This window comes from Pelecanus crispus, chromosome 4 (genome assembly GCF_030463565.1).
Source record: "Pelecanus crispus isolate bPelCri1 chromosome 4, bPelCri1.pri, whole genome shotgun sequence".
In the NCBI taxonomy this organism is placed as follows: Eukaryota; Metazoa; Chordata; class Aves; order Pelecaniformes; family Pelecanidae; genus Pelecanus; species Pelecanus crispus.
The window spans coordinates 47,281,577-47,339,116 of NC_134646.1; the positions used below are offsets into that span (position 1 = coordinate 47,281,577).

The 57,540-nt window shown below is 39.3% G+C and overlaps 1 protein-coding gene across 1 annotated transcript; it reads left to right on the top strand.

The window, feature by feature from the left end:
• The first annotated feature begins 19,651 nt into the window (after nt 1-19,651).
• NEIL3 (nei like DNA glycosylase 3) lies at nt 19,652-44,530 on the top strand. Its single transcript, XM_075709644.1, has 10 exons — nt 19,652-19,768; nt 23,031-23,146; nt 28,080-28,214; nt 29,294-29,507; nt 31,290-31,364; nt 34,511-34,677; nt 37,783-37,952; nt 41,090-41,492; nt 43,355-43,529; nt 44,354-44,530. Exons 1-10 carry the CDS (start codon nt 19,652-19,654, stop codon nt 44,528-44,530), a joined length of 1,749 nt encoding a protein of 582 aa, XP_075565759.1.
• Nucleotides 44,531-57,540: the final 13,010 nt, after the last annotated feature.

Genomic DNA, 57,540 nt, shown 5'->3' on the forward strand with positions numbered 1-57,540 from the left:
TAATATTTATCCTGTTAGTATGAATAATAACTCAGGTACCTGGAATGGCATGACTTATTTTTGCTGTCCAGTACATGTTAAAGTACATGTTAAAGTTTCTTATGAGTGGGATGAAAATAACAGGCATTTTGGGCCAGGACAAATCACATATTTTAAAAAATATATCTTTATAATAAGTATTTCTAATTCAGTTAAACTTTTTTACTTTTAATAGGGTAAGTTAGGAGTAATAATTCAATTGAAACTAATGGACCTTTTTTAGCATATAACTGGCACAAGAAAAACAAAACTTTTGATTCTCAATAAATATTTCTTAATAGCAAGTCATCTCATTTGGACTGGAACATAAGAGATAGCAAATCACTGAATAACCAGGTAATTCCAGCAACACAGTTTTTATAATTATATCCTGATCAACAGTGAAATTGAACATCTGAACTTAGCCTAGCAGCTTAAAACATACACTTCAAAAAATACCACCTTGCCTACTTCTTGCACATAAATCATAGAGTGCCACCTTGCCTTTGCAGCCCTTACCTTCTCAACTGCTAAAAATTGCTGGCATCATTAACTCACTTCATATTACGCCATTTCTCTTTCTGCCCAAACTGTCACCACCTCATTTTCTCCTGCATCCCCTGGTTTGACAGATGCATTTGCAGTAATACTTTTCCAGTTTTTGACTTATTCAGATTCTGCTATATTGCCAGCTTCCTCCTGAGAGCGCTGCTGTATCAGGAGCCTGCTTCCTGTGCTTGCAAGTAGAACTAAAATAGACTTCCAAGCACCACAAGAGCTGCAATATTGTGTCTTACAGATATGCTGCTTATTTCCAACTTAACCCATGCTGTGCGGATTTATCCATGATTTACAGAAACAACCGACTTTTCCAAGGGAAATGCATGCAGCCCACATTACAGTGGCCTAAACAGCTCTGTCTCACTGACACGGGTAGGAAACACATTCTATTTGTATGCAGTCTATACAGAACATAACGCATGAAATACATTCACAACTTCTGAAAAATCAAGCAGATTTGTATTCTGTGTTGTTTGATTGTGTGTGCCTGATTTTTAGAGCTGCTGATCATAGCTATTCTTTTGTGTACTTTACAAGACCTTGTATAAATTTGGCATATAACAAATAATAAGTTTAATTTTTCTTTTAAAAATAAATTTTAAAAGGGAAACTAGACTATAATGGTGATTGCAGCATGGACAAATTGATATGGAACGCTATCAAAATCATAAAACTGCTGACAACATTAATTCAGTAAGGAATTAAAGGAGAATTAATTCCAAAAAACATTGTTTCTAGAAAATCTTATCATCAAGCAAGTTTGGTGACATTATTAGACCACATGCAATTCTGATTAAAAGCTACTGTTCACTTCAGTGTTTTAGGAATAGTCAAAAATTACTGTATTGATAAAATGTATACTGATAATGACAGGTAAATGTGCAGGGTAGACAGGATCACTTAAATGTTGTCTAAACATATGCTGCAGTGCACTCTTTTTGATCAAGTAAGAAACCAAAACATACTGTTTCTACTACCTTAACCCCTTATCCCTGCTAAAACCAAGGAAACCCTGTATCTTATGGAGTTGTTACTTCTCTCAAACTGCTGAGTGTTTAACTGTAAAATAAACAGTGTTTAAATGTGCAGATGATACCAATGTACATGCAATCACGATCTGTAAAATGACCCAGATGTGGCTGCGGGCAAAGAGAAACTGTTTTCCCAAATTACTCTTATTTTCTTAATACCCATCTTTGTTTTTAGTCTGCCTTTGCTTCTAGTCTAGCTAGGATCTTAGAATTATTTCTGTGTAATATCTGTCAATTTAATTAATGGTCTGCCTACTCCCTCTTCCAGATCATTAATGAAGATGTTAAATAAGATCAGTTCTAACACTAATCCCAGGGTGCCTTGGCAGACACCTCTCTTCACAACATAATTCACCATACCCTTTGTTTGGAGATTGTTTGGATGATACAGTTGATGTAAAAGGAGGCTGCCCACCTGCTTGGCTATGTTAACCACAGGGAACATATTACACCAATTACTGAAAAACTTCACTGACTTTATTTGCTTCTTGGTGCAAGCCAGAAAATTAAGAGTGTTGACAAGGTTCTAGAGAAGACCTCTAAACCTTTTGGTTCCTGACACCTGAGAGAGAGTTCAGCAACCAGATCACTGTAAATGCTCTAGATGACAGACAATTCATAGAAGCAAATCCCTACTTTTTGAAAAGAAGCCCTACTGAATTAACTGAGATAGGGAGATATAAACTCTCAGTTTAAAAAAAAAAAATACTCAAAAACTTCAACTACTAGAAGAAAGCAACATATTTTTCTTAAAGTGCTCCTAAACCAGAGCATATTAGGCTGAAAGCGACTTACGAAAAGTCAGCTTCCTCTGCACCTTTGAGGGCAAAATCTATTTAGCAGCAGCTGAACTGTATGTAAGTTAGTTTGGACAGAGACTTCTACAGATGGAGGATTCTCAAGATAATTGTTCCCCCAGATAATGATCTAGGTAATGTTGTTCTTACCTGCATGGTATCGTTGACTCTTTTTTAATGGTTTGTCATAGTGTAGTTTTCCTTTCTGGTAAATCAGCCTACAGATGGCCAAAGCAAGGTCTTTCCGCCTTTGAAAAAAACAATATAAAATAAGACATTTAGTGGTCACCGTGATTTGTGTAAATATTTTATATAATCTCTTGTCAGCCATAGTGGAAGCTTCCCACTATTACAAAAAGAGTCCATGGGCCCTACTTTTCAAGACAGCAGTCTGCTCAAACCCAAGACTACTGTAGTTGGTTATGTAGTTGGTTATTATTCATGTTGTTTGTAGATATAAATCCTATAAATCCTCATCCAGTGTGCTTCTGAAGTATAGTTAGAGGCCATCTTTGGTTTATTTTATGCAGTTCTTTCAGGTGTTTTTTTCCTCACCAGATTCTCCTTAGCAGTAACCAATGTTAATCTTTCCCTATTTACTCCAGTGTCTAAAATCTTTTACAGTGCTGACAATTCATTCACTGTTTTACACAGCTTCTCTTTTCCTTAGATCTGACTTAAGATGGGTAGTACAACAGGTACAGTTCCCAACTACTTTCTCAACAACCCTCCTTAGCCTGTGATGGGCAACACTCTATTAATACAAAATTCTCACTTCATTTATGAAGTCTGCATGAGGGAACTGAAGGCAAAGGTTGAAATACCTTAAAGAGAGTTCAAAATATCTGAAGGCAAAAGGAATAAATCAGTCCTAGTAATGCAGTGTTGCCAACCCTTAAATTGAAAAAGTGCATCCAAAAGCAAGGATTTGTCCCTTTTGAACTTTCCAGTACTCCTGTCAAACATCTTCCTTCATCAGCTTCTATCAGGTTATACCCTGCCAAATAACCTTGCTGCCAAACCAACATTCTCTCCACTTCACAAATCATGAGAAACTTTATTGCACACAAGCCCACCTCTCACTGCTATAGGAGTTTAATCAGCAACCCTTTATTGACAGTCCTCTGCCAACACCTCTTAGATATAGAATTTCATTATCAGAAGGGGAAAAACTAAATAAGGGCTGCAGCATGTGCAAAATAAGATTTGAAATTTGTTTAAGTAACGTGAAGAATTTCACACAGAATTCAAAAACACAGTGAGAGAAATCTGGTTGACGAACAGTGTGGATCTTAGACTCACAGAAACATGCAGATTGGAAGAGACCTCTGCTGTTCACCTAGTCCAACATCTCACTCAAAGCAAGGCAATATTCAAAGTGAGATCAGGTTCCCCAGGATTTCCCCCAACAGTATGCTCCAAGGGTGGAGATTTCACGTGCATCCTGGACAACTTACTCCTGTGCTTAAACACTCTTCATGATTTTTTTTTTCTTATATAGTAAAACTTTCCTTTCCTTTTGCTGTGCACCTCTGAGAAGAGCCTCTGCATGCTTAACAACTTCCCCTTGAGTAGGTGAAGACAGCAATCAGAGAAGTGTAGAAAGCCTTGCCCTTCTCTTCTGCTAAGCAAACACTGCGCGCTCAGCTTCTACATTGTCCATCGTGTGCTCCAGCCCCCTAAACATATTGGTGGAGCTCGGCTGGACTCTCTCTAGTTTGTCAATGTCTTCCTGTGCTGAGGAATCCAAAAATACACACAGGACTCTGGATGTGGCTTCACGTGTGCTAACTGAACAGAAATAATCGCTTCCCTTCACCTGATGGCTATAAACCATCCGAAGTAGGACTGGCTGCGGTTAGCCTTCATTGCCACAAGGGTGCACTGCTGACTCATTTTCCATTTGACGACAGGACGCCTGCAGCTCTGTCCTGCAGGGCTGCTTCTCTGCCAGTCAGTGCCTATGCCAGCATATTTTGCATGGGGTTATTCCACCCCAGTAGCTGGACTTTGAAAAAGAAGCATCTTCTTGCTTCTGTACAAGCCCAGGCTGTTTAGTTACTGAGTTCCCGCACGTCTACAAAATACAATACAAAAATACACTCTGAAACCCAGCAAGTCATTAAACAATTCTGGTCTTTGAGGCCCACATTTGTTTCCTTTTTTGCTTCCTTCTGCTCCCTAGTACTTCTTACCCCTTGAGGGAAAAAAAACCTTGGCTGGTCCTTCTCCCCTTTCCAAAGCTCTCCCTGTCTTGAAATCCAGGAACGAAATGAAAACCTCAGATGCAGTACTGATACGCTGCTTCCTTCCAGCCAGGAGGAAAAATCTTTTTCCACTCTCCACAAGGAAAGGCCGCAATTCATAAAGAGCTAAAGCTTTTTATCCTACTCCAAAACTGTCTCTAGCCTTTACCAAACTCAGCAAGGTCTATCCTTTCCTTCCAACCTGTTACCCTTGACTGAAGTTGAAGAATAAAGTAGCGATTCTAAGCTCTTTGGGCCACTGCTTGTATGGCTTCACCAGGAAGCTAAATGCCATTTTGGGGCAAAATGAGTATTTTAGAAAACGAAAATAGAAATAAAGTTCATTAAAAGGGACATTGACATTACTTCCACTAGCCAATTTGAGTTCTGTTATTGCATTCTTACATGACTTGCTGATAGGAGTGCAAGTAATAAATATATGTATGGAAGGCATCCAGTTTTGTTTAATTTACCGGCATTGTTTGAGGAGCTATGAATCATGTCAGAGATTTAAAGGGATTGCTGATAGAGAAGAGTGTAACCTTTCTTCCAATACAACAGCTGTTCCAAAAAATTTCCATTATAACAGTTGCTTTTAATTATATAAAGAACTGCAAAGCCTTTTTAGCTTCATATCAATAATGCAGCTTTGATTCAACAGTTGCTAAAGAGATAATCCTCAGCCTTTTTTTGCCAAGGCCAGTTTGTGAATAGCAACGATTTAAATCCCAATGTCATAAATTTTTTCAAGGGAAGAAAAGAATAGTCTTTATTTCCCTGGAACTAGGACTGAAAAATTATAAACAATGCTTGGAATACATTATTCTCATAAGAGTCCTTCAAGAAATGCTACTGATGCCTAAATAAATACATTTAAAATAAAAATACCAGAAATACTGCACAGACATGAGAAAAAAATCATCCTAAAATATCTAGTCCAACACTACTGGTAAGAATAACACAAAAATATATCTAGAATTGGTGTGTTTTACTAAAGAAGGATTATTTTTAGTGATTTTCAAGACCCAGAAAAGTCAGTGAAAATTGCATTTCTTTATCTTCCACTCTTCCTGCTTCTCTCTGTGATTGAATACTGGCCTCTGACTGCTTAATGCTTATTCATTCCTCATTTTCTTGGCAGATCACTAGTTTGTGAAGATAATTAGAGACCCCTGCTATTCCTTCTAAGCCTTGAATCTTCAGGCTAATTAAAATGGAGTGCTGCATATACATATGCAGCTGATAAAGGCTTGCAGCAAGGTACTAAGAATCGTACCAGTTGTGTAACAGAGAAGTAAAAACTGGTTGCATCTGCTAGGACAGTTTTTGTTATGGCCCTCATGGTATTTTGCCCAGCAAACCTCATTTCGTTCTGCTATTAGAACTTCATGGATCTTATAATACTACCTATGCTTTTAAACAAATATTATCCTAATGTTTTTCAGGACAGCATTAAAGTACAACATCTAAACCTGAAGGAAAGATGGCAAGTTCTTCATTCCAAGATCATCTTTTCCTAAAACCTCTTATTTTCCCTTGAAGTGTTAATCTTAAATGTAAAACACAGAGGGAAAGAGAATAGACCTCAGAGCACTGTATGCATAAATGCAATATTGGCAAGAAGGCTACAAAGAATGTTTCTGCCTCTCTCCGGGTACCAATTTTCTCCTTTTTCCTTTCGTCTGTTTTAGCGTGTAGATAGCCTAGAGGCACTGCTGGACACTTTTTCTTAAGTATCTTCAAGGCTTTACCCTTTTAATAAACTACCGCAAGTTTTAAATATGTTCTTTTCTCCTCCAGACAAATGTAGTAACTTTACTTAACTTGGGAGGAGCCAATATCCATCAACAAAACAAGGAAAATTACTGGCACTGAACTGTGTCTCAAGATGCAGTAAAGTTATGAGTGCTGTTCATAAGTTGCTAGGTAGGTTGTCTGTACTTATCCGATGAATATCCAGCTTCAGTAAGATCTGCTCTTCCCACCCTGAGGCAGTTGCACATTGCTGTCAAACTTATTTCTCCAAATGAAGTTAAACTATGACTGTAAATTAGATTATGCTATTGTGAATGGATAGAGGCACCTATGCTGATGTATTTGAGTATCTAAGCAAGCAGAAGATTTAACTGGGAAGGGAATAAGAGCTTTTATGGAGCCTATAATTTTCAGTACAAGTTTATAAAATAAGTTTGTTTTTTTCAATTATTTTCCAAATATTTTACTTCTGAATTTAGGCTGGGTCTAAGTGAATTCTTCTCCTATATTACTCTGTAAGTTAAGAACTGCAAAGGATGTTTTCTCCTTTGTGCAAAAAATTTTGGAAAAAAACATTCAGGAAAGAAACTTGATAGTTCTTAATATGGTTACAGAACTTTGAAATGTCATAATTTGTGTACTACACTGAACATTTCTGAAGGAATACATATATTTTCAGATCTTTCTTATACTCTAGTTTTGCTTTCTAACACACACACAAACATACAATACTTAGTCTGTAATAGTTTGATCTCAAAGGTCTGATACCGAGACGTAAGTAGTCAAAACCCAGGGCTTCCACATTCAACATCTAGCATCTACCTAGCTTTGAACACACCTATGCTACCAGGAAGCTAAGTTTCTGCTGTAGCCAATTTTCTGCCCCTAGGATACACACAAGCATCACGACTTGAAGACACCAGTTTCTTTGTACCTCATATGTAGATGGAATTGACTGACTATCTCTACATATCTTACTTTCGGAGTCTGCTCCAAGAGATGTAGTTTCTTGTAACGTTTACCAGGTCAACTCTTCTAGACATAAGAAAGAAATTTTTTACAAAGCACTGGAACAGGTTGCCCAGAGAGGTGGTAGAGGCCCCATCCCTGTCAACATTCAAGGTCAGGTTGGCTGGGGCTCTGAGCAACCTGATCTGGTTAAAGCTGTCCCTGCTCACTGCAGGGGGGTTGGGCTAGATGACCTCTAAAGGTCCCTTCCAACCCAAAGCATTCTGTGATTCTACGATTCTTCAACAGAAACATGGCGAGGAGAATATTGTAGTGGTCTCTGCAACTCTCTCTTCTGCTGGCTTAAAATAGTCATACAAGGAATAATGCAGCTAGGTTCAAAGCACTCGATCTGATTTGGAGCAGCATATGGACTGTTGATCTCCTGCCATCAAAGGAACTGCCATTATCACTGGGTTATTAGGTACTCTGATGGAGAAAGGAAGAGGAATCTCGTTAGTAGTAAAGCATTTCCCTTCAATAAGAAAAAAAAAAAAAAAAGGGTGTAGATGGATACTGAATACTTAGTAACATAACTTAATTACTACACCATTAAGACACGGATTCAGTCCCAACAAGCCAAAATTAAATTCAGACTCTCAAAAGCTCCTGTTACAATTAATGGCAAGATCACAGCCTAAGACCAGAATATCCTTCCAGAGAGAGTTATATTACAAAATATGAAGTCTGAGGTGGCTATGTTCAGCAGTCAGATGCTGAAAATTAGATTTGATAATTCCAGGCTAATCTAAACAACCTTGGTTCTGGTCATTGCTCTAGTTAAAAACAAAGTACGTTATGCAAAGTAAAAGCACTCTGATAAGGGAGACAGAGTCAGCCTGAGTTCAGAACACAGTCTATTCTAGTCTCCTGCATACTTTCTCACGAGTTAGAAACTAGGATCAATTGCTCTCCACTTCCCAGGGGAAGGATGCACCACTGATTATCCAGGTATCAACAGATTACTATAGCAGCCTAAAGAAGCTGCCACATTCTCTTTGTTGAAAAAATTGCTTTGCTTGGATATCTAACCAAAGGAGGTGGTTCACTGCTATGAATCCAGACTGCAGAGAGGCATCTAGGCAACTCCATGGCACTTCCAGCCAGTACCCGGCTCAGCATACAAGTGAATCATGTTCTTAGACATAACTCTCCCCTTACACTGCATAAGGAAAATAGGCGACTGCTTGAAGTTACGCAGCAGGGTACCCAACAGCAGGAACTGGCATTGTTCCCTGTGTGGCTAATGGAGAGAAAGACCTAATGAGGCCTCTGCTCTAAATCACTGTCTGGTGAGGTGCCTGCCTTTTGCCATTGATCAGATAGGGAGTTCAGAGTTTCCATTACCTTACAAATATAGTATAGTCGATGGACCTCAATTATTACTGAAATTTAGGGAGTGTGAATAGCTTGCCTCTCTCCTTTTAAGTCTAATTCCCTCTTGTGGGTTTAACCCTTTGGTCTGAACAGAAGAAAAATTCAGATTTAAGATAGATTAGTTCTGCTTTTTCTTTTTTTCCCCCCAGCAAAGGCCAAGAGATTAATACAGTACAAAGGTCTCTTAGGGAAGAAGTATGATTTTCAGTGTTTGAAAGCAATACACATCTAATTCCTGACTGAAATGGCAAAATTACGCTGCTGAAAGCTAACATGTCAAACTAGCCAAGATTTTCGAAGACTATTATTTTTTTTAATCTCTAGGGAAATCAAGAATTGATACAGAGATAAGGAGCTATTTTTTCTAAAAGAGTGGTGACTTGCTTATAACCGAGCGGTCATTGACAGGTGAATCTGTCTTACTATTAATCACTACTCAGGGAAATCCTGGTACTATTGTGACAATATTGAAATGTTAGTAACTTTTTAAAATACAATTGCACACGTAATTAAGTGGTTTGGGGTTTTTTGCATCCTCTATCTGTCTTACTCTAACTCATGTCCTGCTCTAGCAACATAAAGTCCAATGCATTAAACTTATAAATAAGAAATTTATTTTCTTGTTTAGTATATGAATTGGAACCCTAGGAATATGCTTATGGCACTATTAATTTTCAACTATCCCTTTTACTTCCAATCCATTAATTAGAAGTATTTTCAACATATACTCCATGTTCAGTGAGAATAGTATGTAAGTTGTAGCATTTTATTGTGGCTGTAACAATTAAATAAATGCAAGAAACTCCCATACTAAAACTGTTCTTCACAACTTAGTTTACAATTTTATACTGATACTTTCCTGCAATTTTCAAAGAACCTCCTTGGTCTATATCTTTACAATAACTGCCGCTATAAAAAACAAAGTTACAATAGTATGTTTTCTGTAATGGAAAGTAAGAACTTTCTGCCAAAAAAAGGATCCCACCATTCAAGGCATTATTTATTTTGAGATAACTGACAAAAAATAATTTAACTATGCATCCATATCAACTATGCATGACCTTCAAAAATCACTGGCAGACCAGTGATTCATAACCAGAACACATCCCCTGAACAGTGCAAATATTTGGATTAATTGCATTAACAGACTTAATTTAGAAGGATCTGGGAATGTTTTTACAAGGTTTAGGAAGGATTTCATTAGGATTTGTCCTGGTTTTGGCTGGGATAGAGTTAAGTTTCTTCCTAGTAGCAGGCATAGTGCTGTGTTTTGGATTTAGTATAAGAATAATGTTGATAACAGGCTGATGTTTTAGTTGTTGCTAAGTAATGTTTGCACTAGTCAAGGCTGGGAGGGGGCACAGCCAGGACAGCTGACCCAAACTGGCCAAAGGGCTATTCCATACCATATGATGTCATGCTCAGTATATAAACTGGGGGGAGTTGGTCAGTGGGGTGGGTACTGCTGCTCAGGAACTGGCTGGACATCCGTTGGCAGGTGGTGAGCAATTGCATTGTGCATCCCTTATTTTGTTTATTATTATTATTATTATTATTATTATTATTATTATTATTATTATTATTATTTTCCCTTCCTTTTCTGTCCTATTAAACTGCCTGTATCTCAACCCATGAATGTGACTTTTTTTTTCCTGATTCTCTCCTCCAACCCACTGCAGGGGGGAGTGAGCGAACGGCTGTGTAGTGTTTAGCTGCCTGCTGGGTTAAACCACAACGGTCCTTTTGGCACCCAATGTGGGGCAGGAAGGGTTGAGATAATGACAGATCTGACCAGAGCATGTTAAGGCAAATTTGTTATAAACGTTCATTATATTGGTTTAATAGTCGCTGGTTACAGTGTTGATTTATTTGCTCTCAAAGTTGTGTTCTGCAACACCTTAATTGCACAATATGTTCCCTGTTGTACTGTTTATCACTGCTGGGAGCTGGATCAAGGTTATCATTTTGCTGAACTGTGTAACACTGGCTTATGAGATGATAAAATTATTGGTCGTGAGACTAATCTGGTATTTGTACTCAGCATTGCCGTCATCTCCATACCTCGGGAGCCACCTCTCGGAAACTATTAATAATTACACTCTTTACCTTTTCTCCTTGGAGAACCAATCTATGGGGGAAACAGGGGGGGACACTTCCCCTGTTATTCACCTTCCCCTTCTCTTTCAGGCTAGCTACAACAGATTTGAGAATTCTGAATACCCTTGGGGTGTTCAAACCAGCATGGTCCTATTGCTATGTCTCCTGAATGTGGTTCAGGTCTTGTTTAGGGTTAAACAACTATTTAAGAATACCACTCAGAGATCTACCCTAGAGACAGGCACTGTGGCTACTGAAACCTCGCCAACAGGCACTGCGGCTACTCCAACCCCCACAACAGGCACTGCAGTTACTCAAACCCTGGTGACAGGCACCATGGCTACTCAAACCCCCACAACAGGCACTGCAGCTGAACCCATGCCAGTATCAGTCACCCCTATACACAAGAAGGAAATACACAAAAAAATCAGCTCATTTAGTAAGGGATGAAGATGAACCAAGGCCACCATGAGAACAGGAGGAGGAAGAGGCAGAACCCATAAATGAGATGGTAAGCACGCAATCCCTATCCCTGAGTGAGCTGCGAGATATGTGAAAATACTTCAGTCATCATCCAAGCAAGCACATTGTCACCTGGCTGCTCTGATGCTGGGATAATGGGGCCAGTAACCTGGAATTAGAGGGTAGGGAAACCAAGCAGATGGGATCCCTTTCTAGGGAAGGGGGCATTGACAAAGTGATTGGAAAAGGGGCACAAGCCCTCAGCCTCAGGAAGCGATTCCTGTCAGGCATGAAGGAAAGGTATCTCTTCAAGGAAGACGTTATATGTCATCCAGGCAAGTGGACCACCATGGAGAGAAGTATTCAGTACCTGAGGGAATTAGCTGTGCTGGAGGTGATTTCTGATGACCTGAACAACGAGCAGCTATCCAAAGATCCAGGTGAAGTCAGGTGCATGTGCCCTATGTGGCAGAAGTTTGTACAGAGCACACCGTCGTCATATGCAAACTCACTGGCAGTAATGACCTGGAAAGATGGAGAGAAACAAATGGTGGATGAATTGGATGGCCAACTCTGGCAATATGAAGAAAGTCTCTCTTCCTCCCTATGGGCCTGAGTCTTGGCTGTGGAAAAACTGTCTGAAAAACTGGCAGTTCTAACAACTCAAAGAGTATATGTCCTACTCCCCACCACGGACCAGTATCTCAGGAATAAGTGTCCCTCTACCCAAGAGAGAGGATATAGTGGATACACACCACAAGCCACCCTGTGGTTTCACCTGCGTGACGACAAAGAGGAAGTGGGATGGAAAATCTACCTTGACCCTAGAGGCACGGGTATGTGAGTTGCAAGGAAAAACAATCACAAAAAAGTGTGAAAATTGCCTCTCCAGTTTCCAGTGAGCAGTTCCCCAGACAGAGTAGACGGTCTGATTTTACTTCCGATCTTAATAAAGGGACTTTTGATTCACATTTACAAGAAGTGAGTTAACGAATACTATGACCAAGACTAGAGGGGCCCTGCCTCCAGCCAGGTGGAGGAAAGGGACAACTGGGTTTACTGGACTGTATGAATTTGATGGCCTGGTACATCAGACCCACAGGAGTATAAGGCTGTAGTAGACACCAGTGGACAGTGTACCCTAATGTCATCAAGCTATAAAGGGGCAGAACTCATTTGTATTTCTGGAGTGACAGCGAGATCCCAACAGCTAACTGTAGTGGAGGCCGAAGTGAGTCTAACTGGGAATGAGTGGCAAAAGCACCCCATTGTGACTGACACTCCATGCATCCTTGGCATAGACTACCTCAGAAGAGGGTATTTCAAGGACCCAAAAGGGTACCGGTGGGTTTTTGGTATAGCTGCCTTGGAGACGAAGGAAATAAACAGCTGTCTACCTTGCCTGGTCTCTCAAAAGACCCTTCTATTGTGGGGTTGCTGAGGGTCAAAGAACAACAGGTGCCAAAAGCTACCACAGCGGTGCACCAGCAGCAATATCGCACCAACTGAGACTCCCTGATTCCCATCCATAAGCTGATTCTTTGACTGGAGAGCCAAGGAGTGATCAGCAAGACTCGCTCACCCTTTAACAGTCCCATATAGCCAGTGCAAAAGTCTAATGAAGAATGGAGACTAATAGTGGACTATCATAGCCTGAATGATGTCACGCTGCTGCCATGTGCTGCCATGCCAGACATGCTAGAAGTTCAATACGAACTGGAGTCAAAGGCATCCAAGTGGTATGCCACAATTGATATCGCTAATGCATTCTTCTCAATCCCTTTGGCAGCAAAGTGCAGGCCACAGTTTGCTTTCACTGGGAGGGGTGTTCAGTACACCTGGAACCAAATGCCCCAGGGGTGGAAACACAGCCCCACCATTTGCCAGGGACTGATCCAGATGGCACTGGAACAGGGTGAAGCTCCAGAACATCCGCAGTACATTGATGACATCATTGTATGGGGCAACACAGCAGCAGAAGTTTTTGAGAAAGGGAATAGTCCAAAACCTTCTGAAAGATGGTTTTGCCATAAAACAAAGTAAGGTCAAGGGACCTGCACAGGAGATCCAGTTATTAGGAATAAAATGGCAAGATGGACGTCGTCAGATCCCAATGGATGTGATCAACAAAATAACAGCCATGTCCCCACCAACTAGCAAAAAGGAAACATAAGCTTTCTTGGGCATTGTGGGTTTTTGGAGAATGCATATTCTAAATTACAGTCTGATTGTAAGCCCTCTCTATCAAGTGACCCGGAAGAAGAATGATTTCAAATGGGGCCGTGAGCAACAAGCCTTTGAACAAATTAAACGGGAGATAGTTCATGCAGTAGCCCTTGGGCCAATCTGGGCAGGACAAGATGTAAAAAATGTGCTCTACACCACAGCCGGGGAGAATGGCCCTACCTGGAGCCTCTGGCAGAAAGCACCAGGGAAGACTCGAGGTTGACCCCTAGGATTTTAGAGTCAGGGATACAGACGATCCAAGGGCCACTATAATCCAGCTGAAAAAGAGATGTTGGCAGCATATGAAGGGGTTTGAGCCGCTTTGGAAGTGGTTGGTACTGAAGCACAGCTCCTCCTAGCACCCCAACTGCTGGTGCTGGGCTGGACGTTCAAAGAAAGGATCCTTTGTACACATCATGCAACTGATACTACATGGAGTAAGTGGGTTGCACAGATCACACAATGGACTTGAATAGGAAACCCCAGTCACCCAGGAATCTTGGAAGTTATCATGGACTGGTCAGAAGGGAAGGATTTCAGAATATCACCAGAGGAGGAGGTGACGTGCTGAGGAAGCCCCACTGTATAATAAACTATCAGAAAACAAGAAACAATACGCTCTGTTCACCGATGGATCCTATCGTATTGTAGGAAAGCATCGGAGGTGGAAAGATGCTGTATGGAGTCCTATATGACAAGTCACAGAAATGCTGAAGAAGGTGAATCGAGCCAATTTGCAAAAGTAAAAGCCATCCAGCTAGTTTTAGACATTGCTCACCAAGAAAAGTGGCCAGTGCTCTATCTCTATACTGACTCATGGTCATGGCCCTGTGGGGGTGGTTCCAGCAATGGAAGCAGAGCAACTGGCAGTGCAGAAGCAAACCCATCTGCTGCATTGCGGCAAGGTATTGCTGCCTGGGTAGAGGACCTGGTTGGTTGTAAAAGTACATCACGTAGGTGCTCACATACCCAAGAGTCAGGCCACTGAAGAACATCAAAACAACCAGCAGGTGGATCAGGCTACTAAGATTGAAGTTGCTCAGGTGGATCTGGACTGGCAACATAAGGGTGAATTATTGGTAGCTCAGTGGGCCCATGACTCCTCAGGCCATCAAGGAAGAGATGCAACAGATAGATGGGCTCATGATTGAGGGGTGGACTTGACCATGGACACTATTGCACAGGTTATCTATGAATGTGAAACATGTGCTGCGATCAAACAGGCCAAGCGGTTAAAGCCTCTCTGGTATGGAGGACAATGGCTGAAATATAAATATGGAGAGACCTGGCAGATTGATTATATCACAGTCCCACAAACCCAACAAGGTAAGTGCCATGTGCTCACCATGGTAGAAGGAACCATCAGATGGCTAGAAACATATTCCATGCCGCATGCTACCATCTGGAACACTATCCTGGGCCTTGAAAAACAAGTCTTATAGCTACAGGGCACCCCAGAAAGAATTGAGCCAGACATTGGACTAATTTCCGAGACAACCTCATAGACACCTGGGCCAAAGAGCATGGCATTGAATGGGTGTATCACATCCCCTATCACGCACCGGCCTCTGGGAAAATCAAATGATACAATGGACTGTTTGATTTTGGATGAATATAGCCAATGAACTGAAATGGATGATGTTAATTGCTATACAATACTGTGCATCATCAATTCTGTGGTGGCTATATGCCATATCAATGATGTTACAGTAAGAATAGCCTAGATTAATGAAGAATGAACTTTGATGAAACTGATCACAGTGCAGCGATGATGGAATCAGACAAGCGCAGTAATAATGGAACCAGAACTGGCTTCAGCATGCAACAATCCAACAACACACAGCATCTGTCCTGCCCTGAAGGACTGTTATGACAGATGGGGCCCAAGGTCACAGACTAAATGAACTCACTGAACATTTTATAGGTATGGCCCACGGACTAAGGGAATGGTATCTGTGTGTATATATCAAAAGACAGGAAAAGTGGTGGTGATTAACTGGAATGTATTGGAAAGTGTGGCACCTGAGCATGACATAAATGGTATAGAATAAGGGGTGCATACTGTCCTGGTTTCGGCATGACATAGATGGTATAGAATAAGGGGTGGATACTGTCCTGGTTTCGGCTGGGATAGAGTTAATGTTCTTCCCAGTAGCTGGCATAGTGCTGTGTTTTGGATTTAGTAGGAGAAGAATGTTGATAATGGGCTGGTGTTTTAGCTGTTGCCAAGTAGTGCTTGCACTAGTCAAGGACTTTTCAGCTTCTCATGCCCTGCCAGAGAGAAGCTGGGAGGGGGCACAGCCAGGACAGCTGACCCAAACTGGCCAAAGGGCTGTTCCATACCATATGACATCATGCTCAGTGTATAAACTGAGGGGAGTTGGCCGGGGGTGGGTACTGCTGCTCAGGAACTGGCTGGGCATCAGTCGGCAGGTGGTGAGCAATTGCACTGTGCATCACTTCTTTTGTATATTCTGTTGTTGTTGTTATTATTATTATTATTATTTTCCCTTCTTTTCCTGCCCTATTAAACTGTCTTTATCTCAACCCACCTTTATCTCAACCCACAAATTTTACTTTTTTTCCCCCGATTCTCTCCTCCATCCCACTGCAGGGGGGAGTGAGCCAACAGCTGTGTGGTGTTTAGCTGCCTGCTGGGTTAAACCACAACAGATTACATGACGAGCAATTTTGAGGGTCCTTAACTGTACACATTAACCCTCTAGGCAACCATGAAACAGATCAGTCATCCACTGCTTATTAATTCTTATCCAAGATTTTTTCACCATAAAGGGAATGTCTTTGTAGTTCACCGTATACTTCAACCAGCCAGAAGAAAAAAACCTATCCCTTAGCAAGAATCTCAATGCTGACATTGCTCTTCGGACTGTTGGATTAGAAGAACAGGGAGTGCTTCTATTCTGCATATTTCTGTTCTCTCGTGTTGCCTTCACAGAAACGTAACTTTACTATTTGGTCTAAAATAATATTCCATTTAAATTAGTCTGTATTTACCATATCATAATATTCCTTACCAACATCTTTTTTCAAAGCTTTGTTAATTACAAATTTAACTTACGTATTTAAACTGTGCACCAATGTTCTAAGACTAACACATTAATCCAAGGGAGAAAATGCGCATAAAACAGAGTGTTTGAGCAATTGGATGCTTGTAGCTCTACTCTTGCAAATTAACCACATCAATTTTATGCCAAATGTCCTGCAACATGAACTGGTACAACAAGGCAGGGAATCGGTGCTTCTGTATAAATTGTGGAAAATGGAATAAAAAAAAGTATTGTATACTTTTCATAATTCTGAGAAACCTGAAGTTTTTGAAAGACATGTACTTTTGGGGTTTTTCTTCTAATGACATCACAACTGCAATAATATAGCAGCTATGTCAGCAAAAATACAAGTGTCCAGTTCTGAGCACACTGTTCTACTGTATGCTATTATCTGAATGTCAATATTGCAAATGCACAAACAAATCAAGAAATGGTGCCTGAGAACACCACTGGGAAAAATAACAGAGGCAGCTGTGCACACAGCTACAACAACAGGGGACAAATTTATGAGCATATGTAGATTTACTCAATTTCTGTTTCAAAAATAGATTTTACCTTTCACTGCAGGTGACTTGCCATTATTTGCTCTATCAATTATCATAGTACAGTATAATGCTATGAATTTGTTGATGTAACAGGAGACAGGAAGTAAAAAATAGTCAAATGTTAAACTTACACTCCAGTGAGATTTATTTGCTTGTTTGTTCTTGAAATTTGCACATCTAATTACCTGTGGGAGAGATTATTTCTTGTGGACATTGGATTTTTGAAAGTCAAAATAAGGTGTGAAAAACTATTGATGGAATTACCTGCCAGGAAATGTTATATTCTAATAAAGAACCCTGAAATAAATTTAATGAAAGGTTTTATTTTATAAGCAATCCATCAGCCTCCTTTTAAAACTTGCATTTTATAAAATATGCTCCCTTGTAGCCTGGGAACTGCAGTGTTGAAACTGAATGGCAGCAACTGAGATTTCCTGACTCAAGGAATTACTGTTACAAAAGCAGCTAAGATTATTCTACCTGGAATGCTGTAAAACACACAGAGTTATATATTTCTGTCTTGGCTGCACTAGTAAGTCATTAAAAAACTGTATCAGCAATTAATTTTGCCCAACAACTATTCTCCATTCATTTGCTGTCATTTAGGTACTTTTACCTAAAACCCATCCTGATTTAGAGTTCAGCACTGGCTGTTTGTTTCAATCTATAAAACTGTCAGACTGGTATCTCTTACAGTGCTATTACCTCTCTTCCCTTTGTTGCAAATGTATTCTTAAACACTTTTCTTAAAGCCAAGAAACTTCCAAACGTTTATCAACCACCACCAAACACTTTAATATATATAAAGCTCACCAACAGTAGTTTGTACATAGCTGGAATTCAACTTTTAGTGGAATAAAAGCGCATGCAAAAGGTGAGTTACTGCAGAATCTCCAGTTAAAATCCATTGTTTACATGAGTGGAAAAAGGGGTAGAGAACCTTAATAAATGGTTAGTATTGCAGCTTCTGATGCACCTGCAAAATTAGATGTGGAATTGAAAACCCAATCTACTGTAACACAGTGCATAAACTATCTACTGAAAAATATCCAGTTATAAAATCCCTTATCATGAAAAACATTATATTTGATAGCCAAGTAACAAGAATTGTTATAGTCTGTACTTTTAAGGTGCTTACATATGAATATAGTAACCTGAATTATGTATAAATTTCTAACTGCCTCGGAAGAACAGTAAGGCAGGAGTCAAGGGCAGCAGAAAAATCGGTTTGAGTTTCACATACCATTTTGGAACATTGGTGATTTCTGCTCTCTGACTAGTGAGCTTAAGTCTCTGGCTAACAATTGCCTGATTGTTTTAATTTCGAATTATCAAAGCAAAAACACCACTGTGAAAAAGAACATGGAATACATTTTTGCAACAAAGGGTAGCGTACCCTAACTTTAGTAGCACACCTGAATTCACAGTTCTATTCAGCAAACGCAATTACTTTAACCAGATTTAGTCACTTCCTTTCAGGAAAAGAAGAAGTTATTCTTTTAGGAATAAGTTGCATTTTGATTGAACCCAGATAAAAGACTGGATATGGACTGTTTATATAAGAAATTATATGAATTGACACACTTGGACCAGTGTGAGTATGCTTCGTGAGATGGACATTAGGAAGCAGTGTCTAATGTTCTACTTTCAAATGCAAGTTACCTCAATTTTCTTAAAGCTCGTGGAGTTTATTACACCGACTCTTACTTCAAATGCAGCAGGGAAAGGAGCGTTTTCCTTGTGTAAACTTGGACCGACTGCAAAACCCTCTTAAATATTGACTTTTTAAAGGCTGAAATTAACTTCCAGTTGTGCATTAAGTCTTAAAAGAAGATGTGCTTGCAAGGGTGTTTTAGACGATACCGGGAAGCCTGCGACAGCTAATTAGGTATCTGAGGACATTAGAATTTCACACTTAAGAACAAAATAAACAGGATATACCGTGTTTTCCCTGAAGGGTCTCACAAAACAAAGCTTTGTGATTACCGTTCCCGTCCACGCAAATGGTAGTCTAAGCTTAAACACCAGCTGGCCGGGACTGGAAAAGAAACAAGAGCCGGGTTAGGCCGCGCCCGCCTCTCTGGCCTCCTCCAGACCGGCGGCGGCCGCGCCGCCCTCCCCGGCCCCCGCCCCGGCCCCCGCCCCGGCCCCGGCCCCGGCCCCCGCCCCGGCCCCCCTCACCCAGCCCCGCGGCTGGGCCTCGCCTGCCCGCGGAGCCGTAAGGGGCAGACCACGAGCGCCCGTGGGGTTTCCTTCCGTCAGTCTCGGCCTGAGCGTCCCCCGGGGGCCGCCGCCGTCCCCCGCAAGCACAGCAGCCCCGCGGCACGGGCCCGGCGCTCACCAGGGCCGGCCGGGCGGAGGCGGGGCCACCCCCGGCGCGGCAGCGCCGCCCCCAAGCGAGCGGCAGATTTGAAGGGAAGAGGCGGGCGGGCGCGGAGCGCTCGGCGCTGCCCGGCGGCCATGGTGGAGGGCCCGGGCTGCGCGCTCTACGGAGAGCGGCTGCGGGCGCGGGTGCGGCGGGGCCAGGCGGTGCGGAGCGCGCGGGGCAGGGCCCCGCCAGCCGGAGCCGGCGGCGCGGTGAGGGCCGGGCCGGGCCGGGCCGGGCCGGGGCGGAGCGGGGGCTGTCGGCGGCCGGGGGCAGCGCAGCGCAGCCTCCTCTCCTCAGGGGCAGCGCAGGAGCGGGCGCGGCGGCGCAGAGCTGAGCTCCTGGGTGTGCGCGGCGGTCAAGGCCGCCAGGTTTGGGGCAGAGGAAAGGAGTCTCGGAGCCGGCTGGGCTCGCTGGGGCGCGGGGCTGGCGGGCCTGAGCGCAGAGCGGGGCAGTTGGCGCGGTCGACGTAGAATCGTAGCACCGTTCAGGCTGGAAAAGACCTTTAAGATCATCCAGTCCAACGATTAACCTAACGTTACCAAGTCCACCACTAAATTAAGGGTAGACGTGGCCTCGCCTCCCCGCCCCGGTTGCGGCAGAGCTCCTGCGCCCCGCCTGCCGTCGTCTGGGGGGGTCGTCTGTGGATACTGTCTTTATTTTTCCTTTAAACTACAAAATATTCTTACCGTCAACGTAATGAATAAGCCTTAGCACTTCGGATGTGTAAAGAGGTGCTGAAGCTGTAGAAACATGGGGGTTTTGGGAAATAATGAGGGAAAGCTTTTAGAATCGCTCTTGTTCACTTAGGGTAAATTTTAAAATATCCTTTAGCTTCAGGAAACCTACAATACAAGGAAAATTACAGTAGCGGCTCCTAATTTTAATTTTTTCATAATGTCGTAAGTCTTCACAAGCCTGAATGAAACGTGGTGAGAGAATGTACATACTGGCCTGCAGAAAAGGAGCTTTTAATTTTCTAACTTTTTTTTCAAAATAATTTTGATTAGACCAACTATTTAAACAAATAATGTGGTATCTGCCCCCAGTGTACACAGTATGCAATTTTTCTACTAGTTTTTATCCATTCTGTTGGCAGCATAAAAAAATTCACCAGTATAAGACTCCGCTGGGACTCATGAGACCTTCTGGTAGAAGTTAGGATGTCAGTAAGCAGGTCTAGCTGATGAGCTGTGAAGATATGGTCCTCTAGTTTTGATTACAGAGGGTGGCTAGGGTATTTTTTTTTTCATGCCTGGTTTTGCTCAGCTGTGAGAAATTGTGTGTCGCTTGTGTCCCAGGTAAGTATATTGGATGCCTCCAGACAGAAAGTTGGGGAATTTTTCCCCACCTTCAGTGTACAGAAGGCAGCGTAGGAGAGTTTGTGCTTAAGGTTCAGTAAGACAGTACTTCAATGAAAGAACAATTTAAGGAAGAATGTGTTTCAAGATATGTCTGTCTAAGGCAGTCCACAGATCAGTCTTCATAGGTTTGTATCTTTCAGGACTAAGCTTTTTGAAGTAAGGATTTATGCTCCTATGGTTTCAAAACAAAATTTCATACCCTCAAATATATTGATATGCGTAACTTTGTACAGTAAAAGTCACCTCAGGGCAGACTCTATTCGTTGGCAAATGAACATCATAAGGGTCTTGGGCTTTTCAGATCTCACAGTAGCTGCTAACCATGGCCAAAGCCTTGGCTGCTGCTGAAGATTACACTGTTTAAGAGAGTTCGTACTATGATGACTGTAAGGACTCACCTGATACCAAAGTGGTATGAATTTAACTTAAAATATTTGGAAAAAACAAGTTAGTTTTCCATCTCGGTCACTTCTTACTCTGGTTTAGTTTAAACAGACCTGAGTGGCTTAAAACCAAAATAAACCTTGTCGTACACCAACTTACTTTAATACTTTTATTGAAGGGAAGGACTGTTTATGTGAGAGCAAAATTTTGCTTTCTTCATATTTTGATAATAGGCAAAGTAAATGATGTTGATGTTATGCAAAAAATATTTTTATTTTTCTACTTGACAGAATAATAACCATAAAACCCTCTAACTGTATATCATTTCAAGGTAATAATACAGTGGGAGATTGTATAGAGAGTAGCTCTGAAATTTCACTAACTAGCTGAAGCCTTGCTGATTTGCCAGAGTCGCTTTAATGCATATTTGCTTTGCAGTTGAGTGTTGTGATAGGAGCACTGGTACACATATCTGTGCCTTGCAGTTAGGGCTCTGGTGACAGTAAATATACTGCTTGCAGGTTTCAGCAGGTTCTGGGGAACTTGAGGTGCTAGTCAGGGGGACCTTGAGAGGCTGAGAAAAATGGGCTAGCAGAAACTTAAGTTCAGTATTTGCAGGACTTGCAGAGTCCTGCACTTGGAACAGAGTAATGTCATGCAATGGCAGAGGCCTGGCCTGTGCCAGATAATAACATACTAGAGGGAGTCCCCTGGTATGACTAGCAGGCTGACGCACATGATGCACAAGGAGGACCTGATAGAACTGTGTTTTTATTGTTCTCTTCAGCTACCTAAAAGGAAGCTATGGATGGAGGAGACAGAGCTAGATACTCGTCAGTGGTGCACAGTAAGGTGAGAGGCAGCAGGTGCAGGCGACAACAGAATAAATTCTGGTTAGGTATTAGGAAAAAATTTCCATCATGACAATAGTGAAGCCCTGGAACAAGAGCCCGGAGACATGAGAGTCTCTAACCCTGGAGCTACTCCGAAAATTGACTGGACAAGGCCCTGGGCTGCCTCATCTAAGTCAGTCCTGCTTTGAGCAGGTGTATGGACCAGATAATCTGCAGAGATCCCTTCTTATAATTTCAGTGGAGTTTCACGTGCCAAGCAAGAAAAGATTATTGCGTCAATCTCACAATTATGTTTTTCTTGTCCTCTAGTAGTGTCCCACCTGCTGTTCAACATCTTCTGAGATTAGACTTTCAACTAGTAGGAAGAGAGCAATATCTCTGTGGGCTCAGTGGAGGCTTTTCTGTAATACACAATGCCCTACATGAAACACTGAAAGCATATTATTAGCTTGGATAGAAACTCCAGCAAGAGGCATTTGGAGAAGGATGTAGGTCTGCAAATGGCAGTATTGACACTCTAACAAGTATTTAATATTCCAACTATATCTGTTTAGTTTTCATCAGCCTGAAACTCTTACCGTGAATTCATGACTTGAAGGAAAAGGCATAAAATACCCTGATAAAAAAGATGTATTGTTTCAATTTAGAAAAGAATGAGCTAAGTTACGATAGCATTAGCAATAGCGATTGTCTGCTTCCTGGGTTACTAGTATCATTGGTTTTGATAGAGCTGCCTAAGGAGAAAAGGTTTAATATTGTCCAAGATGGAAAATTAGTTCATGCAGCTACTTGCTGAATGTGTACTGATGCTAGAATCAAAATAGTATAAATTCTGTTTTAAACTTTGTGTGTGTGTGTGTACTCATTTTCAGACTGCTGCAAGTGAAGAGAGAACCTCTGGTCATGATTTCCTTGTTGGACATGTTTACAGGGGTGTGGAGACATTGGGAAAGGAACTTTTTATGTATTTTGATCAGACAGCTTTGAGGTAAGAGGCGAGAAAAAGGCTTCCTATGTGTTCAGACTGTATGTATTCCCAGGGGTCATCTTGTTCTTGCTAATGTCAATTTCAGGCATTTGAAAGTTAATGTTATGGAGAAACTTCTCAGCAGCCTCTCTGCAGTGCTGGAAATACTGGATATAGGCACTTACATTTTCAGATAATTTATTGTTTTCTTCTTAGTCTAAGATTCCATGTAAAGGTATCTGAAAAGAACAGTTATTCCTTGAAATGCTTTGTTTCGAACAGGACATTGCATTTTCTAGGGACAAAACTCAGAGAAGTGCATGCAGTTGCAGTTACTTAATATCTTCCACTACAAACTGTACTTGCAATTTCTTTTAACTTTCCTTAAGAAATTTAGACTGAAATTCTGTACTTAACTTTTAATGATTCAATTTCTCTGATAATAAACTTGTGTGAAAAAATTGCCAAACTTAAAATATTCTGTGTGTATACATTTATGCTGCCTTTCTTTCTTTAAACAATATTAACAACTCCTTGGTTTAGAAGCATGGTTTGATACTTGGCAGAGGAATGGTTTGGGTATCATAAATGTAACTTGACTTTCCAGTGAAACCATGTCTCCTAGACAAATGGTAAAACTGCCAAATTGTTGTTTGTTCATGCTTTGCAGAGCTTATTAGGGGTTTGTTGGCATATTTAGGATTTTGCAATATGCTTTAACCCCTCAGACATCTTCTTGTACTAGCACCAAGGTTGTATTTGGAATCTAGTTTACTTTTTCTAGTTCATTATGCTTCTGTACTGCAAAGTCAACTAAAAAAAAAAATCTAACCAAATGCACAGTGTAATGGATTATTAAAAAATTCCCCTCTCATTCTTCATGGTAATTAGTATAGAATGCATAAATAAAGCCCTTATTTAATATGTAAGGCTTGCATTTAATGTTTTTCTTTTACCCTTCTACTTGCAACATAATTCTAATCTTTCTAAATCTTTAAATAGGAAGACAACATCACTTCTAAGTTCAGTGTAGTCTTTGTCACCTAGTGACTGATCTTGAACAAAGGTGTAAGGTCATGATTTTTGTTCATTTAAAACTGATAATATCAACAAATACCCTACAATTCTGTGACATAATATTTTGCCAGTGGCACTGCTGTTATAGGAGGGAGATGGATCTGAAAATGCTTGGCTGTGAGTACAACTGTTTACAGCGGTTGCATGCTGGATAAATAAAGGCAGTGATATATTAGTAGTTACCTGGGGTGATATGTAGACTGATCTTTGGTAGCAGGGGCCTGCTGGTTATCAAATATAGTGCTATATGCTTATTTCTCCTAGTGTTAGAGAAATGCAACTAGTCTGCGAAGCACATCCCAGTCTTTACATGAAAATCATACAAGTAACTAGTAGGACAGGACTGCATATGTGTTTAAAGATACCCATATTTGTGAAGGATAGGATAATGGTCCTAATCGGTTTCTCTTGCTTTGTATTGTGCTTTATTAAATAGAAACAGAGAAAAAGCAGGTTTTTTTTAAAAAAAAAAAAAAAAAGTCAGTTATAAAGGAAGATAAAAAAAGGCAGGGGAGGTAACTGATACAGATGTTAGCCTTTTTTAAGTGACTACTGCGTGTATTGCAAATTGATTGGATAAGCAAAGGAGTAAATTATACCATAAGAAAACATTGTTTCAACAGACTGAATTACGTTATGAGAAGAAAAAAGCTATTACTAAGGAATGTAAGTAAGCATTTTGCAAAAGTTCTCTTCAAAGAGAAAGAAAATGTGGCCAAGGTCTAGTATGGAAAATACAATCTTTTGATCCTGAAAGATCTTAAATAATTCTTAAGCTTTCTAGCCAATGCAATAAGTTATTGTACTTAATGAAAACAACCTTCAGTTATCATTTGATAATAAGCTTAAAAGTTTCATCAACTTATCAGTTATTGTAGTTCTAGAAACTGTATTTAAGAAGTCCCTTTAGTCATGTCATTTACTTGATTGGAAACATTGTAGAAGTTATGTACAGAAAAGGTCTCCTCCGCACAGGAGTCAGAAGTTACTTATTATCTGATAATGAAGATCTTAATTCTCTTGGTTTAAAAATGTATGTTGTGTATCTTAAAGATGTAGAGGGGAGGTAGAGGAAGGCTTGAGAAAACGCATCTTACAGCAGTCTAAGATTGGCTTCCAGGATTGTTATTGGGAGGGGAAATAAGGAATATGCCTTCAGAGGATGTATTATTTCTTTAATAAAGTTAACTCTCAAATATAGGACTTTCTTGTCATGAGGAGGGTTACCGATATACAGATTCTGTATCTGTATGTAATTTCTCAACATAACAAAACCAGCTTTTCTTGTCTGCTAAGATGACCTGCAAAAAGCTGGTAGTCATGCTGGAATAAAGTTAGTCAGACATGTCTTGTGAAAGTCTGGGCCACAAAGGGTAATTAACTCATTTTATGCTCCTGGGTTTTCTCAAGTGGGGAATGACTGCCTGGTGGGAGAAGATAACCTGGCCGTGAAATTATTTTATACAATTTGGCTACTGCTTGCCTGACTTGCAAATGAGTAGGATACTTCTGAAGTGTTGCCATATTGTGGATAGCAATTAGCAAATGAAGTTCAGTATATTTGCAATCCACGGCAGGCTGTAGAAGCTTTTTTTTCAGAAATACAAATGAGCAATGACACCTTCTGAAGAAATTAGTACTTCTACTTTTTGATGTCTATTTAAAGAAGGGCATTAAAGTCACTGAAGAAAGTCAAGGTTTTTTGGAAAATCTGAGGGGTTTTTTTTTCAGTTTTGCCTTGAAAGTCACTTAAATAATCAATGAAAGTTGAAAAAAATTCTCTGATACTTGTGAGTTGTGCAGGAGAGACTTGCATGAACTGTATGTTTTGCCATGGAAATGTTACAGTTAGAAGACAGAGGTTGTTCTGGGTTTAGTTTCTGTAGTATGCTATTAATGTAAATTTGGAATGATAAATGGTTTAGAAAAGTTTCTGAAAATTCATAATGCACATATGTTTTTGCATAACTGAAAATCGACACAAATATTCATAGGAAAGAGAGAATTGTTGACTCCAAATCCCTTAAAGGAAAGACATCCATTGTCTTGACTGGAAATTACATCTTTGCCCTTAGAACTTGATAATGTGAATTGTCACTGTTTTTTACATCTCCATATAATAGTTTGACTGTGCTGCTACTAATCTTTTATTTTTATGGGGAAAAATGTTTTAAATAAAAGCAGATCCTTACAATATTGTGTAGCACTAAATAATTCTAAAACCTCATGTTTTTACTTTAAAATGACAAAAAAATCAACTCCTTACTGCTAGCTATCATTGAATAAAAGATCTAGGCTTAATTAGCGTGGCTTTTTTATTTGTAATTAAAATGAGATGATTTCTGGTTTGCCCTATTTCAGGATATCAAATAATGAAACACATTGGAGGGAAATTTTGTAAATTTCTTAAGGCTTTTGAATGTAAATGTGTAGTGATGACTCAATTATTTTTTATAGTCATAAACTGAAAAGTCCCTAAGGTAGCTAATAGTTGTGATTTTTAACGCTCCTTTTAAGCACTATACTGGAGCTTGGTAAATGAAACTATCACCTATTAATGTGAATGCTATTTCTGCGAAAAGAACTTTCTGGAAGCATTTACTGCATTACCATTTGGTAGCAAGCTGCAAGAGGTTGGTTTAAAAAGAAATTTGACTAGTTAAGCCTGCGCAGTACTATTAATGGCACTTGAGAATTGGAAATGGCTATTGAAAATAAAAGTGGCTGAAATAACTGTATCACCTGAACTGACTTCGAAGAAGAGAGTTTTGGAAAGACACAGGTTTTTGAAAATTGAAAAAAATTAATGAATAAATGCTATGAGGAAGTTACATAAAGAGTTGACTTTAAAACTATGCTTAATGAAATGTTTTCTTAACCTATCTGTAAATATTTAAAAAGCCTGTCCTTGCTGAAATGTAACAAAGAGGGGTTAAAAGGAAATACACACCTGATGTTGCATTTCTTTGGTCATTTGTGTAGCTTAATCTGTTAAATCTCTTTGTAGCTACAAAATAATCCACCTTTTCTGATATACAATATATAGAAGTAGGACACTCCCTCTATCTTATGGCTTTTTAGGACTTGAATGTACCAGGTGAATTTGTGATGAATAAAATGTATGAGACCATAGTCAAACCTGTCCTTTGCTCAAGTATACTGTCTCCCAGTAAAATGTATTATAAAATGTAAGACCTCTTAAAGCATTAGTGATCTGTAAAAGGAATGCTTGAAAGAGTCTGTTCCACTCCTTTTCCATCTGTGCATTTTTCAGTTTATTTGTTTTATTAATTTTTAATTGACCTGCAGGTTTTGCCTTGGTTGTAGGCAAAGAAAAGCAGAAAACAACATATGGCAGATGTTAATTACTGTGTTCATGGTGTTATTGGAAGTAGCTTTGACATAATAAGTGTTGGCAATATGGGGACTGAAATCTTTCCTTTCGTACCAGGTCACTTCTGCCTGATTTAACAGAAAATTGTCTGGTAAAGTGGCCTCATTTTTTTCAGCCTCCCTGAGGACTTAAGAACCAATGTTGGAAGACCAGCATGTCAAGTGAAAAAATTCTAAGTGTGGCACACCAGAAAAGTGTGTTACTTAATGATCAGGTTTGACTTCTGTATAATGAATTAAGACCACCGCTGGAAAACTGCTATGTTTTGGAGTGGTTTTGACTTGGGGAGGGTTCTTCTCTGGGAATTGCGCACTACATAACCAAGTAGTTTCTTGCCATGTTACTCTTAATGACTAGAACTAATGTACATACGTATTGACTTGGTTAGGTAAGAATAGTTCATAACTTCAAAAAATAGACCAGTGTAATGCTTGGAAACATTGTTAAGATAAAATACCCATAAGAACTCTCTCTCTTTCTGAGGATTCACTTTGGTATGAACGGTTCCATGCGCATTAATCCTGATGGAAGCAAAGACAGAAATGGAGTGCTACCGGTTTTGGAGATACAGCTTACAGAGGATACAGTTTGTTTCTTTGAGGTGACAGTAGAGTATAGGTAAAGCAGAAACTAACCAAATTACACACAGCTTGGTTTATTTCTTTTTATCACATTCTTTTAAGAACATAGTGAAAAATCACACACAAATTAAGTGCTTGGATGCTATTCTAGACACAAGGAAACAAACCAAAACTTTCTAAACATATATTTATTGGTATGGTAATTTAATTTTTTTACTTCTGTATCAGTTTACACACAGTTAAAGTAGTTCTATGTCACAGTCTCATTTGGTAGTGTCAAGACTGGGAATGAAAGTTGGATTTAATTCTGCCCTTAGATCTGAATGCTGAACCCCATTGCTCCTTTAATTTCAATGCAAGTCTCACTTCCTTAACCAGCATAAGGACCTGCATTGATTACTGTTTTCAAATTTTTATGCTCCCAAGGTTGTGTTTTTATTTTGTTTTGTTTTTGGAAGCAAATTGCTATAATTATTCTAATTGACATTAAGTGGATGTTTTTGTCCATCAGCATTGTACTTCTCACTGCTAATAAAAATAACATAGCAAGCTTCATTTTAAAGCTCTTGAGTGGCTCTTGAGTGAAAAGGAACATGTAAATTCAAGTAACATATACGTCCTTATTTAATATTACAAAACATAAAAGCTTCTGTAAGCCTGAGACTTCTTGTAGTTTATTATTTTCAAATGACTATGCTTAACCTAATAAAATCAAGGTTTAAGAAAATATATGTTTTATTGTCATGTTGTGACTACTGGACCATGTAACCATGCAGTTAGTTATGTCCAATGGTCCAAACACATGGTCTTTCCATGTTGGAAGTAGTTCTAAAGCAAGGACCTGGCAATTATTTTTCAAACTAATATGAACAAAGTGAGGATGATTTCTGGTATATTGTACCAGATGTATGTTCCATGCATGTATCATTGACCTGTTTTTGTGGAGGGGTGGTTAGCGTAATTTCTGTGCCTCTTCCTGTCACTGGTATTTTCATGGTTTCTGTTATCTGCATATAATGTTCTATTATACTTTCATGTGTTGTTTTTTGAAACCCTATTGCTGTATTAGCATATAATTAAAATAAAAATATATCTGAATGTATTTTTCTCTTCCAGAAATGCAGCTGAGAGCGAGAGGAAAGTGAGAATGATGGAAAGCTTGGATGTCTGTTCTCCAAAGTTTAACTTCTTAAGAGCAGAAAGTGAGATTAAGCAGCAGAAAACCCGCATGTTGTGTGAGGTGTTACTGGATCAAGCGGTATTACCTGGAGTGGGAAACATCATAAAAAATGAAGCATTGTTTGACAGTGGTCTTCATCCAGCTGTTAAGGTGGGTGAAATGTCTCAAGATTGTTTTTAATGACACCAAAGCATTAAGAATGTAAATACATATTTATAAAACATTTTGTCATCTTCTTACCTGTGTTTTCTCGGCTATCATTTCTTGATTTATTCTAAGACACTAAATTAATGTTTTATCATTATAATGGGAGATATTTGTCATGGCACTCCTTGGAACCTGTTGCTGCTACTCCTGCCTCATGAGTGGACATACTTTGTTGGGGCTAAGCCTTCTCTCTTAAAACTTGAACCCTCTCCTTAGTAGGGCATTCATTTAACTTTCAAATCCTGACCTTGTCTGGCATCCTGTTGTACTACCATTAAATTGTCAGCCTATAAATAAAGTGAAGAGTGCTCAGGTTTTCTTTGTTCAGTTACTATCCAAAATAGTTTATGTGGTAGAGAGTTGATTACTTTTGCAGCTGCTTCTTCCACTTTCTGTCCTGCTAGCTGGCATATCATTTGTTTTTCTACTATTGTTTACCATACTTTTTTGGTTAAGGTCCTGTCGTGGTTTAGCCCCAGCCAGCAACTAAGCACCACGCAGCCACTCGCTCACTCCCCCTACCCCGATGGGATGGGGGAGAGAATCGGAGGAGTAAGAGTGAGAAACACTCCTGGGTTGAGATAAGAACAGTTTAATAATTGAAAAAAAGTAAAATAGTAATGATAATAATAACAATATAATAATAATGATAATAATAATAATATACAAAGCAAGTGATGCGCAATGCAATTGCTTACCACCCGCCGACCGATACCCAGACAGTTCCTGAGCAGCAATCGCTGCCCCCCGGCCAACCCTCCCTAGTTTGTATACTGAGCATGACGTCATATAGTATGGAATAGCCCTTTGGTCAGTTTGGGTCAACTGTTCTGGCTGTGCCCCCTCCCAGTTTCCTGTGCACCTGGCAGAGCATGGGAAGCTGCAAAGTCCTTGACTAGCATAAGCACTACTTAGCAACAACTAAAACATCAGTGTGTTATCAACATTCTTCTCATCCTAAATCCAAAGCACAGCACTATGCCTGCTACTAGGAAGAAAATTAACTATCCCAGCTGAAACCAGGACAGGTCCTCAAACACGTATCTCCAAACTTTGGTTGAAGAGAAGTCTGTTGTTTGCAAAACAGATTGAGATTACATAGAATGTAAAGGAAAGCTGGTGAAAATAATAACTGAAAGGTTTTTTTTAAACATAATATTTCTGAAAGTTCTTCATAGGATCAGGATTTTAATTGTATCTGCAATGTGAGCTGGCAGAGGAAAGAAAAATATCACTTAAAATTTTGAGTTCTTAGCAAAAGTGTGTTTGGTTGATACATCTCTCTAATTGTCATGCCTTTGGCTCAAGTATTCTTCCTGAAGATCTCTCACAGGAAAGAGCCTCTGATGGTAGGTAGGTCATATCATAATCCACGAGGAAATTAAGAGGGAACTAAGACTTGTGAACTCCACATGATTCCTGTGATCAGGAACTCTTGGGTCAATATAGAGGAAAACAATTGAAATTTTTATCTGATGTTTTACACAGATGAGGCAAAGTACATTGTTTGGTATTCACACAATGAGTTTGTGTAGTACAGAATGTGAAAATGAACTGTTTTGCTGAGATGATATTTGTAATGTGAAGTCAGAGGATTATCATAACAGGAAGCAGTGCAATTCTACATTGGCTGAAGGTGTTCAAAGTGCCCCTGTGTTACAGGTCTTTCTGCTGTTGTCCCTTAGAATTGTAATGTTCTAAAAACCACTCTTGTCTTATTTACAGGTTTGCCAACTGACAGATGAGCATATACGTCACTTGGTGAAAATGACACGTGATTTTACCCTGCTTTTTTATAAGGTATTGGCACATGTTTCTGAGAAACCTCTAAAACTTGACTCTGGTATGTTAGCTGTATGTGATCATCTAGTGAAAACCATAAAGAGATGGAACAGGACAAGTGTTTCCATGAATAGGAATGTTGGTTTGTGTGCTCTTTATTAATTGTGAATTGTCAAATGATGGAAAGATGGGGGAGTCTAGACTGTAAGAATGTGCACAGCCTTGGCCCAGTTGCAGCAGAAGAGTTTGACAGATGCTGCCTGAGGGCCCGTGCAGTTTTGCTGTGCATGTGCTATAATGTCACTCTGAACATGTCAGAATTGACGTAGGTTAAGGACACACTTATATGTAGGATAACATAAAGGTCTGTATTGGGTCTGGCTGAGGTGGAGTTAATCTTCCCCATAGCAGCCCTCCTAGTGCTGTGCTTTGTATTGGTAGCTAGAAAGGTGTTGATAACACACCAGTGTTTTTGCTACTGCTGAGCAGTGCTCCCACAGCATCAAGGCTGTCTCTCCAACATCTCCCCCCTCACCAGTAGGCTGGGGGTGGGCAAGATCTTGGGAGGCGACATAGCCAGGACAGCTGACCCAAACTGACCAAAGGGATATTCCATACTGTATTATGTCAGCTCAGCAATAAAAGCTAAGAGAAAGGAGGAGGAAGGGGAGGCATTCGTTATTTACATTTGTCTTCCGGAGCAACCACTACGTGTACTGAAGCCCTGCTTCCCAGGAAGTGGCTGGACATTGCCTGCTGATGGGAAGTAGAGAATAAAATCTTTGTTTTCTTTTTTTGCTTTTGCGGGCAGCCTTTGCTTTTGCTTTTTGATTAAACAGCCTTTATCTTGACCCACGAGGTTTTTTCCCACCTCATTTTCTCCCCACCTGTCCTGCTGAGGAGGGGAGTGATAGAGTGGCTTGGTGGCACCTGGTGTCCAGCCAAAGTCAACCCACCACAAGGTCACTCTTCAAACTGGGAACTAGAGATTGCCCCAGGGAAGTATGAAGGTAATTCATGTGGCTTCCTTTATGAAACTTGAAATAGCAAGTATATTTATTTGACTAAATAGGTTGTAACTTCTAACAACTTTTTTTTTTTCTAGCTGAAACAACTGTTTTGGTTGCTAAAGTGAAATAAATTCAAGCTTCTCCCTACTGCCACAACTTCATTAGGACTTCATTTCTTCACCTGTGAACTCTATAATTCCTGGTTGCTCTTTAAGTTTCCAAAATAGAAAAAGAGAGAATTTGACCTAATTCTTGTCTGGTTTTCTTCTTTAAGCTACATGCAGAGAAATGAACAGCAGCAGTGAAATTCTTTTCTTTTTCTGTTGGTATTCATGAAAGGCAAGAAACTAGGGCTGCTAAAAATTCTTTTTTTGGTAGGCTAGGAGGAGGGCACCTAACTTTCCTAATACTGTCTTTCAATCATAAAGGTTAAAAGTGTGATTTGTTTATTTAATAGTCTGCTTAAATGTCTGCTTTCCCACAACCCACTGAAGAGTAGTTTATTCTGTTGGCTAGGGAAATCTTTCCATTCTCGGAACTTCATAGTGAAGTCTACCAGTAAAGAGATAACATCCAGTTCTGCAACAGCTATACTACTAGGAGATTTAAATGTGTCATGGGCTTTTAGACTGAAGATAAACAAACAAGTTAAACTTTCTGTAGCTCAGTTCAGCCATTTTCAAAACTTTTATAATCTGTACTTAGCAAGTATTTACCAGTCAAGTGCTTCTAAAGGAGAGCTACCCCCCTCCAATTCTCTTTAAGATAAAAACATAACGAAAATAGGTTAATAAGGGGGGTGGTGCTTGATCATTTTTTTTATAGACTCTTACAGACTGTTGGTAGTAATCATACTATATTGTTTGTAGTAACACCCTACACATGTAAAGATGAAGAATGTTGTTTGTCTGAAAAGCTATTGATTTTGTTTGGTTTTTAAATAACTAGATGGAAGGAAACTACTCATAAGAAACTATCTGTAAATCCTGAGGAGACAGCAAATTGCTTGTGAATATTCATGCATATATATATATTAGTAATTCCTTCTGATTGAATTACTGGATTGTACCAGCAAAAGCATTCTCATTCAGCGAGGTTGATGAATAAGAGCAGAGCAGAAGCAAATATACTGTGCTCAGACACCTGTATTTTGGGAAAACTGAGGGTCTTCATGTATTATGGAGCTAGAGCTATTGAACCCTGCCAGAGCTGGGCTGGTATTGCTGGGCCAGCTGTGGTATTGTTTGAACTATGCCCAAGGAACTGTGATTGTAGTGCAGAAACTTGGTGGCTCTGCAGTTAGCTGCACCTCTACTGGGTTTTTCTTGTTTGGTTTTTTGGGTTTTTTTTGGGTTTCTGCCAGTTATGGGGTATGTCTATGCTGACTCCATGTGAATTGTCTCATGAAAGCCCTCTGGAGGCTTTTTAGGTCACTGTGCCCTTTGGGCTTGTACTGTACTTAATATGACTTTCTGCCAGGATCTGGGTAGCTTGCCATGGTGCCAAGTGGCTTTTCATAAGCCAATTTGTCTGGCATGTCCAGTGCTAAGATGAAGCTGAGCAACTTTACTGGGCGATACAGACTCCTACAGAATCTCTGGAATATTTCTGCATTGCGCAGTTCTTTAGGTTTTGGGAAGGTTGATTAACCCAGATTGTAGCATCAGGTGTGAGCTGGTTCTGCGGTGTGTTTTTGGTCTTTTGGGGTGAGGGAAGGTGGTGTTGGTATTGTGTGTTATGTTTGTTTTACTTTTATTTTCTATGCTGCATTGATTGGAGCTTATCAGCTCTTTAAGAACTCTCCTGCAGGTGCCAGGTCAAAGATGACTGGTGATGAATCAGAGCTAGCTGGCCCAGGGGTCCCTAGCATATATTTGCTTGCACCATGCTAGTATGTTTTTTTGTCTTGTGTCTTTTATTCCGTTATGTGGAGAATTCCAGACACTGTTATATCTGATGTAAAGTCAGTTCTTTTCATAAAAGATTATGAAATACAGATGGTAGCCCTTATGAGTGTGCCTTAAACATCTTTATGTAGTCATTGAACTGTCACTTCACGCTGGGTTTTTTATTTTAGCTTCAGCTGAACTGTAGAAGGACTGACAAAATTTATACTGGGTCTCTAACTTGGGTTTTAAACATGTTCTGTTTTAGTGCCGCAAAACTGGATCTCCACTCTACAAACACTATAAAGTATACAAGCGCCCAACCTGTGGTCAGTGCAATGGGAAGATCACTGTGTGTCGTTTAGGAGAGAATAACAGGATGACTTACTTCTGCTCTCGATGTCAAAAGGCAGATCCCCAGCTTGTCAGTGTTAGGTATGATGGTAACCTTATAACACTTTTAAGCATTGCTGTCCTCAAAGTGCAGTTACAGTAAGAGGTCATCACTTCTGAAGTAGAATGGATCCTTGTGCATTTTATATCTAATTTCACTTGACTTTGCAGAAGAAAAATGTTTTGGCCATTGGTATTTAAAAATGGTTAAATGCTGTGATTCTTTGATACTATTTCTTTCAAAGGCCCCATCTGTTATGAAATAGCTATTACTCTAATCAAATGTAGAAATTATAAAACAATTCAGAGTACTCAGAATTATTCAGTGCTTCTGGAAAAATTGCCCCTTGTTCTTGCTGTTATCAATATAATAGGCTTGGATGTTTACACACAACTGAGTTGAATGGCATAAGGTAGGAATTTGTGTCTCCATTTCATAGGATAGCCCCTTCAGTCCTGGAATATCTAAATAGCTGTGCATCTGTGCAATTTTGTTCTAGGTGTAGAGTTACACTGAAGAAAACTAAAACTTAGTCAATTCAGAGTGCAGCAAATATTGTAGGGCTTAGGACTTCTTTTTTTTTCTTCCTCCTTACTGGGTCTGGGAAGCTTTTACTACAGGTGCGCCACGGAGACACTTTCAGTTCTACATAAATTGTGCTAGCAGCAGCTTTCTTCCTTTTATTTTAGAAAAGCACAAAATGCACTTGATATCACAAAGGGTCAAAAGGTAAAAGTTCCAAAAGCACCTTATTCAGACTCTTGCATACCTAAGTTATTCTTGCAAATTTTCATCTGAGGTTTCAGAATCTTGTCTTTTTAAACTGATCTCTGTCAATCTCATAAGATACTGCATCACTTTGCAAACTTTGCCTTCATTAGTGTGTGTGTGTATATATATATTTTTAGATAAGATTTGCAGAGCACACAAATCCCTCTCCCGCCTCCAACCTTCTTTCAAGATTCAGATGGCTGAAGGGATTTTGGTTGAAGCTTAAAAATTGCCTTTGAGTACAGATCAAATATAGAAAATTCCAGCATGGAAGATAAATATTTCACATGCTGATAACCCCAATTTGCTGTATTTTCAGAAAGCAATAATGAGAACTGTTTTGCAGAAGGTAGGAAGACAGCAGTGTTCTGTTGAGTCAGATAACTAGAAAATGATGCAAGGAAAAAAAAACTCTCTGTTCTAGAACAAGTAGTGGTTTGTGTTTTTGTTGTTGTGGTTTGTCTTTTTTTTAACAAATAATTAAACAGTGGTATATTTCAGTGAAAAACATGGTAATGGTAGCTATAAAGTAAAAAGGTTGTTTCTTGTGCTGTCTTCATCCTAATGGTCAGGTCTTTGTGTTCTACTGCTCTGTTTTCTGTTATGCAGTAACTGTTTGCAAATAAAAGCATGTTTAGGTCAAGTGGTTTATCTGCCATTCCAAGCTTTTCATGTTCGAAGACTGAAAGGAGTCCCTGTGATCAGACTGACTTGCTACTGATAATAAACTGTAGAATTTAATTCAGTGGTTCTTGGGTCAAGTCAAATAGCTTATATAGCTCAACTGAAGAAATGAAGGAAAAACTCATTATAAGCTGCGTCATTAAATTCAAATGTACCTTGAATCTTTAAAATACACTTTCCCCCAATATTTCATGTTCCAAAATGGGGAGGAGAGGCGGGGCGACACGGGGACACACATCATGATGGACGGACCTGGGAGATGACACAGAATTAAACTCCAAAACATGACATGCTGAGTATCTTCAGTCTAGTAAAGCATTTTGATAGCTGAGTAGAACAACTGATCTAATAATGTGAAGATACCCTTTTTTAACACTTCCAGTTTGGCTCTTTTGTTATCTAGCCACAGTATTTTGGTGAATGCTACTTTAAGGTCTGTTCTACCTCTTGACAGCACAGGATCTTTGGTATGTCACAGTTCTCATTAGCCTCCTTAGTTTTCCTGTTGCAGAAGAGATGTGGTAGGTAGTGGGTATCCCTACCATTATCTTAGAAATCTAGTCTGTTAAGGAGAGTGATAATTAGGGAATAAGTGATAGGTCTGAGGAGTGTCACACCAGTTCCCAAGTACAGCATTTGCATTATTAATTGAAGTGCTTAAACTCTTAGCACTTCTTAATTCTTAGGATTAAAAAGAAGTCTCCAAAAAGTGCATAATTCCACAAAAACTATGGAGTAAAACACTTGATGACTTAACCATAGTACTTAAAAAGTTACATATATATCTTACTGAACAGGTAAGTTCAAGTTACATTTAACACGCTAACAGTGTTTGGATACTATGATGAAATTAGTCCTTGATAACATGTAGTGACTGTAAAATAGTAACTGTGATCCTAAATCAGTGTATCAGCATAGGAGGTATTATAATTTACAGGAAAATAAATGAAATTAAATCTATAGAGGTGTCTGGAGTACAGCTTTGGCTCACCAGTCACAGCTGGGACATTCCTGAACTCTTTCTGATGAGGAGGAAAAAAGCATGGGGAAAAAAAAAAAAAGAGAATCCTTAATTCTGAACAGACTCCTAAATGTTAAAAGGCTTTCCAGCAAATGGTGACACACAAAAGAAAGACTTTCTAACTTGGAAGATAAGAAAAAAGTTCTGTTGGCTGTTACGATAACAAAGTGATCTAATGGGTATCGTCTAAATGAGAGTAAAAAAATTTGTTTGCTAGATTTTGTGACTTTCTGTAGTTTGACTTCTGAACAGTTCTTCATCCAGTAATCCATTTGTTAGTAAGCATTCTGTATAAGGGATGGGGGAAAGTACCGAAACAGTCTCCCTTTCTCGCCAAGTTTCTGGCTGCAGCACTTGGAAATGGTAGGGAATTTGAGAGAGGCTGGGGCATTGTGCTGGAGAGTACATCAGTCAATAATTGACTTTCTGTCCATTTTTGTTTAAATATTTTTATTTGTATTACTTCTGCAGCATTTGGAAAGATTTTCCCTTGAGCTAAAGAAAAAAAAAAATCAAACTCTAATCATGATTTGCTGTCCAAGCTATGATAGGCAGGCATAACACTGTGTACAACTTGTTCTCTAGCCCTGTGCCTCCCTGCACATAGTGGTGTAGGGCAATTTATAGAAGAAACATCACAAAAGACTAACATCATTCTTTTGTTTCACAGCAAACTGCCAACTAGAAATAGCCTAATTGGCTGGGCATATGGCAGGGGGTCATGTTCTAATGAACTTGTAGCTCAGAAATCTGAAGAGGAGTGGACATGTATGTGCTGTACCCTAATAAACAAGCCTTCTGCTGAAATTTGTGATGCCTGTTTGACTTCAAGGCCTGAAGGTATTGAAATGTTGTCTGGAACCTGTACTGGCAAAGGGGGAATATTGTAGTTTTGATGCAGCTTTTAGAACTATGGAACTGTCTCATTGTGAATTTTATTTATGTAACTTTAGCTAACTTGAAATCAGATTTTGGGGAAATCTTACACAGACAATCGTGGAAACTGTCTTGTCTTAAACCCTAGAAGTGTCTTGTCTTCCAGCTTTGCATGCAGGTGGGATTTTATAGACAAGCCTCTGCAGTGACCCTTTGCTTTTATTGGGGCAAGGAGTGAGACAAAATGCCATTCTTTCAACTCTCCTTAAAATCATTAGAAGCTTGCAGCATGTGTCTGATACAGAAATTACCAGGGGGCAGAAAAGTAATTCTCATTCTTGCATGTGAACAAAAGCAGTATATTTTGGTACCCTTTCCAAAAGATGTCGGGTTTCTCAGGGGCTAGGTTTTTTCCTCCAAGTTCAGCGTAAGGATGATTCTGGACTTCTTACCTATATTTGTTGTTTGTCTCTTACTGGAGCTTTTAATGCTGCAATCTAGATCTGGTGGGCAGAAACAGCTATGAATGAGACCTAGAAAGGGACAGGAAGATGGAATGAGTAACATGTTAGCTTCTCTCCAGATTTCTGTATAGAAATTTAGATATTAAGAAGCGATGAGTGAGGTAATGGACACAGTTTCCACTGAGACCCGTTTTCTGTGTGAAGAGGAGCTTTGTATTCTTTTTCACTTTCTGTAGAAGTGAGTAAATTACTCTGGAGGGATTTACAGGAAGTTATTTGGATCAAGACTGTTGCTCAGAAACATTTTGAATTGCTACATATATTCCAAGAAACAAAGTCTCGAGGTATGCACGTGTGTGGCTTTTTAGGGATAAAGCTAATTCTATGACAATTCCGTATTGAGACTTTTCTACATCAAAAACTAATATTAATTTACCATTGTGTAATGAGTTTATTCAGTGAAGTGGCTGAAATCTGTGTACTACAACTTATTCCTTTATTTTTCTAGCTCCAGTGCTGCAAAACTGAAAGAAAAAATATTTGTAAACAATATACAGGCTTTTTGTATCTGAGAAGAATGCACGTTTTTATGTAGGCTCCAGGACCTATTGTTAAAAGTTTACTGAATTTAACTATATGACTCAAAGTATATAAGCTGAAATTGGAATTAAAGATCACATTCCCATAGCTTTTGATGGTACTTTGAGCCATACTTTCCAAAATGCCCCCAAATTCCCAGCCTGTGAAGAAGTGACTTTATGGTACTGATCTTGGTTCTTATGAAATAAGTTCTAATGCTTTTTTAAAGTATTGCTTCATTCTAGTTATTGCTTTTAGGAATGGAGTGATGTGTGTGAAACTCTTACCTTGCACTAGCTGAAGTCCATTTCTTCAGGCCAGGAATCAACAGAAGTATGTCTTTGTGCCTTATGTGGCACTTGTTGCCAGCAGAGGCTAATCTTGCATAATTCTCCTGCAAAATCAGCACCAGAAACTTGAAACTTTTAATCTGCCCACAGACTCAGATTTACCAACTAACATTTATCCTGGAATTAATACTGTCAGCTGGACCTTAAAATATATAATGACATGTGCACAAGTGCTTTATTTTAAGCTTTGTCACAAAATCTTGTTCCTTCTCCTGTACTTCTAAGTTTTACTTGTTTAGCTATATGCCATTACTGAAAACAGGCCTGGAACCCAAAGATGTGTTAGACTTGGTAGAATACTGTTACAACAATTCTTTTTTTAAAAAATAAGACTTATTTTTGCATCATACAAGTGGTATTTGAGATTTTTCTTAAACATGGTTTTGCCTTCCTCCCTCTTTTCAGACTTTAAGATTCCTTGCCTTCTCATTTTGTTAATTTTTTGTCTTTTGTTTCTAAAAATTAACTACTGTCAGCAGAAACATTTGAATTTTTGAGGACAGAATACTTGGTACACAAAGTAAGCTGCTGGCCATACAGACAAAATAATTCAGTCTGTAGACAGAGATAACTATTTACCATTACATCTCAATTTCCTTGCTCCTTTGCTAAGTACAAAGCCAAGCTCCTCTTCTTTCTTAAACAAATCTGAATGCACTGGAACCAGTATGTTTCACTGTGCAGCAGTAGCAAAATGGAAGGAGTCTGGAAACAAGTATTTTTTTAGAGTTAACTGTAGGGATTCTTATTTTGTTTCTGATTGAGGATGCCTTTGGAGAGAGTGTGCCCTTGGGTATGCTTTATCTACCCATTTTTTCTTCTGCAAAATTCCCTCCTCTTTGTATGGAGGCAAGATGTAGGAGGGAAACAGTTGCTGGAGATGGTAGAAAAGAAAGGACTCTTCTTGAAGACTATGGCTTCACAGCTACTTAACAAAGATTGTGCATAGGGACCCCATAGAGTTTTTCTTTTCACCCTTTTCTCAGGAAAGATTCCCTACAGACTCCTCATTTATTGAAGTGGCATTAATAAATTATGCTGGCTCTTTTGGAACGATTGTTGCCCACTAGGCGAACTTCTGATTCTGTGAAGAAACATACTGTTGTTCATGTCAGGAAATAAATGCAAAGTAAATGTCTGACCTGCTTGCTTCTGAAGCCTCTTACAGTAAGGGATCAATAAGTTTGGATGTGCACAATGTTTGGAAAGGATGGGAACCCTGAAAGCACTAGGAAAGCCAACAAATGAATATTTCTTTTTGTGTCAACAGTAAAACAATACTTTAAAAATGGATAATGTATTGCTGCTGGGGGGTACCGTACCCTGCAGTCTCCCTGTGCTGGGGTTATAAAAGATTATTTTGAAAAATTTTAAATATTTTAATCCCTGTATTTGGGCCAAATTCAATTTTGTATGGTTAATTCTTCAATAGCTTTCATTTACTATTTACGTATGGTCCTATTCAAGCAATAGTAGTGTTATCTTGAAACATGTTGTACGTGACTCCAAAAGTGCATGAGCTTTTTTTTTATTGTAAGAAATTTGGTATTATATCTAATCTGTGACAGGTTTTGAGATCTTTCAAGATGGTATGGTAAATTTACTCTTTCACTCCCTGTATGATAACTTATGAATACAGATTATTATTATTAATAAGATGTATCACTCTACACAGATGGATTATAACCAGTAACTTATTTTTCCTTAGTTCCAAAGACAGAGAACATTGAAGATTCTGCAGCCTTTAACATCAACTTAATGAAGTTCCCTTGTAATGATTTTAGAAAACCAAGCACCGAAATAAAGTTCAATAGGAAAGCTGCATTTGGAACTACAACTCTTGTCTTAACAGATCTCGGTAACAAAGCTGTTTTGAGAAATGAAACCGAACTATCTAATGGATGCTTTCAGTATGTTGCTCCAAAAAGGAGTTGTAATCAAATCCAAAACAATGTCTACCAGTCAGGGGGAAGCACAGACAAGGATTGCTCAACACCTGTAACTGCTATGGCTTTGTCCTCTTGGCACCAACCTCTTGCTTTCAGACACATACAGAAGAAACAGAAAACTCATCATCTCCCCTCTGTTCACCAATATAATATAGCAATCAGGTATGTATTCTAAAATGTAAACAAGTCTTTTTATAATCCCATAAACCAACTTCATCCCTGAAGATTAATGGAATACTGTGCTGTTGGGTTCAGACACTGTTGTCTTTGGATTTCTGCCAGAGGTAACTTATTCTTGGGTAACTAAAATTACACTCAGATTTCAAAAGCACTGAGTGACCTAGGCTGTCACTGGAAAAGTCCTGATTTTGGCATCTGGCCAGTACTGCTGTTAACTAAACAGCTGTTCATAGTTCAGCTATTCCCATGGAATTAGGACAGTATAGCTCTAATAGGTCAACGAGCACAGTTCTACCTAAGGAGCTGTCTGATCTTAGCACTGTAGTTGCTGTCTGCTTAGAGGGATGTTGATGTCATGGTGGAAGATGGCAAAAAGAAAGTAGCTGAATGAATATATTCTGATTAATTATTTGTCAACTACCAGTTTTCAACATTCTTCCATGATATGAAGCTCCGTACAGATACCTTGATGAACCTCCCATCACTATTTTCTCTTAACTTTCCCCCCGATCCTATATGTAACTACTTCAACGCTGTACCCATCCTGAATTTTTATTTACACAGCCCTATTCAGACACATCCATTGCCTAGTGAAGAGAAATGTGAGAACCTCTTAGGGTTGTCAAGGAAAAGTTGGGCAGACATACACAACAGTAATAGGAGTGCAAGGTAGATGTCACAGGTGTAAATTATGCAGGGTGAATGTGAAAGATATTAATGATATACTACAAAATTCTTGGTTGTATGTGTTCTGAAATATAGAAATTATTTCTTGCATTTTTGAAGCACCTGTTTTGAAACAGGATCTCACTGGTTAGGCAGGTAAGGCTGTATGAATGTACTTTCTCCTTGTCTCAGTGGAGGACTACAGAGAACTGAGGATGTAGGCACGATAATTGAGAATACAGAGGAGTCCAAAGAAAAAATGAGATAGTATCAATCACAATAACAGGTAGTTACAGCAAGTCATCAACTTAAACATTTTAAAAAAACCCCAACAAAACCAAACATGTCATAACAAAAACTTGGGGTTTTTTCTTTCTTTTGTTTTAATAAGGTGTTGGAAGAAAACTGCTGGTGTCTGGAAGACTGCAATCTTCCAGACACAAAAGAGAACATAAAATTCCTAAGCTGATAACAAGAATTAATTAATATTTTCTTTTTTCACTATGGTTTCATCACTGCTTTTCTTTATAAATATCTTAGATACATTTCAGAGCATTAATCTTTTTCATGTTACTGTTTTTAAATAAAGCCTTGTGTATTGCATTCAGATAATCTCTGACTTTCAATCATGAGGAAGAATGAAAGAAACTTTATCCCATTCAGAGAACGCTGTTCCACCCCCTCACCTGGATTACTTCTTGTCCAAATATGATTTGGAGCATGACTAACTTTTTAGTGAAGAGGGTAGGAGACTTTTCTGTGAAGCATACAAATATCTTCAGCCTGGAGTAATTACTCGGTATCGATCTTTTTCCCACTGAGAGCAGAATACTCTTGTAGAATATGTTGGAATTTGGGGTGGGCAGCATAATAGCAGTGGTAATATTTATTTTGTTTTGCAGATTAATTTGAGTACTTTAAAATAATTTAAAATATAGGCTAATGCTGGGGAAAACTGGTATAATACCTGCAAGAAAAGCACACAGTCTTGTCTATTCACTACTAGCAATCATTCAGCTTTAAAGGTGCAATACGGTGCATTAGAGAAGCAAGTTCTCTGGCTGTCGTGTGTAAAAGTACGGAGTGAGCTATTGTAATGGTAGAAGAAAGTTTTTGGGTGTGGTGTTGGTAATCCCTTTAACATTACGCAGGAGTCATTTCGTATCCTGTCATTACAGCAAACCTCAAGCTAATATGACAGATGATAATCGTACGTTAAGTGCAGGCCGTCCTTGCTGCAGTAAACACAGCCAACTCTGCAGCCTCAGAGTTGTGAGAAAGGACGGAGAAAACAAGGGCAGGCAGTTTTTTGCCTGTCCTCTACCCAGAGAAACTCGGTGTGACTACTTTCAAGTAAGTATAAGACTTCAGGGCGTGTTTTCTAATAAGCACTTGTTCGTGTAGCCTCCTTGCCCTGCTAATCTGTAATTATGGACAGATATGATCCATTTAAAATTTGAGGTAATTTTAAGTACTATTGCACACTGAATTGCCTAAGAGTATAATAGTAGTTATAAACTTACAGTTTTAGTTACTTCTCTTACTGCTGAGAAGGCACCTGCTTGTGCAAATGCTCTTCATCTGCTTCTGTGTGATGTAAACCAGATGCATAGCAGAAATGTTGGTTTGAAGGGACTTGTACAAGTCATTTGGTTCAGCCTCTTGCTTGAAGAAGGACTGTGGCAAACTCTAGATCTAGACATCAGCCATGTTTCTGTCTAGCCAAAAATCGTGAAAACCTCCAAGGATGAAGATTGTGTAATGTGCCTGGGCAACTGTTCCCCCTGCTGCACTAATACCTAACCGGACCTTCCTAGCTGCAACTGGTGGCCATTGCTCCTTGCTATGAGTGTATGTGACCGAGAAGAGTTTGACTCAGTCACCTACCACCAGGCAGCTAATAGACGAACTCAAGACAGTAATGACTATAATGCCTTAATTTGAAGAAAACTATGTGTTAACATCAATTAAAGTTACACACGTTCAGATGAGTGCAGTTGCAATTAATGTTAAAGAAAAATCTAAAATCAGTTACTACAAAGGAGATCAAGCTATCTTAACTACTAGGAAGAGTTTCTTCTAGGGTCTCCCCTGTAGATCTGTTTCTGTTGGCAATTTTAAAATAAGGAATTCATAGCCATCACATATGCTAAAACTGTGCCTGTTTCTTTTGGCAGTGGGCTGATTTGAATTTTCCATTTTGTAACCATGGCAAGCGATGTGTTATGAAGACTGTGTTCAAGATTGGTCCTAATAATGGGAAGAACTTTTTTGTGTGTCCCCTTGGAAAGGAAAAACAGTGTGGCTTCTTCCAATGGGCAGAAAATGGGCCAGGTATGCAGGTTATTCCTTGATGTTGATGTACTAGTTATCTGCTCCTCAGGATGTCTTAAGTGCATACAACTTTCCTAGTATTTTCTGTTTTGGTTTTTTTCCCCTGTTCACTGGTTAATTAGTAAAATACCTCCAACAACATAAAGAACTGCAGATTTGGAAAGAGTAATTTTACATAGTCCTGTAAAAATTAAATACTTCTTGTGTGCTGCATACTATTTTGAAATAAACATTGAGCTTGCAGTATATTGTTGACACACTTATATTTCTAATAAAAATATTGAACTGTTTTCTTTTTTTCCTGTAAATGTCACTGAAGTTTGACAGCACTGCATACTTTCAAACATGTGATTTATAGAATGGATAACAATCTAAATTAGTATTTTAAATTGGTAGGCTTTTTCATAAATGTAAACATGTATTTAATAAAAGTGAATAAAAAGTCAATATACTTTTTTTAATACCACTTCATGCTCTATTTCTTCAGAACTTAAAATGAACCAGCAATGGGCTGTACACTTTGAATGTTACCATAGTTCAGTGTGTGATCTTGCTTAGATTTGCAAAACAAAGACAAAATCTGCCCTAAAATTAATAACATGACTCTGCAGTTTTCTTAATTACATATTTTAAATCCAGGTCTTAACATTTTATTCTAGTTCCTGCTCAACTTTTTTCCCCTCAATCCATGTGTAATGCATAATAAAACCATACCTCTTAGGTGGTTAAAACTCAGTTTACATTTGCTTGTCTTACCACTGTTTGATGAAGCAAGGGGAAAAGTAAATAGAATATGCTAAGCTATCAAATGTGAAGTAAAGCAGAAACAGATTTCTTCAAATCTTTGTAGCATGTATTATAGATAACAAGGAAGATGAAACTAATGAAGATATGGCCATAGCTTCACAAATTATTGAATGACAATCGGTTTTTAAAGAAAGTAATGGGATGTAGCATTGCTTCCCACCAAAAATGTGCGAGATGAAACAGGTTTAAAAGCTTATGCAAATGGTCCTTCAGTCTATGTAAATACTTCAGAATTAATCATGTCATTTCTGAGAGCTAGTTGCTTTTTGTTGTTGTTGAGGGGGAAGGACTACTTAATTTTCCTGAGAAAGTTGTGGAACTTCAGTCCAATTTAAATCTTCTGTGCCATGGTGCAAGTAAAGCCAATTAATTCATGTCCTAACCAACACAAATTCAGAGGCTTTTTTCTTCCTCTTTTCAGTAGCCTTTGATACCTTTCAAATCTTTTAAAACTTTCCTTATGTGAAGGAAATCTTTTCTAATCAGATTGTAGAAACTATAATCCTTATGTTGCTCAATGGACTCTTTCCAAATAATATCTATCTTTCGTGCAGCCTGTTATTTAAAGTGGGGTACAGAACTCCACCTGAGAACAAAATAAGCTACTTCATGTGGTGAAGACTGACTTTCCATTGCCATCTTTTTATATGATGGTTGTTACAATGATATGTCACTGCTAGCTTGTGCTGATACATCTAAATCTTTAAAATTTCTATCCTCACTTGTATTTGTACAATTGATTACTGTGATAAAGTGTCCGATTATTTTTAAATTGTACATGCTCTTGGATGTCTTGGACAGGGTTAAATCTTCAGTAGTTCACCTAAACATGAAAAATCAAAAAGACGTACAACCATTTTTGATCACTTGCCTTCAACAAATGTTAGGATCTCACTGAAGCTGGAAGTTAAATGACATTTTCAAACTTTGACACTTCAGAGGTAACAGTTGGGCTGTTATGTCTTTTTATATCTTAGCAGCCAGCCAAGAAACAAGTAGCTTTACGTATAACACATACAAGTTTTAAAGGATTAACTGCTTTTATTAGCTACTGCAATCACTTTCCTTTTTCTGTTCTTGTATTTCTAGAACACGTTGTATCTTTTTTTTTAAAAAAAGTGCATAAGCAATATGGAAAGTTAACCTGGACAATGAAGCAATGACATAGAAAATGCATCTACCCTCTGAGGATGCAAAATCTGAATTCTTTATTGGAAGGAGTAGTATGTCCTGCTTAAACTAAGTACTAAACTAAGGAAGTGTGTTTAAAATAAACTATTTTGTCCTGATTGTTGGTTTATCTATTTAACAAGTCATTTCTCCCCAAGTTTGAAAAATTTAAAAGCTTGAGAAATAACCTACATTAAAAATCTTATTACAATAGTGGAAGTTTCATCCTGAATAGAAGTTGTGTTTTATTTTTAAAAAGTTACTTTCTGTATTACCTCATTTCTGCTGCTTTCAGCCTAACTACAGATGTCCGTATGCAGTAACTTACATTATGTTTGAGATGATAAATGCAATAGGCTAGCATAGGCTAGCCAGTTGAAGTAACCAAAGCTGGCTGCAGATAAGTAGCTTGAACAGCTGTACTTCACTATTTACCAGTGAGATTGCAAATTAGGGATTTTATAAAGTCTCTGTGCATGAAGTTGCAATAAAACAGTTTAAGAATTCTAAGCATCTAAGTCTCTCTTAGAGAAGAAGTTTAAACAGAAAATAAGGCAGGAACCACAGGGCAAGGTATGGCTATTAGAAGAGTGCAACATGAAAGTTTTGTTTATGGAATAAAATGTTTATGAAGAGATATTTATTTCATAAACAAAACTTTAAATTTACATTTAATTAAATTTAAATTTAGAGATCAGATTACCACCTAACACTCAAATCAAACAATTTCAGGACTAGCAACTCTTCCCTAAACCTCATGAAAGTAGGGTATGCTAATATCAAGGGCAACTTTACTGCTCGTTTACATCACTAAGGCTATTATGCTATACATTAAATAACAAGATTATAGGGGAGACATGAGATTAGAATTAAATAATTTATAAATACCACCCATTTAAGCTGTAAACTTCAAAAGTTTGTAGAGCATGTTCCCTTGGGCATCTGTTTTGAAGGGGTGATATATTTATATCACAGTGAACTAGCACATGGAGGAATCTGACATGTTTGCACTCCAGCGAAGTAAGAGACTAAGCAAGAGACAGTGAATTCTAATTCACCAGCTGCCTCTGCATAACTTACTGCTTTTGCAAACACTACTTTTTAATTTTTTTTAACTCCCCTCCCCCCTTTTCCTCTTGGGAGGACAGCACTATGTAACTTGTTTAACAAGCTGTGGCTAATAGCTGGTTATAAAAGGTTTTGATAAAAAAAAAAGCTGGCAAGAAGGCTCAAGCTAAATGTCCTGATTTTTAGCTTTTGTCCTAATAGTTTACAGATGTGTTTAGTTTTTCCACATTGATTCATCTGTTACAGTGCAAGTGATAGAACACACTTATTTCACATTTGTATCTGACTTAAGCCATTAAAATGTGTGTGCCACGTACAATCATCAACTGTAAAAGCTAAAGAGAATAACAAAGCCTAAGTTAGAAGAGGGAACTGTCTATCCTGAACATTTTCATTTATATTCCTCATGAAAGCCAGTGGAAATAGGTTTTAAAAAAAATACAGTCCTTTTTAAAGGCCTTAGGATTCTGGCGTAGAGTTACTTTAACCTGTATCTGTACGCGGCTAAGAGAAATGGGATGTATTGCCAGTGTCTACATGAAGCTGTTAGGACTGACAGGCTCACATAAGCTCCTTCGACTGGATGCATTCTGAACGAGGTGGTGATGGCAGTTCTGTAATAAAAAGGAGCCTTCCTTACAATTTTTAGAGAGCTTTTTTAGGCATTAACATTACGAAATGATAGCATGACTCATAACAGAAACCTGTCTTTAACCTTATGCAGAAAACACTTTTTCTGGTTTTATATACCACAAGGCTAACCTCATAAAGCTCTCTGAACTGCACTGAGATGCTACGTAATACAGTTTTTAGAGGATCAAATCAAGGGCACACAAGTTGTGAAGTAAGAATTTTAAACCTAGAAAATGCTAATGCCATACCCAGTTTTTGCTTTATGGTAGCACTTTAGTTACTATGGAGTTTAAGTAAGTTTAGGCAGAGTGTGTCTTTCACTTTGAAAGTAACATTTATTTTGCAATTTGTGACATTCCGGTTAGAATCAACAGATTTTTATGCCTGGTTTTGTGCCTTTACACACTTATTTAAAGTACTTCTATAACCAACTATTTGTTACAGACAGACATGCATTCTTCTTAATCTCTACATGCACAGCTACCATTTGATGGCAATATGAATTCAGCAAATAGATTCGGGGGAAAGCAATGGTCTTATATTAGTCATTCACTGAGGGAGAAATACATTTGCACCAAAAATATACACTCAGATTTTGAGACACGACTATGCCACAGCTGTGACTACAGACCTTTACAATTACACATATACAGCAATTTCTGCATCCACCTTCCTGTGTAAAATGGTGCTAGTTCTCACTTGTTATTTCTGGAATGGAAAACATAAATAAGAGTGTTTTAACTTGATGGGGGGAAGGGAACTTTCAAAGAACTGGAAGATGCCATCCTTTCCTTAACATCTGTATGAATGTTTATCATTAGGGGGTAAGCATCTTTCACATGGAATCAAAAGGTATTGCAAAGCCTTTCATGGACTTCACAGCAACTGTACGCCCTCTTTCTCTCCGAACAAAGTCTCTAGAAGATTTAAAACTCTTTTCAACATCCTTCTGGTACCTTTCTGCACTGTGCAATTTAACTTGCTATTTGCTACACTTGTATTGACATTTGCTGATGACAGCTAGAGTTCAGCATCTAGTGTAACTTAATATGCTGCATAGCTGTCTTCTTATTCCTCCAATGCCTGAAAAGTTATTATGTCCAATTTTTACTTGAATATCCAAAAACATACATTCAAAAGCCATTTAGAAAAAGCATGAAAATGTGCCCTACTTTTAGCTTGGAGTTTATTTTGTTGTTCCACTAAGGAGTGAACCCAGTGATACAACTATTTTCCAGATAAAAGGTTATTAAAAATGCAACAAGCACACTTACGGGTGAGTAGAATTCAGAGTGTACACAGTATTGTCTAAACACAGTCAGTGCTTTAGTTATTTAACTTATTGAATAGCCATTCCTATACAGAGTGCAGGTCCCTGCAGAGTTTGTATGCTTTATGGGTTTTATTATAAAATCAACTTCAGACAACATGGCTATCTTCTAGCTATTAGTCATGTGGTATGATCATACTGTGAAAAGATCCTGACACTAGGCTTCTTTTAATACAAAGGTTTCAGGCAAGCCCTTGACAGAAAGTTGGCAGTCAAGACAGACCTCTCGGAAGGCACTGACAAACAGCAGAGCACAGCTTAAAGATGGAATGAAACTGTGTAGTTAAGAACACTGAAGGGAAAAGTGAAGCAAGAATTCCTCTCTTTTGGCAGGAGAAGGCCCACTCGACTGGTTTGGCTACAGATGAGCTGAAACCTAAGTCCTTCCTTCAGATATCATATGTCTATGTGGTCTTTCACACCAACCTGTATTATCTCCATCTGTATTTTAGATCAACTAAACAAATCAACTGCAATCCAAATGCTCTGTGCCCAGATTAAACAGGCTTTAATCTCATTATGAGTAAACCCAACTGCACATTTCACTCGATTAAAAACTGGCCTATGCATAAATTTTGCTGACAGGTCTGTGTGCCAGGCTGATCCCAGCCAGTACTCAAAGTGGAGCCAGTACCACAGCAGCTTGAGCATCACATCTTTGGATAAGAACTCGCCTGTATTCCACTAGTTTACAGTTTATGCAGAGCAAATGCAGATGTTGAAGAAATCTGCAGATACATCCTGCACTAGAGAGCAACTTGAATAGGAGTTGCCCTCACATTTTGATCACAGGATCCAGGAAGACAGATGCAGTAGAAGTTTACGGTTTCCTATAAACAAAAAAATTATTTCTATATATTTCACTTTTGACAGATTTGTATTCCTTCGAGGGATCTATTCACATATCTTTAAATCTAGAACGGATTACAGTAATCATCTAGCCTACCCTTCTGCAGAAACTGGGTGGATTTATTATGCTCCTTTAATCAGTTTAAGTGTATTAATGTCCACTCATCTTCCTCCAGATGCACTTAATCTAGAAATTCTTTGTGGCTATTTTCTTCAGACATAACTTCTCTCTCTCGTTCTGGTCCAGGAAACAGTTGATCATAATTACAGTGACAGTAATGATTTGACATGCAAAAAAACCCTCATAATTTGTTAGAGGCTAGGACACTGTAGTATGGAAAAGGAAAAAAAAAAAAAAACCAAACCTACCTGAAATAGGGAAAACTGGGAAATGTATTTTAAGTTTTATGCAGAGAACACAATGCAGCACCACACAGGGATAACCAGCTTTGGCACCCCCAACCCAGTTAGGTAGCATTTGCTAAAAAAAAGTGGTTTAGTTACTAACCTAAAACTTTATTTAGCAAATCCCAGCTATGTAATGCTAGTTTGAATGTAATAAGTTAGGTACTGCAGTACTGAACGCAGCCCCTGATAACAATAATCAACTGCAATTCAAACAACTTCCCCCCCACCCACTGCTCTACACAATCTTGGTTTGGGTGTTACCTATTACACATTAATGTCAAATTCAGTTTAAAGCCTCTGATTCCTTGCAGAAGATGGATTCACTTTAATTTATTGTTCTATCAATACATGAAGCACATGAAAAAATTCAAGCACTTGAACTTTGTTACTTAAATCTCCAGAAGCCAGATAAAGCCTGTCTTGGATATATCCATTTAGCTGCATCTGTCATAAAGTCTCTTCAAAATAACACAGTATGTGGGACTGACAGCTTTGATGGTAATAAACACTGGAAAAGGCCATTCCTGAGATAGCACTATTAATCAAGCCACACTCGGCTATTTTGTCAAAAATATAGTCATTGTGTTAATTGCAAGGTTTCAGGTGACAATCAGCTAGCAGGCTCTCCTGATTGAGATGAATCTTTTAATGATAGCTTAGGTGATTATATTCAATCTATATTTACAGATTGCTTAGGCTGCTTGATTGAAGAAATTACTGATAAAAAAAACCTTGTAACTGAGGTTGGGATTGTTTCCTGGGAATGACACTGGGCAGAAAACAAAACCTGCAGCTCTCAGCTTCCACTCCTTCCACAGCAGCGCTGCAGGTTCAGCCACCAGCTGGCAGCAGGCTGCAAGTCTGCTCGTGACCTGAGTCAAGAACCATTCATGCCAGCAAGGGCACAACTGCATCAACTCTGAAAGTGAAAGGTACACCCAACTAACTCCCACTGCAAGTTACTTAGAATTTTTAAATTGCTTTATTGAAAGGGGCTAAGTTAGGGAATACTGTTCACATTCACTGAAAATATTGTTTCCTAGACATTCCAAGTAGTAGAAAGCTTTTGCATTGGAAGTAGACAGTAAGGTCAGCAGGAATGGCCTGCAAATGCGCCTAGTGTGGCAATCTCATGTATTTGGTTTGAGAATAAAATATGCAATTCTATGATTCTATGCTCAACTGCATTTCATAGGTATGAGAGAAGAACACCTAGCTTGTAATTTTGTGGTGCTTCAGCATGAGATAGGTACGTTGTTAGTCATTCACTATTAAGTCATTTGCCTTTATAACATCCCTGGGAACAGATACTTACTACTATGGAAATTTAATAGATGGGAACTTAAGGAACCTCACTGATAGAAGATTCTTGATATCAGAAATCTACATTTATTCTTTACTCACCAGAAAGTTGCCCTTAACATCCTGTTGTTAGTGAACTGCTCAGGAACTTAGCCCATTTTCTGACCTCTGCTGGTATTCCAGCAATGCTTACCAGATGCTTGGTACCACGTACTACCTAACCGATACTGGCAAAGGAACAGATGTATGTCAGGACATGTATCCTCATGGAATCTTACTTCTGCCTGTCTAGAAAACCAGATCTTAGAATCATAGAATCATTTAGGTTGGAAAAGACCTTTAAGATCATCCAGTCCAACCATTAACCTACACTACGAAGTCCACTCTAAACCAATCAAGGGTAGACTAGACTATGTCCCAAAGTGCCACGTCTACCCGTTTTTTGAACCCAGGGATGGTGACTCCAACACCTCTCTGGGCAGCCTGTTCCAATGCTTGACCACCCTTTCCGTAAAGAAATTTTTCCTCATTTCCAACCTAAACCTCCCCTGGTGCAGCTTGAGCCCATTTCCTCTTGTCCTATCACTAACTACATGGGAGAAGAGACCAACACCCACCTCACTACAACCTCCTTTCAAGGTAGTTGTAGAGAGCGATAAGGTCTCCCCTCAGCCTCCTCTTCTCTAGGCTAAACAACCCCAGTTCCCTCAGCCGCTCCTCATAAGGCCTGTGCTCCAGACCCTTCACTAGCCTTGTTGCCCTTCTCTGAACACGCTCCAGCACCTCAGTGTCCTTCTTGTATTGAGGGGCCCAAAACTGGACACAGTATTCCAGGTGCAGCCTCACCAGTGCCGAGTACAGGGGGACAATCACCTCCCTGCTCCTGCTGGCCACACTATTCCTGATACAAGCCAGGATGCTGTTGGCCTTCTTGGCCACCTGGGCGCACTGCTGGCTCATGTTCAGCCAGCTGTCTACCAACACCCCCAGGTCCTTTTCGGCCAGGCAGCTTTCCAGCCACTCTTCCCCAAGCCTGTAGCATTGCATGGGGTTGTTGTGACCGAAGTGCAGGACCTGGCACTTGGCCTAGTTGAACCTCATACAATTGGCCTCAGCCCATCGGTCCAGCCTGTCCAGGTCCCTCTGCAGGGCCATCCTACCCTCCAGCACATCAACACTCCCACCCAGTTTGGTGTCATCTGCAAACTTACTGAGGGTGCACTCAATCCCCTCATCCAGATCATCGATAAAGATATTAAACAAGGCTGGCCCCAAAACAGAGCCCTGGGGAACACCGCTCATGACCGGCTGCCAACTGGACTTAACTCCATTTACCACAACTCTCTGGGCTCGGCCACCCAACCAGTTTATTACCCAGCGAAGACTACACCCATCCAAGCCATGAGCTGCCAGCTTCCCAAGGAGAATACTGTGGGAGACAGTGCTTTGCTAAAGTCCAGGTAAATGACATCCACAGCCTTTCCCTCATCTACCAGGCGGGTCACCAGGTCATAAAAGGAGATCAGGTTGGTCAAGCAGGACCTGCCTTTCATAAACCCGTGCTGGCTGGGCCTGATCCCCTGGTTGACCTGCACTTGTCTGTTGAGTTCACTCAATATGAACCATCATGGTGCATGAATCTTCATGCACCATCTTCCTCATCATCTCATGTTTCTTACTGCAACTGTTTCACCTTGTATAAATGAATTGCTAGGTATTACAGGAGAATAAGGAGGAAAAGATTCTTTGGCCTCAGTGTTCTGGCAGGCTACTATGTGAACAGAGATTTTCATGTTTCATGTATAATAGCACAGTCATTAGAACAAGCAAGTGCAAGAAGCCACAGACACACAAACTCACTCTAGCCATCTGCTAAGCAGCATTCAGTGTCACCATCCTCATCGGATCAGGCCCTGGGGTTGAAAGTGAATTACCAGAGCTTGAGGGCCTGTTAGCTTCCTAGCATTAGGAGTTACTGGTTTTATGCATCTCCACCAACAGAAACACATACAGGAGATGTGGAATAACTACAAAGTTAGAAAGTAGCACCTGAGACGAAGTACTGAGGTCCCCATAAAGCTTAAAACATCGGGCTCTGGTGCCTAAGTCCCTTTTGGATCTTCCCAAGAAAGGGCAACTTTTCCCTTTCTAAAGATGGAGCACTCTAATCTTTGCATGCTGAGACTAAAGGCCTCAGTAGTTCTGTATTGTTCAGTGATTTTGGTATTCACTGTGAGAAATGCATTAGAGGCACTTATGTGAGATGGTCTATTACATGACCAGATTGCCTCAACTTCTAGGACGCATTTGAAGTTCTTCCCAAATGCTAAGCCTGGAAAAATCACAGCTACAAAGTAGAACATAATGGTTAAGTAGGACGCTGATTGGCATACTATGAATAGCTGAGACTGACCAAAGGTACATAAATGACAATTATAAACGACAGTTGGAATATTTATCTGGCATTAGCAGTTACATTTGTCATAGTGAGGCACTACATTATCGTTATAGAAGTACAACCTTATGCAAGATCAAACTTCTATTCTCAACTCTGAAAGAAACTTGATTTTTCAAATTAAGTTACAGGGTTATAGCTCTATTCTTGAATGTGACTGGAGATGTGATCTTAGCTCTGCTGAGCATATTGGCACTTGTCTCTTGCCTAAACCTCTTTGTGATTCAGTAACCAGACATCCGTGTGACAGAAACCCCTGAGAGCCCAATACAGTAGTCTGTCCAAAACACAGTGGTGTTAACACAAAGAACATGTCACAGCGACTTTCAATTAAACAGCCAGTCAAGGTGTCTGAACTCATAGAGCTCACATTTTCATAAAGCATTGTTCCGATTCTCTCCCCTATCCCACTGGGGAGGGGGGGGGTGAGTGAGTGAGTGAATGGCTGTGTGTTTAGTTGCCTGCCAGGTTAAACCACAACAACAGGGACCACGACAATAGCCTGTTGATGAGAATGCTCCCTGAAGTAGTGGAAGCCCCGGATTCAAATCCTGATTTCTCATGTCTCTTGCTGAATTTTATTGGGGAGAAATAGTAGGATGGGCACCTAACTTGAGGGCTGAATCATAAAACCTGCAGAAAGACAGGCACCTTACTTCAGTGTGCAGGAAAATTCTGAAGAGTCGGCTTTTTCCAATCTAAGTATGTGGTGTCACCAGCTGGATAATTTCTTGTGCCCTTCAGTGCCCTATTTCCGTATTCCTGCAGTCTGTCTTGTGCTGGTGTTAGCAGCTGGGTAGCTGTATGGTAAAACAGAACAGCTTGCTTATGCTCTGAAAAAAGATCAGTTTTCAGCCAGACCAGCAAGCTGATCCATTTTGTGGAGCTGCATAATCACCATAACCAACTCATAACTGAAGAGAGAATGCATACTGGAGGATGCGGGTAGAACCACCCTTTTCAGGGAAGCAAAAACTTTATCCAGCTGAAACCAAACTCCAGAGATGAACAAAGCTTAAAATATAACCCTGTCTTCAGCACTTTGCTATTAGCTAATTGTTCTTTGTTCAGTATAGTTGCTTTCCTGTGGATTTTATTACCACTGCTGTAACTATGAGCCTAGGAGCTCAATTCACAGGAATGAGGATGGCATTATATACGTACCTGAGGGCTTTGATGCACACTACCACAACAAACAGCTGCAGTCAAATTGCCCTGGAGCTGTTTGTTACTGCTCTTTGATCAGAAGTTATGAACCCCACAGCAGAGCCAGTGGAATGGGCTGCAGGCATCGCCTATTCTCAGTGCAAAGTGCAGACAGAGGTCAGAGAGGTTAAACTGGCTTCTGGCATGAAGCTGTTTGGGTGAATGCATACGCTCTAGTCTGCCAGTCCTGGTACAGGCAGAGTAACCTCCAGCAAAGAGACAGAGTGGGCAAAGAGGAGAAGCAGCAATGCAGAAATCAGTTAAAGTCCGTTAACATCCTTAAGCCCACGCGGCAAAATGATGCTACCCCCTAAAGACCCGTTTTGTGGGGCTAGCAGTTTCACTAAGCAGTAACAAAAATGGTCATAACTCTTGCCAAGAAGTGAGATCACAGGACTCTTCATGTTGACAGATTCTTAAGAATGGGTAAAGATTCAATTTAAATAGTTACAGTTTGTTAACACTGCAGCTACTCCAATGTAATTTATTTTCTACTTTAAAACATACAAATTAGTCCTCCAGTACCAACCAAATTAGCAAAACACTTGACTGCATACAAATGAGACCTGTTTATAATACTTTATACATTCACCCTTTTAATCTATAATACTTTACTTCATCTATTACTATAAATCCATCAGAAAAAAAAATCTTACATAGATAAAGAATTGATTACACAACAAAAGTAGGAAATTGTCAGTTCTATGTTTCTTCTCAATGCTCAGGAAAAGTGCTGCAGATAAAAATATTAATTTATGGGAAGTTTCAGTTCCTTTATATTTCTCTATGTATTAGCCTGCCAACCCAACCTTCATTCCCACAGATGATCTATGATAATTTGCCTTGGAATTTTTCTTGTAACAATGAATATCCAGGAGTAGTATTAAGCTAGCAGCACAACCATTTTTATTTTCACATAGCCTGTCACATTGTATTTAATAAACAACCACATACACCATCAAGCATCTACTTATGAACAATAAGCATTCATGACCTAGCTAAGTATAATCCTAAATCTGTAGTACCGCAATACTGGAATCTACTGTGATACTGCTTCTCAGTTTGAGTATCTCCTCCCTCAACCCTCAAAAATGCAACTTCCGTAGCCAGCACTTAAATCACTAACTTGCTGTTAGTTAATCCAGGACAATACAGTATTATCTATTATGTTTTGTATTTACAAACACAAAAAACCCCAACCCTTAAGTCCCGTCTCTCCCCTCTCTCCCCAGAAAAAGTAGAGAGTAGGCTTCTCAAACATCAAGAAAAATGACTAACTGCTTGAGGAATTATGCTACCTTTAAGAAGTCTTAACATCCAGAACTTGGATCCTCCCCGCCAAATACTAGTTGGCAAAATAATAATACAAGACAGTCTACATCACACACGAAGTAAACTTCGGAAAGAAAATTAACCAACAGTTGAACCTGAATTGGTATAGTCAGAATGTGTCAAGAAAGCTGTTATAATGACACAGGTCTGCTGCTAGCAACACGAAAGCAAATTAATTGAGAGAAAACATTTATAAAACAACAAACTACACATTTCAAGAAAGTATAAAGTACCATTAATAACGGCAGGAGAACAGGAAAAAAACCCACTAGTATTCTTCTGATTTCAGAGGTGGGAGGTAGGAAAAGGAGCATGCCTATACATGGAAGAAGGCTTTAGACAGACCAGAGAGTACTTTAAAATTTTAATTGCTGTAGTTTGTAGCTAGTATAAGCAATGTATCTATTTAGTTTAGAGGTGATTTTACGAAATTTGTGTGAAATGGCTTCAGCAGTATGTGATACCAGCCC

Bases quoted from the DNA above. Each gene is read 5' to 3' on its own strand.
- NEIL3 (XM_075709644.1), top strand. From the start codon at position 19,652: ATGGTGGAGGGCCCGGGCTGCGCGCTCTACGGAGAGCGGCTGCGGGCG. The intron at 41,493-43,354 runs GTATGTATTCTA...CTGTCATTACAG, and splicing joins CAATATAATATAGCAATCAG to CAAACCTCAAGCTAATATGA. The intron at 43,530-44,353 runs GTAAGTATAAGA...TTCTTTTGGCAG, and splicing joins CTCGGTGTGACTACTTTCAA to TGGGCTGATTTGAATTTTCC.